This window comes from Microtus oregoni, unplaced genomic scaffold (genome assembly GCF_018167655.1).
Source record: "Microtus oregoni isolate MIOR12 unplaced genomic scaffold, Mior012 000015F_ref0000493, whole genome shotgun sequence".
Classification (NCBI taxonomy): Eukaryota; Metazoa; Chordata; class Mammalia; order Rodentia; family Cricetidae; genus Microtus; species Microtus oregoni.
The window spans coordinates 35,194,236-35,266,324 of NW_024543074.1; the positions used below are offsets into that span (position 1 = coordinate 35,194,236).

At 45.0% G+C, this 72,089-nt stretch overlaps 1 protein-coding gene across 1 annotated transcript; it reads right to left on the reverse strand.

Annotated features, from left to right (window-relative positions):
• Positions 1–14,687: 14,687 nt before the first annotated feature.
• On the reverse strand, positions 14,688–49,772 carry Tekt3 (tektin 3). The gene is made up of 8 exons (XM_041665705.1): positions 49,722–49,772; positions 48,122–48,729; positions 45,135–45,218; positions 35,802–35,872; positions 32,411–32,554; positions 29,375–29,597; positions 25,461–25,615; positions 14,688–14,904 (listed from the first exon to the last, which is right to left on the reverse strand). Exons 2-8 carry the CDS (start codon positions 48,698–48,700, stop codon positions 14,688–14,690), a joined length of 1,473 nt encoding a protein of 490 aa, XP_041521639.1. The 5' UTR covers positions 48,701–48,729; positions 49,722–49,772.
• Between the last annotated feature and the right edge of the window lie 22,317 nt (positions 49,773–72,089).

Below are 72,089 nucleotides of genomic sequence, written 5' to 3' on the forward strand. Positions count from 1 at the left end.
CATGTGCTGTTTCAGGCCAGTAAGTATGGGGCGGGGAGTTACTTGTTACACAGCACAAAGTAGCTGATACATTAATAATCCTTGGTCTGGGGATAGGTGCCAACCATGTTACATTTAGAAGCAAGACTCTATGTCAGTGGGGACAGAGGCGATGTCTCCTACAGTAGCAAACTGATTTCTTCTTGCTCCTGCATCTCTGGGGCTTAGAAAATTGACTTTAAGAGTTGACTCAGCCACATCTCCAAAGAAAGAGAGTGTCAGAAAGACCTAGAAGCCTCTTGGACATTTCTGAGAGTCTAGTTTTTCTCTGGAGAAGCTTGTGAATCTGGAGAGTCCTGTGGGTTTGTGGTGTGTTCTGAGGCTCGGGGGAGAGCAAGACTTTGCAGTGGGGTTGTTCCTACTGTGTGCTTGCTCGTTATTTCTAAATCATCGTAATTATTTACATGAGCCTGCAGGGCATGGGAGACAGACATGCCCACCAAATGTCATGAGACATCAGAATGCTAAAGAACTGGAGGGGAGAGAAAGGGGAGGAGGAGGTGGTGATGGTACCCAACTTCTTTCTTCTGCATCTCTGCTTGCCTCTGAGGGGTCTAAAACAGTCTTAGGAGTTCTCGTAGGTCCTATGTGCAGCTTGCATCCTAAGAAGTGTTGCTGGAAAATGAGCTGAAGATGATGTTCCATGTGCGTCGTCTCAGACCCGGGGTCATGACCCTACATCTATGTCACATACTAGACTGTTAACACTGTTATTTGAACATGGAACCAAGTGACATTCTTCAATCTGCATGGCAAGTCCTATGGGAAACCAAACAAGAAAAGGCTGATGAAGACAGGATCCTTTGGTTAGAAAAGGCACTCAACACTAGGCACAAGAAGTCTCAATGCTAGCTCTTCTCCGGCTAGAAGCTAGAGCAGCAAGCATAGCTCTTCGGCTGCACACAGGCCTCCCTTCTTCCCCGAAAGCCGCTTCAAGGCTGCTGGATGAGGTCTGACAAGGCAATGTGGAGCATCCATGGACCGGACTACAAGAAACATGACCCTCAGATGCCCCGAGACAGCTGAGATTTGGCATGAAGGAGATGGAGCCCCCACATAGCACAGCGACACCAGGCTCTTGACTCCTCTCAGCTCCAGGAAGTTGCACGGTGTGAGTTTCTTCTTGTAGCACCAGGGCCTCGGTGGTATGAACTTGTCACAGACTCATCTAGTTAATTTGTTTCTTACTTTTCGGGCAACCATTCTTGGTGGGCAAATATCCAGTGTTGTTAGCTGTTCTGTGTATTTTGTCTGCTGTGTTTGTGTGGTGTGTCTAGTAAGAGAGTAGATACTGTCTCTATTACTCACTTGGCCAGATTCCCCTCTGGCTTTTGGGGTTGCAGGTCAGCACACGACTCCCCTCTGGACATCTGATCTGAGACTCCACCCCCCTCCCCGTGAATCTCCTCCTGACATCTCCCACCTGGTATGGCACACATAGACTAGATGCTCAGGAGAGATGCTTTCTGAGCATGGTATGACTTTCCTCGCTGGTGCTCATGAACGCTGTCTTTTCTCTCAAATGCTTCTTCTCGTTTTTGGATATAAAGAATTGCTGTCTCAGAGATTCATTTCTTTTAATTAATATATTAATATACATTGCTGCTAGCTTTGTGTTGGGGTAGTTCTTCACAACTGCACCGAGACGGTGTAACATGTAACAGTGCTGAAGGCGGCCACAGAAAACCGAGCCTCTCTGCCATGTAACAGTGTCTCCCCAAATTGAAACACTTCATCTTCTGGGCAGACCCCCCTTAAGACAGAAAGTAAACAACTCAACAGAACTTCAGGAAGTTCTTGAAACTGACGTAACTAGTGCCCGCCCTCCCAAGAGTAAATAATTCATGCTGAAGAGAGTTGCTCTCAGATATGCAAAGCTGCAAAGAAAACTCTTAGGCCATCCACCCAGTCTGGAAGAAGCAGCAGTCAGCCAAGCGGCCTCCAAGAGGCTCAGAACACCGGAAAAGGCAACCCGGAAAGGACATTCTCCACCCTGTCAAGCTGCCTGCAGGCTGTGCAGTGTACTCCAGGTTCCCAGCTTTGTGAGCTGTCACCATGCCTGGGTGGACCTGGTGATGCAGCTGTCTTTGAGTCATATCTGTTCCTGTAAATAACCTCTCACCTATATTCTTCTGAGTAACTCCAATAAAACTCATTGGATCATCAATTGGACTTGAGTGTCATCCGAACTTCAGTCTCTCCTGGGCTCCTTTCCTGGGGTGAGTCAACATGTGTGTTGTGACTCCCCAGGGGCTCTCTGAGGTATGACTGACGAGAAGGCAGTGGGACTCAACTTCCTAGTGACTTGTTCTGCTTCTTACCCTCAAGTCCACATTTGACACTGTGCCCAGTCGAGCAGTTCATTTTGTATCGCAGAAAACTCAGCATCTCCGCATGTCACAGGCCCAGAACGTCTCGCAGATTGCTGACACTGTGAGTGACAAGGGTTGGGTCTAGTCATGTTTTATTGCCTTTGCTTATTATTTCCATCCCTCTAGGTTTTACGTTCATGAATGACTGAGGCCTCTTTGAACTGTTTTGGGGGTGTGCCAAGTTAGAGTGCGTGAAATAAAATAGGTATTTGCTGTGTGAATGAACGCACAGCTTAAAAAATGAACCTGCAAGCCTCCCCAGATTCTGCAGTGCGCATGTGTGTAGAAAGACCTCACGGTAGCGGTACAGCAAGGTAGCCATCCGGCGTCTGTTCTCACACTAAGATTCCTAGACCATATTGTAAAAAAGGAAGGAAGACTGGAGGACGAAAAAGAAGGAAAGAGAAAAGAATACAGTGTCATCGCAGGCCAGTGGGGTGTCTCACTTCATTTCCCACCATCACCTCCACGGTTTCCTGAATGTGTCTGCTGTGCAGGGACTTGGAGAATTTTCTAGTATCCAAGCAAAAGTTCCCCTTTGCCTCTCAATTTTAAAATTTACGGTTCATGCCACTGAAGACTTATCTTTATTATTATTGCCATTTCAGACAAAATGAAGTTCAGTATAACCCCCTAAGCCCAGAAACAGCCCCATGGGGTCTTAGCTTTCATCCCACAAAGCTGAATTCTGTAGTGTTTAGTGTCTAGAACAGCGATCTGACATTTGACCAGCCCTTGCCTGGATCACAGCCAGGATTTCATGTGAACTATTTGAAGGTCTCTGATGAAGCACCACGTGGCTGAATATTTAGCCATGTTCAAAATATCTGAGGGACTGACCTATGTTTATCCGGACCTGGCCATTCCTGCTCTCGAAACGGCTTTCCTGGAGCACCCTGGAGGGTTAGTGTCTGCCAGAGAATGTTCCTCTCAAGTCAGAAGAAGAGCCTGGCTGGACTCTGCGTGCGCAGATGGCAGGAGGGAGGCTGCTCAGCTCGCAGCGTGCAGTCAGGGCCAGGGGCCTGTGGGAGCACACGGCTTTCTCCCAAACACTTACAAACCCATCATTCATCACACGGCCTCTCCTCAAACAGGCATGGGATGCTATGACCACATGAATTCCGTGGATGTCCAGCCTGCCTTCGAGACAAGCCTGGGTTGTGACATCTGGCTTCTGCTGCTACCTTCTTAGCCACAAATTCCAGCCACAGGCCGCTTGTGGTTGTGTGTCCCAGCCCTGGTCTCAGCACTCGGGAGCACAGAGATCTAGGACAAATGGCAGTGGCTGTGGGACAGGCAAGAGGTGGCAGGAGAATTCCAAGTGGTTCAGTGTGATTCCTCGGGCAGACCCTTGGGTGTCTAGCTAGCACCTTACGAAGCCTAACCCACAAGCTCAGAGATGCAGCTCTGACTTGTCTTCACCTTTACTTCCTCACAGCCTTTACAAAGGCCTGCCCCAAGCATCCCACAACCCTGTTGTAAGACATCAGAGGAAGAGTAATCTTCCATGTACCTGTGTTCATATGCTGGGGCCACACAACAATGTCCCATAGAATGGGTGGGGTGGTTCAAATAACATGAATTTTCTCATAATTCTGGACTCTATTCCAAACACACGGTGTCCCTGGGCTATCTTCTCAGGACTTTTCTCTGTGTTTGAGTCAGTCGTTTTAGTAGGACAACCCCCTCCCCTCCTTAGCCTCCTTCCAGATTCGCCATCTAATCTTTAAAGGCCCTGTCTCCAGACTCAGCCACATTCTGTGGGACTGGCAATCAGGCCTTCGTGGCTGCCATGAATTCTGGGGAGACACACCTTAGCCTGTGGGTGTCACGGCTCTGAGATAAAGGGATTCCCCAGTGGAAGTGTTGTAGCTTTGAGGTCAAAGGTATCCTAGCAGCCAGGCAACGAGGAATACTGTAGAGTCGCACGGCACAACAAGCCTCACACAAAAGCTTTATTGGGAAAGATACAAGGGGGTGGCTGCTTCTGCTTGGATGAGAAGCAGCAAAGAACTCAGCAGAAGAAGCAGGTTTATATAGGGTTTCAGGAAGGTGGCATTTTCCAGGGTGGGGACTGGTAAAATTTCTAGTTCTGAGCTTCAGGGATTGGTGGGATTTTAAGCTCAGAGGTTGGTGGGTTTTCAGAACGTGGAAGTGAGCTCAGACTTTTTATAGCCTAGACCCCCTTTCATACTTCATAGCCTAGACCCTCTTTCACAGAAAAGGGTAGTACAGCCTTGAGAATTAATGAGGGCCCCAAATGGGAGGAAAATGGAAGTCAACAGTGTGCCCTACCTCCCATTCTCCCGGTGACTCACTCTTCTTCCAGAGAAGCCCTGGAGCCTGTGGTTCCAAAGGGGGCTTTACTACATGGTTTTTGAGCTTAGAAGTTGGGGAGTCAATGGACGGCCTGCATGCTGGAGACGCATGCATAGCTGCTCAGGTCAGAACTCTGCCTGTCAATGAGGGGACCAGTGCTACAGCCCCACTGTGAAGCTGACTACCTGGAAGCTCCCTAGAACCTCACTGGTGGGAGTCTAGGGAAGAAGCCGGAGTCTGCTGTCCATGTGTGATGGCAGCAGCAGCAGGCACACTTACCCAGGAAGAATGGAGCCCAGATGGCCTGCCTGGTTTCTTCCGCTTCCGATTTTGTCCCACTTCCTGCTTTCCTCTTCACTCATAAGGATTCTATTTCCCCATAGCCTTTGCTGTAGTCGAACTCACTTTCTGCCAAACCACACCCACCTGCTCTAACTCTGCAGCTTGCTCGCTACCCAGCGCTTCCTCCCATAGACCCATCCATAGCACAGCATCTCCCCAGAGCACAGTCAGCTCCTCATGGACCAATTCATAAAGTCAAGATGACCCTACCTTATGGTTCCCACGTTCCTACTATTCATGTCCTCCATCCCTCCCTTGCCCAGACTCTTCATTCCAGGCATCTAGAAAATCCACCAGAAACCCCAAAGCTGCTTCACTAGAGGGTAGCTTTTGAGAAGAGGAATCAGATTCTCCCAAATTTTCTTCCATTAGTGGTCCCTCGTAAATTGCCAAGGCTCTACCCTCCTCTGAGTAGGAATGGGCTCTGGGATGACTTGTGTTGCCCTAAGTTCTTAAGTTGGCATCTCAGCCTTCAGTCCCCTCGTACTATTCCCACAATCCTTTCTCGCCGTACTAATTTTTCTGTAGCCTTTGAATGCCACCTCCTACTTTAAGCTTTGTAGGACCCAAAAGCCCAGCATGCACAGCCCTCAGCGTGACTTGCGCTTGGTTTAACCACTTGTTCTCCTTCCCAACACCATTTGTATCTTTCTCTTTGCTTAATTAATTTATTTTTATTATTTGACAGTTTCATGTTTGTCTATGATGAATTTTAATAATTTTCTCCTCCCTTACCCTCTCTCATCTCCCTCCCTCTTCCACTATAAACTTCCTTTTTCCCAATAAATCCCCTCCTTTCAGGTAGGGGGGCACACACCCCACTGGGTATCAGTAGTTTGCATGGGCATGAGTGAGAGGTCACTTATTGTAGAGATAAACAACTTACCAGTGTCAATACCACTGAAGAAAGTGAGACGCTTCTATCCCCCAAAACTATTTACTGGCCACAACACAGCCAGGGTTAGGACTTGATGGCCTTCCCTGGTCCATGATGAAATGCTGATGAGCCCAGTCTTATGGATAATCATAGCCATAGATATGTTTGGAAAACGAGTGAGTTCATGAGTGCCATGGCCGGATCATGTATGGACGATGTCTTTTGTGACATATCTCATTATCCTCTGGCTCTTACAATCTTTCCTCCCCTTTTCTGTGATGCGCCTGGATCTTAGAGGAGTTGTTATAGATGTCCCACTTAGGGGACACACCACTATCATTTATTCTCAGCACTTTGCCCAGTTGTGAGTCTCCACATTTACCTACAACCCACTGAATAAGAAGCTTTTCTGGAGAAGGCTGAGAGCACCATGAATCTATGGGTAGAAACATGTGTATTTGGAAGGCACTTTGACAATGTGTCCATTTAGCAAAATGATATTAGAAGGTTTTACCCTTAGGGACTATGATCTCCCCAGCCATGGGCTCTTCTTGTCTAGGTTTATAGTACTAAGCATGAACACACTCCTGTAGAAAGGCCTCAAATACAACCAGAAAGACTTGGTTACCCCATAATAGTCATGCCACTGTTACTCCAGTGGGCATAGGCTGTCTAGCAGGTTATAATTGTAGCACACAAGGTCGTCCACTGGGAAAGATGGTTGATGAAGTTGGTTTTAACTGTCAATAGAACATAACGTAGAATCATCTTGGAAGAGTCCCAATAGAGAACTGTTGAGAGATCAGGTTAGCCCATAAACATGTCTGTGGGGGATTATCTTGATTGCCTTCATTGTTGTAGGAAGGCCCAGCCTGGAAGTGGCTGGCACAATTCCCTCTTTGGGGGTTCTGGATTATATAAGAACAGAGAAAACTAGCTGACTACTAAGCATGCATGCATTCATTTCTCTCAGCTCTCAACAGATGTGATGTAACTAGCTACTTCAAGTCCCTGCTTCCTTTGACTTCCCCCGCGATAATAGACTGTAGCCAGAAATTGTGATCTGAAACAAACCCTTTCTTCCCCTAAGTTGCTTTTAGAATATACAATCACAAGAGGTAAAATAAAGCAAGGACCTTCCCCCCCCAACCTGCCCTTCATCTTCCTAATTACTTTAGCATTTATTTTAGCTGTGCTAAAATCTACACAACAGAAAAGTTTCCATCTTAGCCATCTTTATGATGCAATTGCCACTGTCATCCATCCTCAGACAACTTCAACCATAAAAAAAAAAATTGGACTCACCCCTCCCCAGATCCCCTGGAAATTAACATTCTACTTTCTGTCTATTAAATTAATTGTTCTAGGTCCATCTTATAAATCAACTAACACAGCATATGTCCTTTGGTAGGTGATTTACTTCACCAAAACTCATTGAAGCTGTAGCAGGTGTTACAAACTCTTCTTTAAAGACTAATGTTCCCTTAAGTGCGTATACTGTGTTTTGTTTATTCATCCATTGATTGATGCTTGGGTTGCTATCTATATTTGGACTATCATACAAATAGTCCAAATGAAAAAAAAATGCTTTAAGCCTCATGAAGACTTTGCATCACTTCTCAAGAGTGGCCTTTCAGTAAATCCATTGAGGTGTTTTCTTTTCATTGGAAACAGATGTTTTTCACACACTACATTGATTATGGTTTTCCCTCCCCCCATATCTACCAGTTTGTTGATGTGGGATCCCCCTCTGTATGCTGTGAATACCATTGGTTAATAAAGAAACTGTTTTGCTGGGTTTGGGCTCGACTATTAAGCTAGGCTATCCAACCAGAGAACCCAGAGCTGTGTCTGTCTCCACCTCCCCCAGCGCTGAGATGACAAGCGTCCACCAAATCCAGCTGCCTTACATGAGTTCTGGGAATCAAACTCAGGTCTTCGTGCGTATGGAGTGAGCACTTTATGGACTGAGTGATCCCCCATCCCGTCTAGCAGATTCTCAAAACTTCTTAAAGCAAAGGACACTACGGCCAAATGCTGAGAATGTCACTTCCTCTCTCTGTTTGGTTACTTTCTCTAAGTAGTAGAAAAAGGTAGCTGATTTGGCAGGCAGGGAGGGGGTGCGGCTATGCACCACTGTATAACAGCATCTGAATTATGTCACAGAACTTGAAAACATCCCGGAGTGTGTATCAGAGACCATCCACTGCCTCTGAGCTAAACGTCTTGCTACTCTCCCACTGTGTGTCTAAATGTTCGCAGAACATGCCGTAGGCTCCTTAGCAGCTCCTGGCCAGCACAGCCTGTAGGATTTGCTTCTGTCCTGTGTTCTGAGACCAAGTGTCAAGTTTTTTATATACTCAGACTATTATCACATATTTACATTCTCTTTGGATGTTTTCATGTTTTTTTTAAGAACCTGTAATCATCTGGGATTTCTGTTCAAATACAATTAAATGCAGTCAGTTTCCTATGTCTTCCTAATAACCAGTTCTGGACTAACCTGTCTTTCCCTTGCTGTTGAGAAACCAGTTATTGGCTCTGCACATATGTGTGACAAAATTTGGGGGCGTTTCACATTACTCTGATCAACCTACCTATCCCAGTTTTAATTGCCATAGTTTAAACACATTGCCTCTGGGATAATCAAATAAATGTGGCCAGAAGGTCTCTTGGAAAGAGATCTCTTACATTAATAACTTTCACATTATTACCAAGTATTTCATCTCTAACCAGCAAACAACTCCTGGAATCTATTTAATTTCCAACTCAGTGTTACCAGGACAGGACTTCTCCTTGTGGAAGAAACTTCCATAAACCCCTCTCTGTGTTTTCTGTCTCTTTTCATCCACAGCCCATCAATTCATAACCCACGCAACAATCTCCTCCCTCCCTGGAGTTCTGTTATCTGGTTGCACTACCCAAAGAAAACAGTTACGCATTAGCAGGGACCCTCTTCATGTCTTTCATGTCTGCTTCTGATTTTCAACTCCCTGTCCTTGCAGAATGTGTCCCTGTCCCAGCACTGCTTGGAACCACCCTCATCCCTCCTTCCACTATCACCTCCGACCTTCGATGCTTTATCTGTTGGCAGATTCTGTCTTTTGCTCTTCATTCTACATGAGTGTAAGCCTACTGTATACTCTTTACCCCGGAATGGAACTGGGGAACCCCGCACATGGAGCTTGGCTTTTCTCCAAATCTTCAGTGCACGAGGGAGAGGTCACTTATCTCCCAGCCCGTGCCATCAAGAATCTTCAGAACATTTTCACAGCTGTGCCTGTGGCAAATCAATGTCCTCCCAGTCTGAAATCAATCACCCGCCTTCCTGGGGACTTGCCAAACAGTTCCTCTCCTTGGGAGGCAACCATCGTCCCCAGCCTCCCTGGCTCACCGCCTCCTGTGAGACCCTTCTTTCTTCCCACTGTAATTCCACTAGAAGAGCCTTCCTTCCTCCTTCCTGTTTATCAGAAGCCTCGCCAGCTTTCTGCTGCCCACTAGATAAGTCCAAATGTCTTACTCAAGCTCCCGAGTGGAGTCCATACACAGCACATATCCTACGCACTGTGACCTTAACCAATACTCATGTTAAAAGGGACTGGATTTTAATCCAGGAGTTCTTGCCTTCATAGTAGCCGGATGGGATTCAGACTCATTATTCAGAATCCTTCCCACTAAACCCAAAGACCTAGTGGCATCATAAGTGGGATTTCCCATGTGTGTCAAAAACGATGACCCTGCAGTGATCAAGGCTTGTCAAGCACAGAGGCAGAGCAGGACATATTGTACAGCGGCGGGCTTGAATCTGTGTATTGGTTAGTGTTTGTCAACTTGACACAAGCTAGAGTCATCTGGGAACAGGGGACCTCAGCTGAGAAAATACACACCATCAGATGCAAACCTGTGGGGCATTTCCTTGATTGACAATTGATATGGAAAGGCCCAGCCCATTGTGGGTGGTGCCAACCCTGGGCAGATGGTCTTGGGGTATATAAAAATGTAAACTGAGCAAAGGTGGAACAAGCCAGTAAGCTGTGTTCTCCCATGGTTTCTGGTTGGCTTCCTGATTCCGGGTTTCTGCCTTGAGTTCCCGCCCTGACTTCCCTCAGTGATGAACTGTAAGCTGTAAGATCAGATAAACCCTTTCCTCCCCAAGTGGCTTTCTGTCACAACAGCAGAAAGCAGACTAGGCCACCTAGAATGTGAACAGAACTCTTGCTTTGTATGTCTGCCCTCTTGAAGGGCAGGATGGGTGCGCTTTTCTTCTTGGCTCACAGATGTCATCAAATTATTTCTTCTTTTCTAACTATCATTCACTGGTGCCCAATAGAATTATGTAATTTCTTGGGATCCTCCAAATATTTATTATATTTACTTGACATTCTATAAAACATCCACAAATAAAGCATTGTATGAGCCCTATTTATTGGACGGAGAAAAAAATCACTAGGAAACAGTGGGTCTGGGGGTCATGTTGGAGCTGTCCTCTTTGGGCTTCAGGACCTTGAACAACTGCTCAGCTGGGCTGAGCTTTGGTACCTTAAACTTCTACATGGAACCCTGGTACGTTCAATAGCTACTCATGACTGGTGGCTGCCGTTCAAGACAGAGACGATACAGAACATTAGCATCAGTGCAGAAAACTGATGGAGAGCGCCAAGAAACCGAAACACCACAAGAAGGGCTCTGCAGCTGCCAGTGACATCACTGACCAGCGTTTATGGGAAATGCACAGAACAGAAGCCTCGCAGACAATAGACTGAAGTAAGTGGAGGAGACAGCCCAGCTCCTCTGGGATATGCTCCAGTGTGCCTGTGAAATTAGATTAGCGGGATGCAGACAAATAACTACAGCATCTCACCGCAGTCAGCTCGGTCCGCAGACGATAAGAAAGAAGAGGGGAAATTGACCAGGAAAAAGCGGCCCTTCTTGATGCAGGAGCCTCTAATGTTCAAAGATAGGAAGCAATTCCAAAAGATATCGTGAGGCTTAAGATTGAACGGGTGACTTTCAGATCTCTGTGCTGGAAAGGCAAAATAGGGGAGTGGTGTTTGGCTCAGAGGACAGGAGGAAGCCCGCGAGACAGTTTATCCCAATTAAGGTTCTTTATTAGATGATTATCCATCCCTCCCCTGCTTTTCCAGTGTCCTAGATATCTCCATCGTGGTACTTTTGATAAGCCCTTTGACTGGATTGGACATCGGTAGCCCCACTCCAGGTTCCTTGAAGGCAATAAAGATGTCATCTGTTATTCATAGCAAGGCCATGGTGGTAAAGCTATAGAGATGGCTCATCAGTTGACGGCACTGGGTCCTTGTGGTGGTTTGAATAAGCATAGCCACCACAGACTCAAGTTCGCATGCTCAGCCCATGAGTGGGGTGGCCATGTTAGAGGGAGTGTGTCACTGTGTGGCAGGCTATGAGGTCTTATATGCTCAAGTACACCCAGTGTGGCACACTGTCTCCTTCTTCAGATCAAGATGTAGAACTCTCAGCTCCTTCTCTAGCACCATGTCTGCCTGCCAGCCACCGTGTCTCCTGCCATGATGATAATGGACTGAACCTCTGAACTGTAAACCAGCCCCAATGAAATGGTCTTCCTTTATAAGAGTTGCCATGGTCATGGTGTCTCTTCACAGCAGAAACCCAAACTAAGATACTGCTCTACCAGAGAACCCAAGTTTGGTTTCCCGCACCCACATTAGGTAGCTGCGGATAGTCTGTAACTCTTACCTTTCCAGGAAAGTTGATGCCTCTGGCTCATAGCCTTCTCAAGTGCCTGCACTCACAGGTGCATATCCACATGTAAATACACACCTACACACAATTAACAAATAATAGAAAATCCTTAAAAGCCATCACAGTGGTCTTTAAGAAGTTCAAGATCAAACTCCTATTCCGGGACCAGTTACAATTGAAGGACAGTATACAAAAAAAAAATTGGGTCTCTTTGCTCAAAATCCACTAGACATTTAGATTGTGAAAATAGAGAATTAAAGCAAGCATGCTCTTTGTGAGTCCAGGGCCCTGCTCACCTGCACAGGGCTCATGTTCGTCCGACTCCTAGGTATAGTGATATAAATGTTGCATCTTTAAAAATTGCCACCACCTAAATCACCCTCAGGGGTCCTCCCTTTACTGCCGTTGCATTCGGAGTTGGTACCTTTCAGATAATCATTTAAGTGACAACTTCCAAATGGCATCCTAAGATGCTGTCTCTTATGCATCCTCATAACTTGGTTCTTTTGCAACTCTGTCTAATGTCAGTCAGTTCATCATTGAGGGAAGGGACTTCACAAAGACATGGCTATGGCTGTTTTCCCTCAAGAGCTGACTAGCATCTTCAGTCCTCGCTTGCCCACCCCGCCCAGCAGTGTTACATGACACTGACGCTTTAACCTCTCACGGCGTCATGTACGAGATGTTCTTGGGTCTTGAGAGATAAATCTCTCCTCTCCTCTCTCTTAAGTTTGATCTGTCTCTGCATCACATCATGGGATGTGTTGGGGTCAAGGAATGAGGACAGCTGACTAGTGATGACTCCCTGGCTAGTCCTCAAAACCAGACTTTTAATATTAGAAATTATGTAGGTTTCTCTAGAGAGCAGGTTCTCAGGCAAAGCAGAGCCTCCTTTTGTGGACATCAACATGATGCCCTATGTCTGAGTGGCCACAAGGCTAAAATGTCATAGTAGCTTTCAAACTTCGTACAAAGATAAATTGTGGCAAAATTGGTCTTCACATTATAGGGAGGGGAAATGGTTGAAAATGGGTGTCCTTGAGGTTCTCAGTCTGTTCACACATGGGGGTCAGGGAGGGTTTCCTGAGACCAGTGGTGAAGCCCATTGGTCCCCACCAGGCTCCTTTCCATGAAACCATGATGCCAATGGTATTGATTTTGGATTTATGAGAGTCTTGGCACATGCACCCCTGCTAGGAACCATCAAGGGCTAAGGTTAGGAGAAGGGAGGCTGGAAGACTTGGATCACAAGGTAAACAACAGTTCCCCTGCTCTAGATTAGCTTGTATACACAGGGAAGGAGTCCATCCCTGCTCTCAACACACGCACGCACACACACGCACACACACACACACACACACACACACACACACAAATAATCTAATTTAAAATCAGCCCCCACTGTTCACCTATTTATAGCCTGAACTCAGGAGGCAGAAGTGCCAGGTGAGAGGTGTCTATAACAACATTCTCCAGAGACAGAAGTGGAAATTACTAAAATTATAGGCAGCTTGGCTATTTAGGGGCAATTACACATATTTCTAAATCTGAATGATGCCTGGGTAAGTGGATGCCTTGGGCACCCAGTGACCCTCCCACAGTCACAGAGTCACATCATATTAATATGGTTTAAACAGATAAAGGCAGGACATGTGACATATATCCTCCAGCCCTGAGATTCTTAAACACGAGCATCCACTCTGAGTCTAGGCTGCCTGTAGACTTCAACACTGCAGAAGCTATAACCATGAACGAGCTACTACGTTTCAGACTAAAAACCAAATGTTTATTTACAGAATTTAGTCTTGCCCACAGTTTACCAAAATAAGAAAGCAAGGCCTTTTCTGTCTGGGCTACAGTTTTTTCTTCCCGTCACATTCTCGTAATGCCAGAAATATAGACCAAGTCGAAGAATGGTGGAAGGCTGTATTCTTCAAATTAAAAAAAAAATATATAATTCACGGAAAAAGAAAGATTTCCCACAAGCATATAGCAACTAAGAGACATATGAGTTTAAGCTTGTAAATAAGAGGGTTGTAAAACTCATTAAACTATGGCATTTTATCTAACTCAATTATGAGATGATTTAGTGGCATTGAGATATCTGGTTCCATCAGAAGTAAAAGGAACAAAACCAAACCTATAATTTGATTCTAAAATGATATTTTGAGGTCACAAAAATAGCTGATGTACAAGCTTATCATGCGTACATCAACCCTTCTGGCATTTGGAAATGTCCTGTGAAATTAGCTAACCAATATTCTAAGGAGAGAGGGCAAGAAGCAAGACCGAAAGGCGGGGAGGCGGGGAGAATGTGAATTCCAGAGTTAATAGACAATGGTTAAAACAGGGCAAGCACACTGGGAGATAGAGAGAGACACCGAGAGAAAGAGGAGAAAGTGAGGCGTGAGAAAAGGCCTCTCTGCTGTGGTCTCCCATTTCAGAGAGTGGCAAAGCTGAGGAACGGCCAAGAAGGAAAAGATACGGGATGACAGTCATTTTCAAAACCACACAGTCATTTTCAAAACCACACCCAATGCTCTAAGGCTCTCCTGTGCACTCACTCCACAGCTCCCCATGTGTGTCCCACCACATCCCAACTGCAGTGTCCTGAGGACAAAGACACGCAGATCTTTGGGGAACATGCAGCAATTTTGACAAGATTAGGACTCCTGATCTGGTCACTTCAAGGATAAAATACCCTTCATTTTTGGCCCATTCATATTACATATAGAATGATGAGAACCGTTCAATCCCTCCTGTTTACCTTCTCTAGGGGATTTACTACATTTCCTTATTCCTCTCCATAACCCAGAAAGCCAGTACACAGAAAATTAAGGTTTAGACACAAATGAAAGGCCATCCAAGACAAGGGTGTGGTGTGTTTCTATCACAACAACCCTTTAATAGTGACTACATTCACACTCATTTAGATGCTGGGGTAGGGCTTTGCTTCTAGCATTATTTTAGGGGTCTGAAAACCATTCTTCCCGGGGTCCCTAGCAGAAGCCAACCAGCCGCAGGGTATTGGGGTAGCTTTTGCGCATGCTCATGCATTTCTCCTGGTCGATGTACAGGGTGTTGGCTTTCACAGCCAGGTCTTGCTCCAGGATGGTTTTGGTGTGGACCAAGGACTGCAGGGTGTCCTCCGAGTCCCTCAGGCGCTGCTGCAGAGTCTGGATGGTGTCATCCACCTCATAGACCTCGTTAACAAGGCTGCGGGAGGGAAAGCATAGTCAGCTGGGCGGGCACACTCCTGTAACCCGCCCTCGGCTGCATTAAAGGCTTGCGCACTAATTGAGTCCTACAGGAGAGGCACAATGACCCTGTCAGAAGTACTTTTGATAGCCAGGAAATCAGGATCTATGCGTGATTCCAGTATCATGCCAGGGTCACCCCCATTGCCTACAGCCATAGTTCATAGCCCAAATGACAAGATAAACATATTCATGAGGTCTCTCTCTCTCTGTCTCTCTCTCTCTCTCTCTCTCTCTCTCTCTCTCTCTCTCTCACACACACACACACACACACACACACACTCCCCTCTATACTCTGACATACATACTCACATGCACACACATAAATGTATGATAAGTACAATATTCTAAAAGAAGGACAATTATAAACATCGATATTTTGTAAAGGGCAAGTATGGCGTGTGCATTGGGGGAAGAACCTCAAAACTTAGCTGGAACTTTTTTTTCTTTTTTTTTATTTATTTAAATTTATTTATTTATTAAGGATTTCTGCCTCGTCCCCGCAACCGCTTCCCATTTCCCTCCCCCTCCCCCGATCAAGTCCCCCTCCCTCCTCTGCTCGAAGAGCAATCAGGGTTCCCTGACCTGTGGGAAGCCCAAGGACTGCCCACCTCTATCCAGGTCTCGTAAGGTGAGCATCCAAACTGCCTAGGCTCCCACAAAGCCAGTACGTGCAGTAGGATCAAAAACCCACTGCAATTGTTCTTGAATTCTCAGTATTCCTCATTGTCCGCTATGTTCAGCTAGTCCGGATTTATCCCATGCTTTTTCAGACCTAGGCCAGCTGGCCTTGGTGAGTTCCCATTTAGAGTATTACTCAGCAGTAAAAAACAAGGATTTCTTGAATTTTGCATACAAATGGATGGAAATAGAAAACACTATCCTGAGTGAGGTAAGCCAGACCCAAAAAGAGGAACATGGGATGTACTCACTCATATTTGGTTTCTAGCCATAAATAAAGGACATTGAGCCTATAATTCATGTTCCTAGAGAAGCTAAATAAGAAGGTGAATCCAAAGACAAACACATAGGCATCCTCATGAATATTAACCTTCATCAGGCGATGAAAGGAGACAGAGACAGAGACCCACATGGGAGCACTGGACAGAAATCTCAAGGTCCAAATCAGGAGCAGAAGGAGACGGAGCACGAGCAAGGAACTCAGGACCACGAGGGGTGCACCCACACACTTAGCTGGAACTTTTTACCTTTTACTTCAGCCTTGAAAATCCGTTATAGAGATGAGGAGAGAGAACCTGTACTATTTCGAATTCTGCCCAACCTGTTACCGTATCTCAGTAAGGGGTGTTCTCCAAATTACAATAGCACAGCAAGGCCCTAAGTAAAATCCTCACAGATCTAAAGTCAGCATATGGTAATTTTCCAAACTCTAATGCAGCATGAAGATGATGGTCTGTGGCTGTGCAACTGTGTAAACTGTGACCCCGGAACTGTCACAAATGCTCTTTCTGTGTAGTGATGAAGAGTAGTCATGAGGACAGGAAGAAAAACTGCAGCACCATCCCAGAGTGGAGCAGCTCCTTCTCAAGGATGCAGTCGGTACAGTCTCGGTCTTCATGGTCTTATGTTGTACACGGGCCTTTCCTAAATGCCTGTGCACCCTTTTGCATTTGGTGTCCAAGCTGCCTGTCACTTTGCTGCTGAAGCACTACTCCTTATCACCGCCATTGCATAAGCAAGCGTAAAGATTAGGCGTGCTTCTGGAAATGGCAGCTGTGCGGTTTTTGTCATTTGCTTTTGGAAAACATTCTCCCAAGCAACTGTTTGCCTTCTCATTTTGTTTATGGTATGTTTGCTGTGTTATGTTTTGCCATACATAAGATTTCAGTGTTTGGTGAGCCCTTTTGGGATTTCTTCTACCCTTATATTTTTGGTTGTGAGTCTAGCCTTTAACGGCTGAGCCATCCCTCCAGGCCGGGATTTCTACCATGTTTATAGTTAGAAAGTGTTTTCTTCCCAAGAGTAATTACCCACTGGTTTGACCAACAGTATCTCAAGGATGCACCTCTGTGTCACTCAAGGGTGAAGGTGGGCATAGGTTATAAAAGGGGCAGCAATCATTATTGTAACTTGCTAGTGACTGCCCTCCATGTAAGTGCTGTTCTGAGTGCCATTCCGGGCCGACCAGCTTGCTCTTTCTAAGGACACCAGAAGCATCTCCACTCTCAGGTGAGTAGAAGGAGACCTTGGGAGCCACCTATCAGCCACTTCTAATTACTCTCCTCCCATTCCAGTCAGTTGAGAACATAACTCAGAGTACAGTCACACCCCTGTATCCGAGGGTCTGCATAGGCATTCAGTAAGTCACGGATATAAAATATTCAGGGGAAAAATTGCATCTATGCTAAACAAACACCTTTATCTCCTTCTTATTCCCTAAACAGTATACTGTCACGGCCGTTTACATTGCATTGGCATTATAAGTAATCTATCCATGAACAAAAGGTGCACAGGGGTATGCATAGGTTATATGCAAATGCCGCTTCATTTTATAGGAGGGATTCCATGTTTGTGGACTTGGATATCCAAGGGAAATCTTAGAACCACACCCCAGGGATCCTGATGGCTGTCCATCAAATCCTGATTGGTGATGCAAAGATGAAACTGTATTGTCTTCAAAGTTTCGTTTACTAGCAGATTAAAGGGGCATGGATTTAGTTAAAATACATATCAGAAACTGTCCTGAATACAACGGTGCCTATGATCTAATGAGGATCCACGAATCCCTGGAGGGGAGAAAGACTTCACCATGACAGAAACACATCCAAACCACCTTAATGCCAGGACACAGTACAACTGGAAGAGGGACATCAGGGGTCAGCAGGCCCAGGTCCCTTGTTTTACAGATGAGGAAGTTGAGCCCAGAGGATTGATGAGCTGTCCTGTGCCCAGGCACACAGCCCACACGTGTTTATAAGCAATGGCAGGCCATCCCGGAATCTGGGAAGGAAATATAGAGTCTGGCTGGCTCTATTAAGGAACAGGGTCCCATTTCCCATCCCCACCCTCTCTGTTCCTAGTAATAAAAGGGCAGAGGCAGAGACCCAGGAGGGTGGCTTCAGGACACAGGGTTCCTTTGAGATGGCCCATCTCACTATCTTTTATTTGTAATCCTCACAGACAATACACAGGATGCCTGCCCAGCTGGACTTCAATGTCAAGTAAACAAGTCATTTTTAGTGCCAAGTATTTTTTTTAGTCCCGGCACAATACACATACTGTAAAGTTGGCCATCTTAAGCATATCCATGTGTAGCTCAGGATCGTTAAGAACATTTACATGTGTAGCTGTCCCCACCATCCATCCGGATGGAGATCGTTACAGAGATCTACAACTGACCAACATGCAGAGAATCAGGGACCAACACTAGTTGGTTACACCTGTAACGAGACCTCTATGTCTCCGGCTCTGGTAAAGACACAGAAGAGGGAGAAAGATCGCAAGAGCCAGAAGCCCAGGATCCTAGCATGTGGCCAGACAGTGTGCTCTGGGCATTGCAGGGAAAATGTACCCATGAGATCCCAACCATATGGTTTCTTGAACAAGACCAGCATGATGCCAACACCAGCGGACATGCCAATATAGACTAGAAAAATTCCGCGTGATTCCACCCCAAATGAGGAACTACAGGCGATCGGTGGCTTCTGAAACAGGGTGATCAGAAGAGAGATGATGAGTTTCCTTCAGGGACAAGCTCCCACATAGCGTTTCCAATCCCAGCTGTTCCCCCCTGAACACTTGTACATATGAGCAAAGTTAAATGGATTTAGTAGGTTGTATTACATATGTGCATATGTACACACATATATACATGTAAAATATAGTAATTAAAGAAGATACTACAAATCTGGAGGCGCCAGGGAGGAGTGTGAGGGGGAGTTATGCAGATACGGTGCTCATGTTTGAAGTTCTTGACTTTTGAAGCATATGTGCTGGACAAAGAACCCCACCATATGCTGCTCCTTGAGATGGTCACAATCTAGACCTCTCCTGCGCTGTCTGGTGATGGAGACAGACAGCAGAGTGCCCTCCTGTGATTTCTCCCGGATAGGATGGCGGGTAGAAGATATGTGTTTACTGTTTACAGTTTTACTTTCTATACTATTCTGGATCTCTACCATAAATATGGTGAATGCTATTCTTCAGGTCAACAATGAAAACAAAACAACAAGAAAAACCCCCACAACTTTTCCCTCCTTAAACCGGAGAGAATCAGTGGGTTATTTTTTGTTTTGTTTTGTTTTTTGAGATGGGATTTCTCTGAGAGCCCTGGTTGTTCTGGAACTAACTTTGTAGACCAGGCTGGCCTCTGACTCAGAGATCCACCTGCCTCTGCCACACAAGAGCTGGAACTAAAGGCATACGCCACCACTGCCTGGTTATTAGTGGGTCCTTTATCGGTAGACTCAACTAACCTCAGACAGAAAGTGTTGTGTTGTTTTTAAAATTTTGCTTCTTCCTGAACACTCACACCGACTTTCTTGACTTTACTCCCTAAACAGCACCATACAGCAGCTGCTTATGGTAGTACCATTTATATTGGATTATGCTAATCTACAGATTATTTCATGTATGTAGAAGGAAGTGCTCATGGAAAATACTATACCATTTAACATACAGGACTTGAGCACTCATGAATTTTGACTTCTCTGAGGGGGTCCTAGACCTAATATCCCAAAATATCAAGGGGCTGCAATTAGGAGAGATTTTTTTCTACTCTCTTTGCCTTTTAGAGGGGTAACCTGAAGGGGCCTGGATAAGAGATGGCACATTGACACAAACATCGCCATGTTAAATGAAGATGCTCTCACAGTTTCCCCAGGGAAATCCCACCACACCCAGCTTCTGAGCTTCCCCTCCTGCTTGCCTGCACTGGGCTGGCCACAGGCTGAGGTAGGGTGTGACAGAGTTACAGTGGCAGCACCCTGGGTCATTGTGCATCTTGTCTCAGGTAAAGCTAACCTCATCCTTTGGGTGCTAGAAAAAACTGGCTGACTTTACCCCTTCTTCATGACCTCACACCACTCAGTCATAGAAACTAGCCATCTTGTCTTCCATACAACCCCTCCTGCCCCTCAATCCCCATCCCCACACATTCCACTCCCGCATACTTTCCTCACTCCAGTCTCTGACCTCAGGGCATTCCTTAGCTATCTCCTCAGCCAATGTAACTTTTATCTGCCTCTTGAGCTCTCTAATGAATGCCAATGTCTACACTCTAGGTTGGTGGTTCTCAACCTGTGGGTTGCAATCCCTTTGGGGCCAACCAAGTCTTTCATAGTGGTTGTATATCAGATATCCTGCATATTAGACATTTACACTATAATTCATAATAGTAGCAAAATTAGTTATTAAGTTTATGGTTGGGGGGTCACCAAACACAAATGAGGAATTGCATTAAAGGGTCGCAGCATTAGGAAGATTGAGAACTACTGATCCAGGCAGAGGAGGCAGCCTTGGGAGGCAGGGAGATGCCAAAAGTTCTACATCCAAAGGATGCACCAAGAGTAAGACCCAGATGCAAGCCAGTAAGGACTCAAGGCAGGAAAGAAATGGAGGAACCTACTTTCAACAGACCTGCATCCAGTCTGAGACAAGGAAGACACCAGTGAAGGGTGCGCACCAGCAGGCATGTGGGCACAGCCCTGTAATTCCCACCCTATGGAGGCAGAGGCAGAGGCAGAGGCAGAGGCAGAAGGATTCAGAGTTTGAAGCCGGCCTGAGATACACAGTGAACTGAAAAACTAAGCGCCGAGGTGGGAGTCAGTGGTAGAGCCCACTGGTGTTGCGTGCGCACCTCTCTGAGCTCCATCTCTGCCCCTGCGGGGGGGGGGGGGGGGGGAAGGGTCCACAGCATCTGGGGAAGCATGTTAACATCCCACATCCTCTTCACCCAGAGACCATACCGTTCTCCCTGCCAATGGCACTCAAGATCCAGGGGTCAGGGGGTGATAAGCAAAGAGTCTGCAAACTCATCTGGTATGCTATACTTTGCTGTTTAGAGCAGACTGGGTTAAAGAGAGCTTTTGTTTAAAACCTTAGGGTATAAAGTGTCACCAGCTCCATCACAGCTGCTGGAGAGGATTGGAGGTAGGACTAGATCAAGGCTGTTTATCATCACCAGGACTGCCTAGCCTCTGCTCTCCCAGTCCTCCCTGACTTCAAAAGGAATCCTGAACCCAGATGTGTCTTTTCTCCCTACAGCCGAACTCTCGTCCCCTGAAAGTTTACCATAACGAACGGTGAATATAATAACTTAAAGTATCACTGTCAAAACAAAACATGTAAGATCTGGAGAAGGCACTTTCTTGAAACTTTGAGGGCACAGAAGGGGACAACCTTCCCCCAACTGCAGCCATCAGAAATCCACATCACTATCAAGGACACACATCACTTCTACCTTCTGTGGTCTCAGCTGATTTGGGAGAACTATTTTGCTGACAGCATTCCAGTTCGTTGTTGTTGTTGTTTAAATTACAGACTTGAAAATCATTTTGCTTCAAATACAAACATGTCTGCTATAGAGTTTATTTGTCTAAGAATCAAGATTTAAGTTAAGCAGAGCCTTCTCTGGATTTCTACCAAAGATGCCAAGAAGGAACTTAGAACTGCTTTTGAAGGAGCCCACTTAGAATATTTGAAATGTAAATAAAGTCTCAAAAATGAAAACAGCATTTTTTTCCATCCTCAACCCCCTACCCTAAGTTTGATCTTTTTCAATCTAGACAGCCCAAGGGTTGCTTTTACAGTGATTAATTTTGATGGGAAGTTTTTTTTTTCCAAATAATAATGGTCTCAAATATCTTTGGCAAGGCTTTCTTCACAAAAAGCAAATACAGGTTCTGGCCTAATGGAAGCAGAGGAAACAGACACAGCAGAGGACCAACAGGGAAGCAAGAGAACAGCCGCACACATTAGCTTGGAAGTTCAGCCTCTCAGAGGGGCCGTGAGCATCTCTCCTTGCTTGGTGACACCAGAGCCACTTTAAATCCTTTTATGTACTGAGGAGATGGCTCAGTGGTTAAAGTGTTTGCCGTGCAAGCATGAGGAACAAAGATTAGATAGCCAGAACGCAATAAATGCCAGATAGGAGGCATGGATGCTTGCCTATCATTCCAATCCAGGAAGACAGAAGTGGGGGATCTGCAGAAATATGGCCAGCCACATCGGCAAGCTCTGGAGTTGATTGAGAGACCTTGCCTCAATGAATAAGGTAGAAGAATGACTGGGGATGATTCAAGACATCACACTCACATGCATACACATCCACAAACCTGCAGAGTACATAGGTCATACACACACACACACACACACACACACACACACACACACACGGAAAAGGAAACTTTTATGGTTGAGGTGTGGCTCCATGATAGAACACACAACATTTCCAAAGGCCCCAGGTTCCAATTCCAGCATCCAAAACAAACAAAAATAAAACCCTGTGTTTATCTAATAGCAGTCTGAAGAATTTTTCCCATCTCCATGTTTGATGACTCTGCAGAAACTGTTTTGGATCATGAGACTTCAGCTCAGCCTCTTCTAATAATATTTGCATCCAGAGGGCTGGGGAGAAGGCTAGGCTCAGCAGGTACAGTGCTTGGTGCATAAGCATGAAAACGTGAGCATTGGTCCCCAGAACCAATGTACAAAGCTGGGTATGGCTGTGCACTCCTGTAATCCCAGAGCTGGGAGGTGGAGACAGTCACTTTCTAGACAACAAGCCCCAAATGGTCAGCACCAGCTTCAATGAGAAACCTCACCTCAAAAAAGAAAAGAAAGAAAGGAAGAAAGCAATAGGAGATATACTGCCAGCCTCTGGCCCCCACAAATGTGCAAGTGGGCAAAGCCCCTGCTTCTACATGTGAGTAGACACCCTCATGTCCAACACACAGCATATTTGCAAAAAACCACAACTCGTTAACTAATCCTAACTAGCCCGTGCCCGTTCTCTGACTGCAGGTTCTTCTGAAGCGAGAGACACACTTCAGCTGGCCACCCAGGGACCTGTCTTGCCTCTGGAGTGGAAGGCAACTTACTTCAAATAATGGATTGTGTTGGAAGAGCCCCTTCTGAGGAGCATGCAGCCTGGGTGGTCACCTGTGTATTGGAAGCCCACCCCCAAATGCTACACTACTTGACACACAGTTAATTTGAGAAGGTTGTGTGTGTGTGTAGATGCTGCCCGACCTTATGATGGGTCATGTCCTAATGAAGATGGTAAACTGGAACTATAAAACATAGTTAGTATATCTAACCTATTGATCATCACAGCTCAGCCTCGCCTGCCTTAACCAGACACAGGACATTGACAGTAGCTAAAACCATCAAGCTCCCAGGACAAAGCCTGTTTTAAAATAACATGTTAAATATCTCCTGCATTGAAAGCCAAGAGCAATATGGGGATGGACACAGCTTATGCCACCATAAAGTAAAAACAAAGAAAAATCTCAAGTCAGGGTCTGTGTATTCTAGTGTAGGTCTCAATGCAGTCAAGATCCATACTGTACATGGAGAGTGACTACAGCAATGGTCCCCAGGTTTCCGGGCTCCGTCCTCTGTGTGAGAAAGAGACAAGGCTACAACACTGGCTTCAGCAACTCATCTCATACGGACATGAAGAATGTCCCATGAGATCAGGTGTATGGCAGGGGAATGAAAAAGAGCCACACAGTCTGAAAGCTGGAGGAGGCAGAAGTGCATGGTTTGGTTGAATCCAGCTCCTGGTCAGGCCTCTCAATCCTGCCCAGTTCCCGCATAGTAACACACTCATCTGCAGTGACCCAGGCAAGAATTCAAGCTCCGGCTGTCTCTCACTGCCAGATGTGATCTCAGTGCAGCTGTGGGTGCCAGCGAGTTTCCATGTCAACTTGACCCAATCTAGAGTCACCCCAAAGGAGGGAATCTAGATTGAGAAGATGCCTCCACAAGATTCTGTAGCAGGCAGGCAAACCTGTAGGGCATTTTCTTAATTAGTGACTGATGGGAGTGGTCCAGACCACTGTGGGTGGGGACACCTCTGGACTGGTGGCCCTGCGTCCTATAAGAAAGCAGGCTGAGCTTTTTCTTTCTGTGCCGATATCGCACCCGCCAACATGGTGAACGTTGTTCCTAAGACCCGCCATACATTCTGCAAGAAATGTGGCAAAGACCAACCCCATAAAGTGACCCAGTACAAGAAGGGCAAAGATTCTTTGTATGCCCAGGGAAAGTGGCGTTACGACAGGAAACAGAGTGGCTGTGGTGGGCAGACTAAGCCTATTTTCCGCAAAAAGGCAAAAACTACAAAGAAGATTGTGCTGAGACTGGAATGTGTGGAGCCCAATTGCAGATCTAAGAGGATGCTGGCTATTAAGAGATGCAAGCATTTTGAACTGGGTCGTGATAAGAAGAGAAAGGGCCAAGTGATCCAGTTCTAAGCTGACCTTGTTATGAAGACAATAAAATCATGAGCTTTCACTCAAAAAAAAAAAAAAAAAAAAAGAAAGCAGGCTGAGCAAAGCAAGAGGAACAGGCCAGTAAGCAGCGCCTCTCACGGCCCCTTCATCAGCTCCCGTCTCCAGGCTCCTGCCCTGTCTGAGCTCCTGTCCTGGCTTCCTTTGATGACAGGCAGTGATGTGGAAGGGTAAGGCAAATGAAAGCTTCCCTCTTGCAGTTGCTTTTGGCCATGGAGTTTTCATCAAGGAACAGCAGCCATGACTAAGACACTCCACAACCTGTTTCTACCTCCTTTTCCTCATTCACAAAATGAAGGTGATGTAAGAAATACTGTAAAGTCACAGGACAGGGCCACGCATGGAGCACAATCAAGGAAAGGTGACAACTGTTTTCATCACGATTTCATCATCATCATTGCCCATTGTCATCATTGTTATCGTCATGATCGTCATCAATGACAATTGCTCTTACGAGGAGTCTCCCTTGATTTTCTCTCTGAAAAGCCATCACTGAACCACCATTGCTTTCCTTGGTAGTGCCCACGTGTGGTCGGTTCAAGACTCTACCATGGAACACAAGAGAAGGCTCACGGCATCTCCCCACGGTCCAGCCCACTGCTACCGATTTGATTTACTTTCACAAGGGGAGCCTTGTGGCCTGGACTAGCAACCTAAGGAATTGCTCAGAAGCCCAAACACCACCACCCCGAATGTTCTGAATGAACTAAATGCTAAGGCTATGTGATGTATTTCTGTCGTTTTAACTGTTAACAAATATATGGTGTAATATGCACAACACACTTTAGCCGCTGTGAAGTGTTCCGTTCAGTGACAGTAAACACAGGCAACCACCATCAGGCAACCATCACCACCACCCATCTCAAGACTTTTCTTCATCGTCCCGAATTGAACCCCTTACCCATTTGACAGTCACACTTTACACATTTAAAGAAGGCATCTTCACAATGCTTGGCATCAGAGAATATCCTTAATCAGAGCCCAGCTGCATCCAGTTAGCCGCCCCCCCCCCCAGCTCTCCCCCTCTGCCCACCCTTACCGTAACTGAGCCGTGTCCCTACACAGCTCTATGTTCGGTCTCCTTGTCCGTTCATCGAGCCGGGTCTGAGCCACCTTCAGGAAGGCAGACTTTTCTTTGATGGCCTTTTTGATGGATTCTATAGTCATTTCGATCTGGAAGATCTCCTGCAGGGTCTGTGGCAACGAGAAGCAACTGCTGACATCCTGTTGCTGGTCCTTGAACCACCTGAGGCACTCCTACCTTTGGCACCTGGGCTTCCTTGACCTCAGGGAGGAGGAAGTAGATTCACTGAGAACCTTGCTCCTTTCACCTTCTCCTCTTCTTGTTCTCTGGACACCCCACCTTCAGTGACACCCAGTTTTCTGCTGCTCCTCAGTTCCAAACCTCCCAACTTTGGTCCTTTGGTGTGGCCCCTTTCCTCAGTCCTGGTGACAGCTCAATTACTAACCAGCGCACTTTCCAAACCAGCTGTCTTTTCTGCCTTGATCCCATCCCAGGGTCCTCTCCAAACTTGCCTGTGCTCCCTGCCAAGTCTGTTCACCCATGGCCTATGCCCATTCCCTCTGCCTCCCACCTACCCCATATTCCATAGGCTACTGAATTTGCTCTCAGGAAAATGCCTCTCAAGGTCAAGGTCAGAGCCTCTTGAATCCTTCCCACTACTTGAAACCCTGGCCCAACCTGTTCTTTTAGTCAGCTGCTAGCCAAATTCCTGGCTTCCTAACTGTTCCTCATCCCACTGCCAAAGGTTTATCCTGGGGAAATTTGCTATTACATCCTCTATCTTCTCCAGGGACCTTGTAAAAGCACACCTATTTAATGTCCATGTAATCCAAGCCCTCCTGAGTCTGTCACTCAGGCTTTGACCTCTCTCCCAAGCTTTTGCCAACCTGTCAAAATAGCCATGTCTGATTCTCACCAGAAGAGACAACACGTCCTTCTGACAAACCTTTATCTCTCTGGTTCCAAGTGGTTATGTCTGTGCCTTCCCAACAGACTAACCATTTTCTCTCATGTATGTGGGGTGTATGTGTGTGCACCTTCATGTCTGTGTATATATGTATTGTCTCACTAGGACATAAAACAGCAGGATCAGCGTGACATCCATGTGTCTGCATCCCAACATGTCTAAGTGGAACTTAGAATGTATCTATTATGGGTTGAATTGTATGTCCTTCCCCTAAAAGTTCATATCTTGAAGTCTCAACCCTCAGGACCCCAGAATGTGACTATACTGGGAGATTGAGTCTCTGCAGAGGTCAAGTTAAAATGAGTCAACAGAGTGGTCCAAGTCTTATAAATGGAGGGACCTTGGACACTGTGATAGGTATTCCTAGTTGTCAACTTGACTACATCTGAAATTTACTAAAACCCAAATTATTGGGCACACAGGTAGGGATTTTTTTCTTAAGTACATCATTTGAAGTGAGACGATCCACTTTTAATCCAGATGTTTGAGATGGGAAGGTCCACCTTTAATCTGGACCACACTTTGTGTTGGCAACCCAAAACCATGGAAGAAGGAAACTTGCTCTCTTGTTGCCTGCTTGCTCTCACGCTCGCTGCCAAGTTCATTCCTTCAATGGTGCTAGAGCCTGCTTCTTTGGGATTCTGGCACATACTGAAGACCGGCTGAGACATCCAGCCTTGTGGACTGAACAACTACTGGACTCTTGAACATTGTTAGACAGCACTGTAGTGTTAGCTGGACCACATCTGGTAATCCATTCTAATAAATCCCTGTGTGTGCATGAGTGTGTGTGTATGTGTGTGTGTGCAGAGAGAGACTCATTCTCTAAGTTCTATCCCTCTCGAGAGCCCTGATCAATAAATGTGTGTGTGTGTGTGTGTGTGTGTGTGTGCGCGCACACACACAGAGAGAGACTCATTCTCTAAGTTCTATCCCTCTCGAGAGCCCTGACTAACACAGCACAGATGCACACAGAGGAAGGTGACACGGACACATCGAGAGAAGAGACTGCCAGAGAGTGCAAGCAGGGAACCTTGTGACATCTGGAGCTCAGGCTTCTAGCCACTCAGACAGTGAGCACTTTGTGTGGCCACAGCCCTGGAGAACTAATGCAGTGGTTAGGTACAACAACAAACAAACAAACAGAAAACGCCACCTGCAATCCACCAGTGAACAAAGAAACTCTGTCACACAAAGATGATCCAGCAATTGGATCACGTGCCTTCAAACCCAGCACTAGGGAGGTAGAGACAGGAGTGATATGGCTGGGTGGAGAGAGAAATATAAGGCGGGAGGAGACAGGAGCTCAGGTACAGTCTGAGGATTCAGTCTGAGATGCAGTCTGAGGTTTCATAGAGAGAGATGCAGTTTGAGTATGCCATCTGGGGATTCAGTCTAAGCATGCAGTCTTAAGATTCATAGAGACAGGATCACCCCTTCGATCTGAGCACAGGTCGAGGTAAGAACTCTCTAGTGGCTGGCTGCCCTGCTTCTCTGATCTTTCAGCATCAACCCCTATATCTGACTTTGGTTTTTATTATTATAGCCAATTAGAATTTCATGCTACAGAGCCCTACTGCCCTGACCCCCATCCCAACAACTTCTGCAGTATGATTCCAACCTTCTTCCCAAGCTCCTCTCCTAGGGCACAGCATCCATGCCAGCTTCAACAGCCTCTTTAGACCTCAATGTGGCCACTGAGTCACTGCCTCCCGAGCCCTGTTGGAGGGATTGCCCCATTCGGACACTCATTTCTCCTTCTAACCCACAAACATACAGTTGTCATGGGCAATCAGGGTGCGTGACCTCCTACTGTCATTACTATCTGCTCAGGAACAAACTACATTTTATACCTTTCCCCGCCCTTCACAATGTAGCACACCACCTGGATCGACTGTTGTTTACTGCATAAGTCAGGCATCCTGAGAAGGAAGGGTAGATTGCTGATGCCTGGGGGGAACATGGCACCCTCTACTGTGAAATATTACCTTAGTGCAATAGTATAAGATCTTTAAAAGGAAGACAGGCTGGGGAGATGATGGCTCACCAGTTAAGAGCACCAGCTGCTCTTCCAGAGGACCCAGGTTCAATTCCCAGCATCCTCATAGCAGCTCACAATTCTGTAACTCCAGTCCTAGGGGGATTCTGACGCCCTCTTCTGGCCTCCATGAGCACTGCATGCACATGGTGCACAGACGTACATGCAGGCAAAATACTCATACATAAAATACGCATAAAATAAAGGTAAATATTTTTAGGGGAAAAAAGTGCCACATGATGAGGGCCATGTTCCATAGTACTTAGGAGCAAAGGCAGAAGGTCTTGCTTATCTCGAAATGTGACTTCTGCATCAGCCTTTACTCAATCATCACTGTAAAACTCCTACACCCACAGCACAGAGCACTTCACAACTCGGGAATACTCAGGAATACCTTTTTGCGTCCTGCATTTGGTCCCGTCGTCCAGAAAAGGGATCTGAAATGACTGACCCAAATGAACTCCCTCCCCACCGTGTGTTCTACTAAATCCACATCCTAGGTATATACGGCGATTCATTAAGCTTTATCATAATATTTTTGTTTCCATTAAATACTAAGAGTCTCTCCCTGTATAGTGCATTCTTTGTGCTCCAAATACCAGTGAATTCCTGTTTCATTTTGACACCTGGCTACAGCCTGAAATAAATGACATGCTTTGTACTGCTTTTAATTTTCCTCAGTCTGGATGGCCAGGAAGTCATGCGGCTTATGGAGCTTTCCTGGAGGTGATGAGAGATTTGTAGTCTCAGAGTGCCCTGCCTTGCCCATGGCAAATATGGGGAACAAATGATTGATTTAGTTTTTCATTTTCCAATCTTGGGGGGTAAAGCCAAGGGCCTTGAATGGGCCAACCAAACCCTTTCCCCTGAACTCTTCCCCCAGCCTTGGGTATAGTTCCGAGACCAAGCTAGCTCCTTCTTTACCTTCGATAAGTGAACGTGGATCTTATTCTTAGCATCTGCAGTCTCAGCAATGCGATTGGTGAAAGCCAAGTTCACTTTGTTGAACTGGTTCCACATCTCATTGGCTGTCACAACCAGGAGGTTCTCAATGTCATCCCTCAGCTTGGTGGAGGCTGCCCTCTCACTCTGGGAGCGGAGAATATTGTCATCTGTAAACTTGGCCCACGACTCGGGCACAGACACCCTGGGAATGGGAAGAGAGGTGATGGCGACAATGAGGCGTCAACCCAGATAGTCTGCAGGGACAGTGCATGCTGTGAGAGAAAGGCTCCAGTGCCACCCATCCTAGACATGCTGCATGAGATGGAAACAACAGCAAAGTCTATTTGAACCAATAGTGCATTAATAGGCATGAAGTAATTCTTCCGCCAGAGTGGGGATGGATCGCTGAAGAGCAAGAGCATGTAAGGTCTTTACAGATGTGTCCAGACCAGCCCAATAAAGAGAAGCAAAAATATCAACCTTGGGAGTAGCCAAAGGTGTGCCAATGAAAACAGCAGGGCCCTGAGAACCCCTTTTCAGAAGAGTAAAAAGAGAAGTGCTCACTTGCAGCGGTGATGTGTGTAGGAAGGGCTGCTGTCTCCAGCTGACCTGCAGCTGGTGATGTGTGCAGAAAGGCTGCTGTCTCCAGCAGCTGACCTGCAGCTGGTGATGTGTGCAGAAAGGCTGCTGTCTCCAGCAGCTGACCTGCAGCTGGTGATGTGTGTAGGAAGGTTGCTGTCTCCAGCTGACCTGCAGCTGGTGATGTGTGTAGGAAGGTTGCTGTCTCCAGCTGACCTGCAACTGGTGATGTGTGTAGGAAGGGCTACTGTCTGCAGCTGACCTGCAGCTGGTGATGTGTGTAGGAAGGGCTGCTGTCTGCAGCTGACCTGCAGCTGGTGATGTGTGTAGGAAGGGCTGCTGTCTAGCAACTGACTTGTAACTGACCTGCAGCTGGCGATTTGTGTAGGAAGGGCTGCTGTCTAGCAACTGAGAATGTTAAACTGGTTTGATCTTGCTAGGCAATAGGTAAGCAATGCAGACTAAGAGTTTGTAACTCAAAAATTCCACTGTCCCAAGAAAATAGTGTTCCCAAAGTCAGAAATGGAAGGACATTCATTTCAGCAATATTCATATAAAGCTTGGGAAGCTTAGAAACGGCCTAAATGAATGAAAGAACGGGTTAGATTAATATGTGTGGAAAATCTGTGTGGCATGAAAATTCACAAATATTTACTTCATGAACCTATATTAGCCTAGGAACACTAAACTCAAAAACAGCATCATTGATGCAGTATGCAGCAAAAAGTGGGCTAGGCGTGTTGAAATGGCGTGTGGGCAATCCCATTCTTTAAGGTTACAAACGAGCATCTGTCCATCTGGGAACACATAGACGGACTAAGGACCCGTCGTCCACATTGGGTGTCTCTCGTTGGTAGATAAGCGATATCTGCTTGCCTGTTCTGATAATAACATATTGGATAGGACTCAATGTTGTCTAGACCCAAAATAATGTCATAGATGCTCCTTACATTTTGTAAGGGATAGAAAAGAACTTGTGCAAAAAATTGGGAGCCTTAAAAAGCTCTCAGCTCTCCTTGAGCCAAGTAAGGCAGCATGTACGGATTACACAGGGTCTGGTTCTGATTCACAGCTGAACAGCAAACACCCGAGGGGTAACTGATACTGTAGCTCTCAAGAAAGTCACTGTGGGACAAGACACCCAGAGGACAGAATCAATTTTGGAGTCACTTTAGGGGTAGTGCGTAGACACAGGAGCGGGGGAAACTGTGAGGATCTTTACAGGGTGGTGAAAACTCTCCATCTACGTGGGGCTGGGCTGCCACGGACATTCAAATACGACAGAGCCACTGCCACGCCCGTGCTGCTCCACCATTTTATTCTATGTAAACATCACTCCATCAAACTTGGTTACTTTTAAAAGGAAGTGGCAGTCTCAGCTAAGCCCTGCCCAACTAGGTATCCGGGGGTCTGGCGAAGAACTACCAGAAAGGCAAATGAAATAAGCATTGGTGAGAAAGGCATGCATGGCTCCCAGCCTGTGCCCATAGGGCCCAGGGCATCTAGGAACTGGCAATGTCTGGTTTCCTTTTTGTCTATGCTTTTCTACATAACAAGGTGCCATTTTCATGTTAGAAAAGAATTATATGTTTGCAGAATACAGAGTGGTTCAGTCCCCAAGGCCTGGCTCTACTAGAATGGAATCTCACTGAAAACTGAGCAAGGCCAAGGGCGTCTCTCATCTTGGGGCATCTGGCGATGCTTTGCATAACCCAATTTTAACTTGTCTTTACATCAGTGCATTGTTGGGCAGGACAGCCTTTAAGTCAGTAACCTCTCAACCTGTGGGTCACGACCCCCCCCCCTTGGCAAACATCTATCTCCAAAAAAAAAAAAATATTTACATTATGATTCATAGCAGTAGCAAAATTAGTTATGAAGTAGCACTAATTTTATGGTTGGGGTCACCATAACACGAGGAACTGTATTAAAGGGTCACAGCATTAGGAAGGCTGAGAAGTACGGCTTTAAGTAATGAGTGGGTGTCCTCAAGAAGCATCAACGCCTGTGTATACGCGCTTTACCTTGAGGTTCTAGGAATAAATGCAGACAGACATACCCCTCACGGAGTCGCACCCCTGCCTGCATTCATGCCTTTCTGGAGAAAATGAGGTCGTTCTCGTGGGAGTTGGTCAGTGTCCCAGAGTGGGCTATTATTGAAGTAAGTTCGCCTTTTATTTCTGCCAATACTCATTTACCCTTCTGTTTCTTCGGCCCCAAATCTCTCACAAGAAATTGCCACCGTGGACTTTCAAGACTCCAGAAACGGGAAACTAAGAAGTTTCTGTTCCTTATAAATCACCGAGTCTTGGGGGATTCTGTGATAGTTATAAAAAGACAACAAAATATGGAGGAGTATAACCTGTATACCACACCACTATGAACGCAGAGGGCACGAATGACATTACAATCTCAGAACGGCGTGTGCCAGCTTACGTTGCGTCAACTCTCTCCACTCCCCGGAAGTAGCTGATGCCCTCCGAAGTGTTGCGCAGGTCCTTGCATTTCCCGTCGATGCGGAGGGCTGTTTGTTTATCGCTCAAGTCTTTCTCCAGCTCGTGCTGGGCTGCTCTGTCTGAGCTACGACACACGGGGGAGAGAAGAGAGACAAGTTTCCAGCCAGGCAATGACTTCCCAAGCCACCAGGCATCACCCCTCTAAGGTGGAACCTTCTACAACTCCCCTCCATCAAAACAATCAACTCCCACTCCAAAGGAGCATCTGTGGAGATGGTCACGGTCCTGAGGACCCCACCCTGACCTGCCCCACCCTGCCCCACCCCTCTCCGCTTGCCCCACCCTGCCCTGCCACATTTCCTGTCCATGGGGTCTAGGCAAGTGGGCAGAGTCCACTGGTTGGCAGTCATACGTCCATTTCTGTGCCTTCCTCTCTTCCTTCCCGTTCATTTTCTATATTCTCTCCCCTTTCCCTATGCTTTGAATATAATTTCTCGCAGAACCCATGAGACATACACATCAAAACCTCCCTCAATCCATTGGCGACCTAAGTTTGTGGCCATGTTTTGGCACAGATGTTCCCCAGGAAATATAAACTAAGAGTCAGAATCAGGTTCTAAAGAGTGCTTGGAGTGAGGTCGAGGAGCTGGCAGTTCACCTCAACACTCTGCCCCAGCAGCCCAGCTACTGGGAGAGAAGAGACCCCGGTAATCTCAGAGATAGTCTTGCCCAAATTCCAGGGAGAGAGATGATCCACAAGAGACTAACCCTGGAGGAGAGGTGGGCATGGGTGACAGGTGAAACATATCTTCATTCATGGTCACTGTTCACTTAATAAATAATTTTTGTGTGAGCCTGAGAAATAGTGAACACAGCAGAAACTCTTCTCCAAGAAGTTTGTCCTACCATGAGCCCATAGACAGTACATACACTACACGGGAAGCTGAAGTAGCTAGAAGATCATGGCAAAAACCAAAAGAGGAACCAGGAACCCCAGAGCAGGTGCTATGACTTTACACAGGGTGGGCAGGAGAGAGCTCATCAGATGACACTGAAACCTGGTGTAAGGACAACCAGGTCACACACGTTGGATGGTGGACGCTGCCAAGGTCCAAGTTTTCTCCAAAGAGAGACTGGAGACTGCTGACTTGCCTTTTAGCTAGACCATTCTGTTGCTGTACTGAGGACCCACTGCTGAAGACCTGGGAAGGCACGCTAGGAGCCACAGCAGTGACTATGAAGGAGGGAGACAGCAGGGACTAAGGAGACAGCCGAGGAGGTAAGAAGTATTCGGTTTCTGGGTAAGTTTAAAGAACCAAGCTAATCTCCCATGAGGTTGGACTTCAGTGAGAATCAAGAGCTCAGCTGACTCACTGGACTGACAGAATTCCATCACTGGAGTTGGGAGACACATGGGTGAAAAGAGGATCTGGGGGACTTCAGGTGACACCCTAAGCCTGTGTGCTCCTTCCACACCCAAACGTAGACTCCAGTAGGCTGCTGACATTTGGGAAAGTTGAGAGCTCTTAGCATGTGGCCCGTGAGAAGCAGGACAACTGGATGATTGGTCACATCTATGCTTCTAGAACCATAAGCAAAGCTGAGCACAGGAACCTCTTGGCAAAGATTGCTTTCGGTGGAATGAACTGATGCCAGCAGCTTCATTCTCCGTGGCCTGTGCCTTCAGACAAATCACTTCCATAAAGCTTTAGCTTTTTTTTTGTAAGGTAGAAATGAGAGCAGCTCCAGGCAAACCATCTGTATCTTATGAATCTTATGGGAGAATACATATGCAAAAAGATGCCTCCCCTTGACACGGCTGAGCCTCCAGCATTGAGTTATAATGTTGGGACTCTGGACTAGAAGATCTGTATTGTTTGCGATCTAGGAGCAGCACATCCCATGGGCTTCTTCTCTTGGGATGACATCTTTGATGGGAGGGGAGCCTGTTAGTCTACCTGGGAAGGTATGTGAGGTGGTATGTCGTTCACTTGTCATATAAACAAAGATGTCAATAGCCCTGGGTGCTATGTTAGTGCCCAGGGAAGTTTCATTTTCAACTGATGTGCATTCTGAGAGTGTGACAGTCATATTCAAAGCAAGTGGAGACAGTATAATAGAAAAGGCACCCAGGGAGGTGAGGTCAGCACCGTCCACTATAGATGTAAACAAAGGCAAGCTCCTTAAAGGGTCACCAACAAAAAATCCAATCAAATGAATACGCATGGTCAGGACCTTGTACAAGGGCCTGTGATACAACCAAGGGGGGCAATCAGCAATGTGGACTTACAGAGAGATGTGGTCATCTCAGCATGGAACAATGATGCCCATGAAAAGTCAAGGACACAAGACCTAACAGCAGATTCTTGATTGTGAACGAAAACGGGGATCAGGACAGACTCTCTGAAACTTGCTAAATATAGATTCTAGAATTCTTAAAGAAGTCATGAGTTCAGATCAGAACTACCTGTCCATTAGTCAAATCACGCCAGGCAGCCTCTGAAACAGATTGTGCATCTCCCCAATTTCTGAGTAATAGAGCTTTCTAATGCCACCTCCAGAGGACCACAGCATGCGAACCTCACCAACCTTCCCGGGATTGGCTCCATGGCACAGGTTGGCAAACTAAGCAGGTAGTGATTTGATGCTTCTGTGGCACTTGTTAGCTGAGGTGAACCACCTGTCATCTTTGGTAATGACAGCATATACGTGGCCATCATTTCATTGAGGGAGGAGTGTTTTCAACACTGCTTCTTTGTGTGACCACAGCCAACACAGACCTTTGGAGGGCTGTTAGTCAGCAGACTCAGCCAGTAACTTTTCTATTCTGACAGCCGTTACCATAACTAAAGAACTGCCTCTTCTTCTCCTTTCCCATTCTTCCACCCTTGCCATAGAGTGAGTGGCCAAGAACCCAAGCCTTGAGGGAGTTGTATTCTGGCAGAGAACAGGAGTAGTGCCTAACGGTAGCGCTGTGGGCACAGCGAATGCCGTGATGATGTAATCAGAAGATATGGGTCTTCACGGAAATATTAAAACCAAGTGCCAGGATGGAACACAGGCCTCAAAGTAAGAGTCTTGAGTTAAAGGACATTGGCCATCCTTCCCAAAGCATCCCCAAATTAGTTTTGAAATAAAAATCGAAAACAAGATCCCAAGTGCTCATCCTCACCTCCGAATAAAAATGTGTATATGTGTGTGCCCATGTGCCCAGATGTGTGTGTGCCTGTCCGTGCGTGTGTATGTGTGCCTGTCCATGTGTGCGTGTGTGTGCACCCATGTGCTCTTAAGATGTGCTAGGAGCAGTGTGCCCAGGAGGCAGAAGCACAGTTCAATGCTGGGTTTAAACTGGATAGAGAGGAAATGCTTACGCAAGTTGGGCAATCGCCTTATCCAGATGTCGCCTCATTCTTTCTTGACAACACAGAATGCCATCAACTTCCTACTCAATTGAAAAACAAAACCACACATTAACGCCTTCATTGAGAATATATCATCCAAAGCCCTCAGCGCTCAAATCCGTCAATAAACAAACTTTTTATTTGTTGAAAATCTGTGATGATAAGCATTAAAAAGAAATTTATATCTACTCATTTACCTGCGTGCCCCATGATAATACAAATACATATGAATGAAGCTGGAACAGAGTGAAAATCTTAGTGTTCGTTTCTACTCTATCTTTGTCTTTAACTAAAACAAAACAACAAAAACCCTAAAATTCTGGTGATGTGAAAGACTGAACTTGACTGATACCTTTTTCCTCAACAGCTTTCCCTCAAAAGTAAAGAAAACCAGTGAAGACCGGGCCCTGGGAGCATCTCTGTGGTGGTACATGCAATAATAACGGGTAAAGCCCTGTGTTTCAAACATGGAAATTGACTTCCACCCTGGAGGTCGACCACCTGATGCCATGCTGTGCCCTTGGCTCAGTCCCTACACTTGAACACCCGTGTTAGCCGTGCCCCTCATTGAGCAAATGTGTGGCATACTGAGGCTACAATGATATATGTACTACTTCATAGCAAGCAAATATCAATTTCCCTCTGAAATTAACATGGACATTAGAAAATTTGTAAACTCAACATCTTTTAGAAATTTTTGTAAGTGTACACAATCATTTTTATCATTTTCTCAAGTAAAAAGTGGTCATCCTTAACACTTGGTTTGTGGCATTTTAAACTTGGATGCTCTCCCGTGACATTAAACAATGCTGTGCAAACAATCAGTGTAAACATGTAGACACCGCCACAGGTCATGCCTGTTTCCAAGGCTTGGCAAGGAAAGGAAAAATTCCCTTCCGCGAAGTTGCATTTATCTACAGGGATAAATGGGTCTGCCTTCCTTGGGCACACCAGGGAACCAGGTAGCCAGCTAGCTTCCAACTCTCGCCAATGTGACAGAACGTGCCCAAGACAAACAGCCAAGCTGCCTGTGTTTGCAGGCTAATATAAGGATGTATTTGATGTTCTTAGTAAATTTAAAATGCACTTCTTAGCCACATGTGGTGGTGGCTCCTGTAGTCTCAGGCACAAGGAAGGCTGAAAGACTGAGGCGTTTAAGTCTAAGGCTAGCCTGGGTTAGAGTAGGAGACCCCTACCTCAAAACAAAACAAAAAAAAGAATCAATCTTTTCTGTCAGAAATGATATAATTTTATGCATGATGATTTTATATTGACACTGTTTTTTATATTAACATAATTTCCATGATGCTAAAATCTATCAATTTTTTGATTTCTGTCTCTGTTAATTTGATTATGATGTTTTCTTCACTCTGAGATTATGACTCACCTGCTAGTTATCTTCTTTTATTGTTTAACTTAAAGTATTGAATAAGGCACTGCAGGGAGCAGGGAGCTCAGGCAGTAAAGCAATTCTTTTGCAAGCATAAGGACCTGAGTTTGATTCCCACAACCTATACAAAGACGCCAGACAAGATGGCCCGAGGAGGCTGTGACCAGCAGATCCTTGAAGCTTGTTAGACAGCCAGTCTAACCTAATTGATGAACTCTGGGCATAGATAGATAGATAGATAGATAGATAGATAGATAGATAGATAGCAGACAGACAGAGAAATAGCATTCCAGAGAATGGCAGCTAATGTTATCCTCTGGCCTTTACATACAGGCACATACACAAACATGTGCACTTCCATATATATATGAACATGCCACATATATGTTTAGACAGTACTGAATATGCTTAAAATGTTAAACCTGCTGTCTGATTCTTAAGTGCTCAGGATTGGTGGAATCAACAGCTAAGAGTTTTCTCAGTTTCCCTGTTGTAGCAAAGTTCTGCCTGCTCTTACAAATAGCCATGCGATACTAAGAATCTTGGATTTTTGTATTGTTTAATTTTCATCTGTCTTGGTGGCATGTAAAGAAGGGGTAGAGGAGAAAGGAGAGAGAGGGAGAGAGAGAGAGAGAGAGAGAGAGAGAGAGAGAGATCAAAGGATGCATGGAATCCTGCCTAGACAGCATCATGTATGTGCAGTGTGCTTTCACATACAATGCAAGCAGTAGAATTTCCTGGGATTTCCAGTGGGAAAATGCATGTTATACTTTGATATTTTTTATCTTTAAACAGTAGTTTTTATTTGTGAATTCAAGTAAAGTCAGACAAAAAATAGCAGACGGTTTAAGAAAGAGGAATTTTCATGAGCAAGGAAAGTCTAGAAATGGGACCTGTGAAGCTGTCCAGTGTTAGCTGACCTGCTAACATTGCATTCATACTTGCAGCGGCACTGTGCCCAGTGTTAGCTGACCTGTCAGTCTGCACTCATACCTGCAGTGGAACTACACATGCTGCATTCATCCCTTCCCTGCCTTGAGATGAATGCTTACAGAAGGTTGCTGTGGGACAATGATCTTGTACACTGTAAAGATTTGTCACTTATATTGCTTTAATAAAATGCTGATTGGCCAGTAGCCAGGCAGTAAGTATAGACAGAGCAACCAGAACAGAAGAATTCAGGGAAGAGGAAAGAGTCAGTCTGAAGTTGTTACCCAGATGCAGAGGAAGCAAGATGAGAATGCCTCGCTGATAAAAGGTATCAAGCCATGTGGCTCACCTAGACAAGAATTATGAGTTAATGTAGGATGTAAAAGTTAATAAGAAGCCTGAGCTAATAGGCCAACCAGTTTGTGATTAATGTAGACCTCTGTGTGTTTCTTTGGGACTGAATGGCTGTGGGGACCGGGCGGGACAGAAATCTCTGTCAACAGAAGGTAGTGGATATGTGCAGAAGGAAGAGGCCATGGAGGTGGCCTGTTTCGGGGAGCACTACTTGTTTGTTCCCGGCCGCCTGGCTAGCTTAGATCCAAAATAATCACACGGAAACTATATTATTTAAAACACTGCTTGGCCTACTAACTCTAACTACTTATCAGCTAGCTCTTACATTTTAACTTAACCCATCTCCATTAATCTGTTTATTGCCACATGGCATTAGCTTACTAGCAAAGTTTCAGCATGTCTGACTCTGGTGGCTCCATGGCGACTCTTTCTCCACCTTCCTTCTCCCAGCATTTAGTCCAGATTTCCCTGCCCACCTAAGTTCTGCCCTATCAACAGGCCAAGGCAGTTTCTTTTTTCATTAACCAATAAAAGCAACACATAGACAGAAAGACCTCCCACACCAGTGGCTCAGGTCGAATGAGCCCATGACTGCAGCCTCTGGCATAGCATAGCACAGGGAAGTGGGCCTAGGATTCTGACTCTGTCACAGGGGGGAATAAAGTTAATGCATGCCTAGACTTGGAGACAAAGAAGTGACACCACACAGTGATCTGACTTCCCAGAGAGTCTCCAAATATCCATGTAGTATTTGGTGACTATGTGGTCTCACCAACAGGACTGTGGGCAAAAGCCAAACAGGAACTTTGTCTTGGTGATGGAGGAACCTTGGGTTAAGCCTTCTCATTGAACAGGTGAAACCTTCACAGTGCATCTCCTGCTGTCACCACCTCCTATGAACTGTCTTCCTAGGGCGGTGTTGCATGGAGTGGGGGTGTCAGAGTAGAGACTCTGCAGCCTTTTCCTTCCCACCATCCTGAGTGAAAACACGTTGCCTTGCTCTCCCAAGTCTTGGTGCAACTATAGCTACACACCTGCTTCAATATCAGCCAGCATTAGTTCAGATGCCAGCTTAGCCACTGGTTAACTCTGCCCAGAGATGAGTTATAAAGTAAATGTAAGGACTATGACACTTTCCCAGGCCTTCACACCAATAACTAAGTGCTTAGTCCAGAAATTATTAGACTTTTTCTAATCTAATCTCCTTGGCCTGGGAGATTTTTAGGTGCTCTTAAATCTACTTAAAATAGGTATACAGAGCCGGGCGATGGTGGCGCACGCCTTTAATCCCAGCACTCGGGAGGCAGAGACAGGCGGATCTCTGTGAGTTCAAGACCAGCCTGGTCTACAGAGCTAGTTCCAGGACAGGCTCCAAAGCCACAGAGAAACCCTGTCTCGAAAAACCAAAAAAAAAAAAAAAAAAATAGGTATACAGATAAAATACTCAGTGATAACACATCAAACAGAAATTCATTTAAAACAGTTCTTTGAGCCAGATGGTGGTGGCACATGCCTTTAATCCCAGCACTTGGAAGGCAGAGGCAGGTGGATCTCTGTGAGTTCAAGGCTAACCTGGTCTACAGAGTGAGTTCCAGGACAGCCCAAGCTACACAGAGAAACCCTTTCTCAGTAAACCAAAACCAAACAAACAAAAACAAAAAACAAACAAACAGAAAACCAGTTCTTAGGCATGCACATAATTTTGCAACTTATTAAAAATAAAGCACAGACTTGCATACTAATGAGATAATGAGCTTATTCACATTTGCATAGAGTTAGGTCTAAGCTGAGTATTTGACACTGCAGGACAGAGTGTCTTTGGGTGTCTTTCAAAATTGATTTGGTGTCCTCTGTACCATAAATGCTGCTTATATAAATACATAGAACAGAAGGGGGCGTTACATTCAGGGCCATTCCAGAAGTTGTTGGAAATTCATTTAACAACTAAAATATTTTTATGGAAACTAAAGTCAGCAATTTTTAAAACCAGATGTTTGAGCTATATAATGCAAAGGCACACTAGTTTTATACTTGTATCCTGAGGGATGATGGGAGGGAAATATTAAACGTCTCTGTTTCCTGTAATTCAACCATCATGTTTCTATTACCACAGAAAATTATGTAGAGAAAAACACTGCAATTCCTAACATATGATAGTCTCAACTCTGAGATGAGGTGTTTCAGGCAGCATTGCTGCAGTGTTGCATGTATGTATGGCATGCACAGTGCAAAGTGCATTCAGAACCAAGGCTGCAGTGCAGTCACATGTTCCAACATGGATGAACACTTCCAAAGACCTCAGGATCCTTGCAAGTTTGGTTTTGGTTAATTTTTAATTTTGAATATTTAGAACTCTTGCACTACTGCCAAATGTTTATGACCCCCGTACATTCCATTACACAGCCGCAGAGGGGACTGCCACCCACAGTGAAAGAAGCCCGAGCTTAGCAGACAGTGTTCAGGAGGCCGGAGGTCTTCTAGCAGCTCCTTTCTCCAACCTTAAACATTCCTTCCTAAATTGAGGAGGGAAGCACATAAAACCCGAGATGTAAACAAAACTTGCAAGGCCCCAGGCTTCTGGAAGTTCAGAGATTCACTAAGCCTCTGCAGAAGGTGACTCGAGCAGGAAGATTGCTGGGGAAGAACAGATACGGGCTTGGGCCTTGCTGCCTTCAAGTTGTGCACGGAGATCCAAGGATGTAGCTTTTGTGTGTCAGTCACCCCCCACTGGGCTGTTCAGAAATACAACTGAAAATCATCAAAACCAAAGCCAGGGCACTTCCATCACCTGGACCCAAAAGGCAAGCACCTCTTAGCTGTCATCAATTAGCCTCCCCTGGACCTCCTAGGCACCCACTAACCTACACTGAGTTGCTAAAGAATTCTCTACTATGGGAATGTCCATTAGGGCGTTTTCACTTTGGGGCTGTTCTGCATACTGTTCCTATACATATTCCCACGCAAGCTTTTCCCTCTCAGCTCACGTTTTCTTTTCTCCTTGGGTGGATACCTGGGAGTAGAGTTGCTGAGTTATGTTGTAACTCTAATCATTTCCAAAGTAGATGCATCGTTTTACATTCCCACCAGCAATGTGCACCGATTCTGACCCCTCCACAGTCTCAGCATTTATTTTCTGTTTGGTCATCACCATCCTAGTGGGTATAAATGAGTCCAATTATAAAGGTCATTTATATTTTCCTGGAGACGAATCATTCTTAGTGGTTTCACGCCTTCTCCCTGGAGAACTGACTAGACAACTTGACCATTTTTAAAAATTGGGTTACTTATTTTTCCCTAAAACTTTTCATCACTATTTATATAGACTAGATACAAGCCCATATCAGATTTATGATACGTAAAGATTTTTAATGATAATCTTTGACGCATCAGTTTTTCAGTTTTGGTTATGTGGCTTATCTTAGTGTCATGTTCTAACACACTGTCACCTATTCCTGTGTCAGAATTATTTGTGCATGCCTTCCCTGAGCATTTGGTCAGTTTAACGTTTACTCTTAAGTCTTCCACCATTTTATGTAATGTTTTTGTATGCCATAGTTTAGGGATGTGAGTTCTTTATTTTTGCACATGGATATCCAACTGTCCATGGACCATTTTTTGGAAACCATTCTTTTCTTATTGAATGTCCTTGGCATGCTTGTCAAAGACCAACTGATGGTCACTGTGAGTGTCTGTATCTCAGCACTCAAGCTCTGTCCCATTAATCTGTCTCTATGTGTTACACTATCTTATACATTATAATGTAGCAATACATTTTACTGGGATGTTAGAATCCTCCAACTATCTTCTTTTTTGGTATTATTATAGCCCCCGTGAAACCCCTGGGCTTGCATATGAATTTTAGGATTGAGGCTTGTTGACAGTACTTTCTGTCTCACCTGGATGCTGCAGTCATTAAGTCCCAAAGAAACACACAGAGGCCTACATTAATTATAAACTGATTGGCCTATTAGTTCAGTCTTCTTGTTAACTCTTCTAACTTATATTAGTCCATAGTACTTGTCTGTGTTAGCCAAGTGGCTTGGTACCTTTTTCAGCGAGGCAGTCACATCTTGCTTGCTCTGCGTCTGGGTGATGACTGCAAACTGACTCTTTCCTCCTCCCAGAATTCTCCTGTTCTCATTACCCTTCCTCTACTTCCTGCCTGGTTGACCCACCTATACTTCCTTCCTAGCCACTGGCCAATCAGCATTTTATTAAACAAGTACAAGAAACAAATCTTTACAGAGTAAAACCATTGTCCCACAGCACTTTCCCCAACTTTTTTTTTAAAAAAAAACAAGAACTCTGAATCAAATCTCCTTTGTTTAGCTTTCTTCCTGACCATTATTCATACAACTTGTAATCAACACGCTAAACAAAGAAAAACATTCATAATCCATTTTTAGGAATGTGGGCATAGTTTTCTAGGCTAGGGTGCTGATAATCTTACAGGGATCTAAAGAAAGTTTAGAATTACTGTCAAGTCCTGACTGGAATATTCTGTGAGGCTTGATCATCTCAGATTTGGATAGAAACCATGCTGAATCTGTGAACTCACTGAGGAAGTGCTGCCATCTCAATACAGTCAAGCCATCCCTTCTATGAACATGGTATGTCCATTTATTTAGATCACATGTGGTTTCTTTCACATTTTTCTGTGTATGGTACACTAAAAAATACCAGGTTTCAAAAAAACTTCTTGAAAATATCAAAGTATGTTTATTGGCATGATCTAGTTAAGCCATTAAAATAGGCTTAGCATTTACTTCCTGCAGGGCACATCGTAAGAGTGAAAAAAATGGGCCAAGGGACAGATCTTAAGTCCCCACTCACTTATGGTGACAAAACAATGACAGATTGCTTAATGAACTCTGATATCCATCAGAGACAAAGAAAGAAGAAAGTGCAGAGCAGGACCCATCATGGCAAAGTCATCCATGATGCCCCGGTTCCTAATCTCTCCTAGGTAGTGGAAGGGGCCATGACTTAATGTAGTGGTCATTAAAAAAGTTCAAAATGATGTTAAAGAGAGACACTGATGGAGTGTTAGGATAAAATCACTCGAATGACCTGACTATCTCAAAATAACTTCTCACCAAGGACTCCTTTTTCCCTCAGGGATCAACAAAACAAAGAAAAAGCAGTGGGTCCCCGAAAATCTGGTTTGGGGACAGAGAAGATGGGCCCGTCACAGCAGAAATTCTGTGATTCTGAGAGGGAAACAGGCTGAGAAATTAAAGGGAGGCGGAGCGGAAGGTCCCAGTGAACTTACATCCTCTGGGCATTGTCGAGTTGGGAATATCTCTCAGAAGAAGTAAAGAACTGGTGACCGTGCATATGGACCTAAAATACGGAGCAGGACAGTGTCTGGGAATTGCATAGGACTCGGCTTTCTGAGAAAGAGTTAAGGCTGACAGGAAGGTTCAAGGAGGATGGCTGCAGCCAAGAACACTCCACCATCAATAGAAAGAGGTAGGTGACAGTAGGGCAGGCTGAGAATTGAGCTGGGAGGGAGGACAAGCAGATGCTGGATATGACCAACACATACTTGATCCTTATCCTTATCATCATTGTCATTGTCATCATCGTCATCATCATCATCATCCTTATCATCATTGTCATCATCGTCATCATCATCATCATCCTTATCATCATTGTCATCATCACCTTCATCATCATCATCATCGTCGTCATCATCATCATTACATGTCAATCAAAAATTTAAAAGCTGTTTGCAGAATACTTGAGGTAGAGAACTAGTGCTTAATTCAATGTCTCAGTCAAAGAAAGAGACTGGGAGTAGCCTCAAGCACTGGAGGATGGAACCCTTGACAGACTGCAGAGGAGTTACTGTAGGGAGCGCAGAAAGGTGAGAGTATTGAGAAGGAAATTAGACTTAGCAGGTGGAAAGTTTGAGAGCACCTGAAGAACCCGCAGAATGGCAGGGAAACATCAGCTCTAGGGTGGTGGCTTGGCAGAGGACCACACTTCCCCAGATGTTTATGCCCTTTGACACTGTGGTGGCATCAAGCTACAGGGACCAGAGCTCGTGCCTTCCTTGCAGACAGAGCACAAACTACCAAGTGGTGTGTGGGATAAGGAAGTTACCAGACTGTTCAACACAGGAAGGCTGAGCTATGTCAAGCGGAGGCATCTTGACACTGTGAACGCTGGGGATTGAATAACCAAAGTTGTGTCTTACAGGGGTATGCAGTGATAAGGAAAATGGCCTCAGTGCTGTTTGAAATGAATGAAGGAGTCTTCTCATTCACAAATACTGTCTGGGAGCAATCTTGGAGACACGTGGATGTCAGTACTGTGTGATCCAGCGGTGTCTATCTAAGCATGCATGACAGATGACTCAAATGTTCCAAAAGCGACACGGATATGCATCCTGGGGGACCACAAGCACCTAATCTTTCTTTATTCTTTCCTGTTTTTTAAAAATTCTCATTCAACACATATTACTTATAAAACCAAGAGAATGGGCCTTTGCTAGGCACTATATTTACTTACAAATGACTATAGACAATACCATGGCTCTGATTTCTTCACTTAAACACACACTTGCAGCAAGAGTAAGAGGCTTCTCATTATTGAAGCATTCCCTCCCCTACCCCCACGTTTACCGTCAGCAGTTCTTTTTCGGCTTCATCATGAACTAGGTCGATTCCCATTCTCTTCTCGCGGTGAAAGAGACACTCTCGGGCAACCTACAGATCCGCAGAGTACAAAACACGTCACTACAAACTGACCACAGCTGGGGACAAGAAGGGCTAGTGGCTTGTTTAAAATAAGTCAACAGGGACTCCCTAGTTGGACTTCTCAAACCAGTTTGGGAGAGCCTAGCATAAGAAAGACCACGACAGGGGAAGAAACCTATACTGCTACTTGAAAGGCTGGTGTCTGCTTGGGATACTTTGAAAAAAGTTGAAAATAAATCCCAATTTGGGAAACTGACAAAATGAATTCCTACCAGTTAGCAAGTCAGATAAATACTTGGCATCCGTCTACTGAAGAGAAACAGTTTTATTACATAAAACAAAGAGTTTGGGATATCAATTCTAAGTATTTTTTAACTGGCAAAAGTAAACATGAATGATTCATTTTCAAGATATTAAAATATTTGTGGAGCCAAATATCTAAAGCATTATCTTTAAAATCATTTGTCATTTTCCCAATTATAAATAATATGCTTTTACCTATTAAGAATTAAAATAGAGAAAACGTGATTGAGCCGTACCCATCACTCTTCTATTGTTTGGTTTTAGTAAACGGAGGCAACAATGTCCTTACAATTTTATACTATTTTTTAAGGATAAAATTAAACATTAGACTGGGGTTTTAAAATGTACTTTGAAGCAGAGAATGTTAATTATGACAATGGAAAATAGCATAAACTGCTAACCATGAATTATGTCCGAGAGGTCATTATGTAGCTAAATGCTTTTTCCAAACCTTTTCCATGACATAGAACTACTCTGTGATGTTCAGCTTTTATAAGCATAAAATGTGAGGCATATTAGAATATGCTATTGAACCTCAACAGAGCAAATTTCTACTTTTTAATAGTATAATTTACATTTACTGTATGAGAAGCTAGTGGGTTATGGGAACTGTGAGTATTTCAGTGGCTATTGCCACCGCGCTCTTCAGCACTCTCCCTTGGGTCCACGGCCCCACCAGTGACATGTCAAAGTGCACACACTCTGCCCTAGATGGTCATTACTGCAATGGTCATAAGCTAGAAATGGTCACCTTATTGATTTAATCACTGCTGTGTTATTAAAATTTAACAATCTTCCTCCTATTAAGTGGTTGTTTGTATTTTCTCTTTTGAAGTTTATTTCTGTGTAACACTGTTGTAATCAGGACCTTCTGGTTCCATTTTGACAGTCTATGTTGCGACTCACAAGAACGCTCGGCAGAAACTGCAGGAGAAAGCTCACATCGGAACTAAGTCAGGGGTTCAGTCATCAGGAAGGGGGAGTGAGGCAAGCAACCGAGAGCCCTAGAGAAATTAAGTGATAGGGTATGTGGTCGTGGTTTGCAGGATATTTTCAATCCCAGAGCTAGGTCTCAGATAAGGCACTGGAGGCCTTAACAACCCAGGGTGAATTAATCCAAAAATATCCTATCTGAGCACCCCCAACCTCCCAGGGGATGCTGGAGCTTGTGCGTATTTATGTATATATGGTTAGAGGAGAAAGGATGGGACAGAAGAGCGCTGGGCATCGATGCCCAACGGAGTCCTTGGATCACTAGACTCGTAGCCCCCCTGGTCCTTAGTCTGATACTACAAATACCATGTGACCTCCTGCGAGCGCTCCATATGCAGACAAGTGGTGTTGGCTGCATTGGTTGAGATATAGACTAATTTATCTGCTTTCCCCAGCGTTAGGCATGGAATGTCTTCTTTCTGTGGTGGTGGGCATGATAGGGTTGGAGGGCCCATTGTGTGGTACAAGGGTCATAGGTGACGGGAGCCCACTCAAAGCCTAATCAGATGCAGGCAATGAATTGAGTCCTGCCTGTATGACCATGACAACTGGCCTGCATTCGGTCTCATTTATCTAAGAAAAGAATCTTAAACAATCAATTTCTAACAGGGTCTCAGTTGATCATTTGTGCCCTGAAAGGCAATTACGTTAACAAAGGGCTTACTTCATGACACAACTGAAAATGTTTTCTTTTCTTTTTTTATTTATTCATATTCATAGTTATTTATTTTGTTATTCTAAAATTTTATTGCATTGGTATTAGAAAATATTCTTGTTATATGACATTTTAACATTTTTATTTTATTTTTTTAAAAAGAAAACAATCTTTTTCATTTTACATACCAATCCCAGTCCCCACTCCCTCCCTTAATTTTTTTAAGAAACTTTATTTGAATATGTATGTGTGTATGTTTGTATGTATCTACAGATATATATCTATATCTGTATGTGTGTGTGCAGGCACACACAAGTGTATGTTTGTGTATGCAGGTATATGTGTGCATGTGTGTGTGCGTGTGTGTGTGTGTATGTGTGTAAATGTCAAGGGCCAAGGTCAACCTTGAGTGCTGTGCTTCCTCAGACACCATCAACATCATTCTGAAACAGTTTCTCATTGACCTGGAACTCACTGATTAGGTTAGGCTGGCTGGCCAGTGACCCCAGTGATCCCCCTGCCTCCTCCCCCCCAGTGCTTGGATTGCCAGCACATTAACGCCATTCCCTGATGTTTCCTATGGGTTCTGGGGACCAAACTCAGGCCCTCCTACTTACAAGGCAAAGGTGCACCAACTGAGCCATTGCCCAGTTCCCATTAAATTACAATTTTCTAAAACAATTACTTTCTTAAATTTTCATCTTAATTTAGAGCCTGCAGAGATCAGCCCAGCCTTTTAAAGAGTTAATAAGATATCACATTCAGCTGAAAACACTGTCTAGCCTAATGGTGTTTCTTTAGTCTGCTTTGCTTTCTGAATTCGCTCAGAAACTTGTTATGGGTGATATATGTTTATATGACCATGGTTTAGCCATTACCAACCCCATTTACAGACTGATGCATGAGTGTGTTTCTATGACAGCTAAGCTGCAGTGCCTTTTGCCCCAACTCTCGGCCTTACCTGCAGAGGGGCTTCGGTCTCCATCAAAGCCCTCTCCAGCCTTCTCTTCAAATCAGTAAGTGCATTTGTCTCTCCAATCATTTCATCCAACTCATGTGTGATTTCAGATTTCCAAAATGCTATGTCATTGACACGTTCTCCCAAGTTTTGGGTGGTGTCAACCTGGGTCTTCCGGATTTGCTGGTATTTGTCTTGAATGAGGCGAGATGTGTCCACTCGGAATCTCTCTGAATTATGCCGTGAGCTATTGAACTCTTGGTAGTTGACTAAATTGGAGCGATACCAATCGTCGGGAGTATACCTTGTGAAGAGGGTGGTTCTGTTGGACACAAAGGGGAGCATGGTGCTCTCACACACCCTCTGAGCTCTCGTGCAGTAAGGGGATAACGTTGGGTAGTTGGAGACCGTTTTGTAGTATGTGTTCGGTCTCCATGGAAGGCTCAAGCTGTGTGCCAAATTATGATGGGGAAAGCGGTCCCGATAGCTCGATGTCACGGTACCAACGGCTGGTAGGAAACTGGTTGGTGCTGGCTGAGGGTGGGCATAAGTAGCCGTTAAAGTAGAGCCTACAAGCTCCATGGTGCCCAGACACAATTTGTGAATCTCTCCTGCAAAGGAGGAATGGAAGGAAAGAGGGAGGGAGGGAACAAAGGAAGGAAGGAATATCACATAATTTAATCTTATATAACAGTCCATAAAAAGTGACATTAGACATAGTACCAGCTTTGGAGCACCCGGGCTCATTAGATATCTGTTCTCATATGTCATCAGTACTTCTTGATAACACTTTCAAAAAGTTTCCATCCCTGTGTCTCTGAAGTGTATGAAGTTAGTGTGCTTTTACATTGGCCATTTGAATTTTTGAAATTGAAATGTTTTTTAAAAACTAATAATATTGAGTGCAAACTCAAGAGCGTGACTCTGTGTTTAAACAGATAGCTACCTCTACATACAGCAGATTCAAATCTTGCCATATGACAACGACACAAGACAAATTAGTGAACCTTCGGCTGCCCTATTGGCTGTCCAAGGGATCAAGGCCAGCACTCTCTTCTTTGAATTGTTCAAGCAGCCCTGCAGGAAGCAGTTCCTTAGCAGCGTGCCCCGGGTCCTGTCACGCCCAGCATGTGAGCTGGGTGTGAAGATATGTCAAAGACAGTATGAGACACCCCCTCTAAGAGCCTCCGGTATAGAAACTGTCAACCAGTCGTATGGCTAGAATGTCATGGCCATGCTAAGTATTGGGACAACTGGGACAGCATTGGGCCAATGAAGGTTAACTTTTAAATTACCAGTTGAAAGGAGTAAAGGGTGTCAAAGTCAGTTTCCCTTCTCCCCTCAAAGTCCACTAGCTACTCAGAAGGAGTCACTGTGAGGGCTCGTTACTAATTGTAGCTTTTCAAATTATTCCATTCACATGGAGCTAGATATGTTATTTATATACTATAGACATCAACCTATGTGCCACTTACATGTGCAGAGCTTTTCAAAGGCAAAACACTGAGTTGAAGAGTTATCATAATCATAATACATATTTTTTTAGCTCAATACCTATCTAGGACCTCCTAGGAAGACCAGGACACTGTAGACTATGACATACCTTTTGGAACTTAAGTATGATTCTGCTGGGGAGGTAATATCTCCCTATCCATAGACCTGTTACTAAAAAGAAAAGAATCAAGTCACATTCAGTTTGCTGCACTATGCAGATAAAAAAAAATAAGACCCTCACTGATTAAACAGCTAGACACCAATGTCTTCTGAAAAACTGATTTGCAGAACTGTGTTCAAGTTAAAACCCACCCACACCACATTGTAGAATAGCTGCCCGTGCCAGTGTGGCCCAGGTAACACTTGCTCCCTCCCTGTTTGCTGAGTTCTTCTTTCCTTTTGCTCCTAATCACTTTATACTGGCAACTCTTTACTTCAACTTTACTGGCAACTTTAAAGTTTGAAACTTTAAATATTGCTTTTCTTGAAAATAAGTTCAAAGCAACTTGAGGTGTTGGGGACCTTAAGGCTGTCTTACTTCCAACCTTGTCAAATTTGGAAACAACAGTTTTCTTCTAGCAAACAACCTATCTGCTTGGCTTTGGTTAAAGCTTGACAATAAAGGATCCCAAATCCAAAGGTTACTTAGTACTCTGACAGTGGTATTTGAAGTGCACACCACATGGATTTTTCTAATAACTGCAAACGTTGGCATCTTGAGATATCGCAATCCAGAACTGTCCAAAATGAAACCACACAGCCATGGAAATGCAGGTTCATAAGCATCACAAGATACATGAACAGAGAAAAAGCCACACAGAGAGAACTTGGTTTTAGGGAAGGGATGGTCGAGGATCTGGACTGAGGCGCAGGACATCATGTGTGGTGATGAGTTCCATGAGAACCAGCTATGTTATAACTCCAGCTGGAGCTCCAGCCATGCCTTAAAGCCACCCAGGACACTGGAATAAAAATCATCTCTTGGTGGTGTTTTATCAAAGTTCTCCACCATCGTGCTGTTTAGGCTGTTATTGGTAAAGAAATCTGAAGGTATCATGGCCTAAGAAACGTTTAAAACTCAAACAGGATTCCTACTTACAACCATGGTAGGCTAGTCAAAACTGCACAGCTAAAAACCTGGATCCAATATTCGGAGCAGCTCCTCTCACACACTGGTCTACAGGCAACACAGGACAAATAACGAGCCCTCTGATTGTTGTGCCATTGGGCTTGGAGGCAATTTCCAGATCACTGTGGGAAAAATACATGAAATACGCCAGAGCTTGGCAGGCTCTATGTCTTGAGAGAGTGACCAGACTCCAGAGAGGCCTCGACAACTAGAAGCTGGACTCCAGAAAACGTAAACTATGCAAAAAACAGTTTAGAGGCCCGCACAGGGATGCATGTGAGCCTCTGATTGGGCATAATCCACACGTGGATCCAGAGACCTGGGGGTGGAGTTGTCAGCCGAACTGTTGCTAGAGCATAGAAGGGAGGGATGCACTCTGAACTCAGCAAGCAAGATGAGAATACCACATTTCCAGGATGCAGTCAGTGAAGGTGTCAGCACGAGGCAGAAAGCCTCTAACAAGGGAAATGTCCCCGACTCTGGTGTGCTTTCTGTTGCTGTAATAACACCACGGCCAAGAGCAACTTGAGGAGGAAAGGGCTTCTACGCTCTGATTATAGTCTGCCATTGAGGAAAGTTGGGGTAAGAACTCAAGCAGGAGCAGAAGCAGGAAGGAACCTCAGAGGTCACTGGCTTGTTCTCTCCGTGGTTCACTCAGCTTGCCTTTCCACACAACTCTGGACCGTCTGCTCCGGGCTGAAGACGCCCACAATGGGCCAGACCATCTCCCGTCAATCCTCAATCCGTAATTAAGGCAATGCCCCACAGCCTTGTCTACTACAGGCCAATCTGACCAAGGTGTTTTCTCAAGGCTTCTTCTTCCCAGATGGCCTGCACTTGTGGCAAACTGACAAAAACAAAATCTCCTGAATATATCCCTCGAAAAAGTAAGGCAAAATACAAGATTTTTAAACAAAAGCCAAAAGGATTCCCCAGCAAAGAATTTCCTTTACAAAGGCAAAGGGAATTATTCCAGACTGGAGCCTTGGATCCTAAAAAAATATGAAGAATGTCAGAAATGGCAAGAACGTGTGCATTGCTAAAACTTCTTCTAACTCCCAAGTTTCTTTAAAGTGGAGTTGCTTAAGGTAAAAGTAACAAAAATGTTGGATAATTTATCAGATAGAAGTAAACTATATGATAATCAGAGCACATTTCAAGTGTATGTGGCTGAAATGGATGATAGAATTTAAGCACAGCCTGTGGTATATTGAAATACGCACTGCGCACTTCAGCACTGCTCTTCTCAGAAGGTAAATAAGGACAACAGGTGCACCTAAGCTTTCCAGCAGTGAGAAAGGCAACACCATTTTTGTAGTTAACCCCCCGGGGACAGCCACCTTCTTTAACCCGACACTCTCAGACGTTTCCCATGAAGCTTCCAGGGCTGGCGTCACATGTGGCATTAAACAGACTGAATGAAGCACCACACTGGGAATTAAAGAAGTACCCCACAGCTATAAGACAGCTACACTCTGGCTAATACCATTTATTTTGCGTCACACGATAATGTTTCACCGCGAATGGTGAGCACGTCTGCGTATATGAGGGCAGGCTGAGCTCATCGGTGTCTATGCTTCGTAAGAGAGTTCTGGCCCAAACATCAAAACATCTGAAAATTGATGTCCTGAAGTAATCTCTAAAAAAATAATAATTAAAAAAGAAGTTCTAACTAACAAGTCAAAATGAAGAAGGAGGGGGAGAAGGAAAAGCAAAGACATGACTGAAAAAGGGTGAAAAATAGGATGAGGAAAGGCAAAATTATCACGATGAGAGACAGGAAGCTAACTATATTATAAATTATATTTATATTAAATAGTTTCCATATCGGTTGGAGAATGGTTTTAAATAATAATATTAATTGTATGTTATCTAAAAAACATTTTGAATATAAAGTATACAATTTAAAAATAAAAGTATAGGAAAACATACATGTAAATAGCAACAAAAAGTTGAGTTTACTACATTACTATCAAGCCAAGTAAATCTCAAGAGCAAAGACATAAATTCAAAGAGCGATGTCAGGAAGACAAGATTGCTCAGTGGGCAATGAGGCTTTGCTACCCAAGCCTGGAGACCTGAGTGAGGTCCATTTCTGAAATCCACAGAAGGATGAAAGGAGAGAAATGGCTCCCAGGGCTTGTCTTCTGACCTCCACACACGCCCACCAGCACTCACTCATGTATCACACATGTAATAATATTAAATAAAAACAATACTTTAGGAGATATAGCTATCTTAAATGTCTATGCAATCATTGACATAAATACATAACACCAAGACAGACAAGATTAAGGCACAGGCAAGTCCACAATTACAGTCTGATAGCCAACACTCTTATGTCAGTAATTCATAGAAAAGATATACTGGTTAATACTCATTCAAATAACCTAGGCTACCTGGATCTAAGGTGTCTACAAGGCGTTGCATCCCAAATGCAGTCTTGCACACTATTTCCAAATGCACAGAGAATGTCCGCCAGTGCAAACCAATCACCAGCCTGGAATCCCAGTAGTCCGAAACTACAGAAACCATGCAAGCTAAATATATTTTCTGAATACATCAATAACAGACACTTAGAAATTTCTCAAATAATAGGAAATTAACACAGTTATAAAAAAAAAAGTCATGAAACAATGAGGAAATAGCATGGGAAATTGGAAAATAATCTTTAAGAGAATGAAACACAACCTATGAAAAATTAATGAAACATAGCAAAAATTGCTACTAGAGGTATGGAGCTCAAATCAGTGATCTGTGTTTTAATCTAAGAAATAAAAAGCAAAATAAACCCAAAGAAGAGGGAAGAAATAGCAAAGAGAAAAATTTATGAAACAGAAAAAGACTAAACAGAAAAAAATGAAACTCTATCAAAAAAATTAATAAATTGGCTTGACTTACCAAAATAAAAAGAGGACAAATTAGGAATTAGAGAGAAATATTGCCACCAAATCAGATATTTAAAAGCCAATAAGGCATCAGTCCTCCCATCTTTATGCTAACAGTGGACAGCACAGGCCCAAGAAATGGCTCAGGCGATAAAGGTGCTTACAACTGCCCCTGACAAGCTGGATTCAAGTCACATGTGTGTGCATGCTTGTGGAGCCTGGACATTATTGACACTGAATACCCTCTTCATTTACTCTCCATGAATTGAGAAGGGGTCCCCTGTTGAACCCCAGGCTCTCCAATACCAGCTAATCTAGACATCTGCCTAGCCAGGACCCTCTGTCTCCACATGCCCCCAACCCCAGCACTGTAGGAACCACTCCACCTGCTCAGCCTTCATGTGGGTCCTAGGGATCCAAACTCTGATCCTCACGCCTGCACAGCAAGCACTTACGTCACCTTTCCAGCCCAAGTAAAGTTTTCAAAAGCTACAAAGAAGACTGAAGAAAGGACTGATAACCCTAAGAGCACTATGGCAATCAAATGGAACGTATAATTTACAATATTTTCTCAAGGAACATTTCAGCCCACTGGTGAGGACTGTTCAGATTGAAATGTCCCGCATAGGCTTCCATTTGACCCTTGGTTCACAGCTGGAGGCACTGTTTCGAGAGGTGGTGAAACTTCTAAGGGGGTGGAGCCTCTCTTCCGGAAAGAGTCACTGGAGAGTTGAGGGTTGGTTATACGACCCCACTCCACTTCCTGTGGGTGTCTGCTTCCTGAATCCAAGTGCAGTGTGACTGGCTGCCACACGCTCCTGCTGCCATTTCTTCCTGCCACCATGGAAACCATCCCCTAAGCCATTCAGCAGGGTTTTTTTTTTATCTTTTAAATTAAACATTGGGCAGATTTTTTTTACATGTTTTTTACATGCTTTTAATCCCAGCACTTAGGAAGCAGAGGCAGGTGGATCTCTGTGAGTCTGAGACCAACCTGTCTACATAGCAAGTTCCAGGATAGTCAGAGCTCAAATAAATAAATAAATAAATAAATAAATTTCATTCACCCGCAAAGAGGATTTGAAGAAATGAGATGTGCTGCAATATCAAACCATGTTGGAATTTATCTATTTATTGTGTGATCAATAGGAACTAACATAATGAAAATGCTACAGTGGTCATCTATAAATAGTAATTTGCCAAAAACAAAACCAACTCCACAGAGAATACAAGTACTGGAAAGATCCATTTTCAATTTACAAGACAGGCTTGACTTGAATGGGTGTATTTTTATCAACCCATTTTAGTCAAGACTTTAGGATCATAAATATTTCAAACATAAGCCTATAGAACATCCCCCAGAAGACCCACGTGCAGAGACTGGATTGCTTTGCTCCACCCCTGGCCTCAGGTCAGCAGCAGGCATGGATTGAAAGCTTCCTATACAGACCCTCAGGTCCACTAGGAGCTAACACAGACCAGAAATCCACAATAAATACCGCAATTAACAAGGGCTTCTCTTCAGATCCTATAAACCTTTTCACCATTTAAACAGACACCATAATTAGGAGCAATGACTTGTCTTTCAACATGAAACGTTGCGACTTCAAGGTTAAATAAAGCATTAGGAAAAGCTTACTGATCTCTAAGCAAACAAAAAAGAGTGCAAAATAATCCTTGTCAGTAGCAGGATCTGGGCCACTGGAAACGACATTACAGTTACTTCTATTGCCACGACTGTGCACTCAGAGACACCCATAAACAGAAACAATCAGAATGTCCAAGAATCCGTCTCCAGTATTTTTAAGGAAGCAAACTAAAGGCCCGTGAGCATGAAGATGTATAGGAGACGTAAATTCACAGCACACTTGATGCAGAGTATCTGTTACATCTCATTACAGAAACTTAAAGCAACAACACCATGTGTTGGCATCTGGATAGATACATCAGGAGAAAAGGATAAAATATTCAGAGTATAAGGAAACACTAAACTCCAGTAGCCATGTGCCCTGGGGGAAGAAGGAGGGTGTGCTTGTAACAGTTTAAGGGATAGATGGGGTGACTTGGTATACAGATGCTGCTCACTGAATTATTGTGTGAAATGTTTCATTTGTTTAAAAAAATTATCAGATTCCTCAAATACTTTATCTGTCAATAAAACAGCTTCCTGTCCGCAATAACCAAGCAGGGAATGTTCCCCAGTTTCTCAAGTGTTTGCTTATTACACCATAAGCACCAGGAATGGTATTGAGGGGGCTTGGTTTAAACCACCAAAATGCAAGGAAGATTTAACCCTAAAGTGGCTCCGAGGCAAGGAATGCCAGAGGACAACAGCCTTGGTTTGAATTTCAGGTAAGAGTCTTCCCCTTGGTCTCTTTGGTAGCCTGGACTGAGAAAGCATCAGGAGAAGGGCTGAGGATACAAGCTACACTCTTGAGAAGCAGTTGAGAAACAGAATGGATGCCCCTCGCGGTCCAGGACAGCCTGCGGAGGGAGGGTGAGGTAACCAGGACTTCTAGGGAGTTGCCACAGCCTTGCCGCCCAGGGCACCTAGACCACTCACCTGTGCACGCCTTCGACCTTCGGCTATCCTAGAGGCCGGCTCGCCCCGCCCCCCTGTGACATCAAACACTGGACCACTCAACGGCAGCCAGGGTCCCTCGCAGGGAGCGGATTGGGCACCAGCAGGGAACACCCGCCCTAGGCGGTTGCTATGGACGCTCACGCGCACAGTAACCGTGCTGGGATAGCGGTGCAGGGAGGGTCCGGGAGACTCTGGAACTCAGGTTCCATCCCAAGGCGTACCAGCTGAGTTTGAGGCCTTCTCTCTGTTGTTTTCAGTAAACACAATATTTCTGCAGGCACCGGCCACGTGTTTTATTTACTTGTCCATCTCTGCCACCTTCTTCCAAGCTCTAACAGAGTTCCTTTTACGAAGTGGGGGGACTGAGGCCCGCCCTAAAATGCAGATCTGGAGGCTTTAATTCTCCCTGAAGTGGCATCCCAGCTGTGCCAGCCCCAATAAGCCACACTGATAGCTGTTAACAAGAAAGAAAGCAACCACCCTGGTTAATCACGTTTGGCGTTTCTTGTGCACGCTCCCAGGATAAGGTAGCTCACCCAAGGGACCTTAAGACATGACACTAAGCATTCGGGGGGAGCAGATCCTCAACTTTGTCCATTCAGAAACTTGATTGTTATCAGAGGCCGAGGCCAACTGAACGCTTAAGAACCTGAAGAGGAATCGCTAGATTGACTCCAGCAGGGTACACATTAAGCGCCTCCCACTTTCTGACAATGGAAATGAGCCTAGAATGTTTTCCTCAAGTGTGTGGGCTGTGGCTACAAAGAACATCTGAAGTCCAGTGCTTAAGCACATGGAGACCCCCCCCCCCCATCCGCCCATGCAAGTCTGCAAGGCTAGCCTTCTCTTTCTCCAGTCTCCCTCCCTACAGCTAACTCCAGATCCTAATTCAAGATACCTTTCTTGAATCTACCATTTTCCATCTTTTCCTCTCAAGACATAGCAAAGCATTCTTGATGCTCAGGACTCAGAACGGGCTTTGGTGATGCCGCCAAGCTGCCGCCAACATAGTATGTTGATTCTTGGGGTCAGAAGGCCAGAAATTCCTGAACCAAATTTAACTGAGACCTGTTGAAGATGGGACAGTCTTCACGCTTTGTATTGCCCCTTCTTTAATAGATCAGAATATGGTGCTGGCCAAATATTAGTTGCCCTGTGTCTGATTTTTAAAGAAACAGGTGAAATCATAGTAAACCTGATATTTGAAGTGATATAGGAGCATATAAATGTTATAAACTTCCTGGGTTAAATTAGTCAATTCTAGTCACAGGAAAAAAATTGAATTTTAAAAACACAAGCGAGATACCCTTTGTACAACTGTCAAATGTTTGCCAGAATTAAAAGGTTATTATTGTCCTTGCACCGTATCATGCTTGCCACAAAGGAGGTCCTTGTCCAATATTTGTGATTTGGAAGCACACATATGATGCGTAGCCTAGGAGACTTACCAGAGGTTTGGACACAGAGGGGGCAGTTGAGCTGACTGAGGCAACTTCGCTTCTTTGCTTGAGGAGCACACTGCTTGAGACCAACTCTATAACTTCCTTCCTCTGTTGGGCTGTCAGCAGACTTCCTTTCCAGTCTTTAGCCAGAAGCTATCAGACCCACCCCAGGAGCACTTCCTCATCAGAATCCAGGGGCAGCTTTGTCTGCTGAGATCCCGGAAGCTCACTCGCACTGCCTCCTTGCTTTCCCAAATGGAAGTGGCTATCCATAGGCATGGGCTGCTCTCTCACTTAGCTACTCTGGAAATCTCTGCTTAGCCCTGTGTGTCTTGCTAAGTACCCTCCTAAAAATCCTGTTACATGCCAGACCCTCTATGAGAAGAAAATTTAGCTTCTAATTAACAAAATCACCTCCAGATCTTAGCACACCCACTTCCCTGTCCGTGTTCTTTCCACAGACAAAGATTTTTCTCACTAACGTTTACTTGGAAGCACAGTGCATCCCATCAACTGGATGTGTGATGTAACACCCCCCCCCCTTTCCCATCACGCCTCCTCCTGGGGACCTTCCTTCCGCTGTTAACTTCTGCCAACCATTCCCATTAAACCTGCTTCTACAAGGTATTAATTGGCATCCCCTCCCCTCCCCTCTGCTCCCCTCCCCTTCCCTTTCCTTCCCTGTCACGTCTTACTAAATGACATCTGTTGCTGACCTCACCATGAATTCCTGGCTAATGTCATGACAACCCCGCTAACTGAGGTCTGTTGTGAGTTCCTGTGTCCAAGTCCCTGACATAGTGTCTCATCTAGCACAGTTCTCTGTGAAGACCAGTCTCCTGCCACTGTCATCCTACATGATGATTTCCACAGACTGTAAGCTCCTTAGCCAGACAAACCATATCCGCTCACCATCTCCTTCCATGTAGCAAGGACCCAGTTGTCAGAGCAGAGCAGTTAAGCTCTTCCGTCATCTGCTTTCTCATTCCCAGCTAAGGTACAGTCACAGGCTATGCGTGCTCACTGGTATAACAGCCACCATTTATTAAAGGTTCACTCCTATGTTTGGGGACCTGAAGAAGACAGCAAACGATGATGCCTGGGCTCGGCTTTATAGGATCTACCATCCCAGGAAGGTCTTAGGCGAACCCAGCTGTTTCTGCTCCTGGGTTAAGTGTTGTTCAGGGTGCACTGAGGATAGCCCCGAACTCTTTTTCGCAATCAGAGAAAATGAAAATTGAGTGGGAAAGTGTGGTCCAATTGTGGCCGAGGCAGAGCCCCTCAGAGTGGGAATTGCCCTGTCAGAAATTTCACAAGGAAAAACTTTGGGGCTTTCAGTTTGGTTTTTAATTTCTCTTCTAAAACAAAGTTTAATTGAAAACGTGTTTATAGTCTGCAATGTGATGCTTTGAAATATGTATATGTTGTAAAATGGCATTCCAGCTGTGTAATTGGACCACACATCTTGTGTCCAGCTCTCCAGGGACAAACACTACATTGGTTAATGTTTTCATTTTTTTTTTGTCAATTTGACACAAACTAGAGTCACCTAGGAAGGGGGAACCTCAGTTGAGGAACTGCCTTTTTATGGAAATGTCTGTGTAGGACATTTTCTTGATTCGTTATTGATGTGGGAGGGCTCTACCCACCATGGGTGGTACTGGGCTGTATAAGAAAGCAGGCAGAGCAAGCCATGGGGGAGCCAGTGAGGAGCATCCCTCTATGGCCTCAGCATCAGCTCCTGCCTCTGAGTTCCTGCCCCAACTTCCTTCAGAGATGGACTGTCACCTGAAAGGGTAAGGTAGAATAGGCCCTTTATTCCCCAGTGTGTTGTTACAGCCTGCCCTTGCTTCTAGCTGCCCTTCTGGGAAGCAGAGCACACTGCTCAAAGACAGCCCTGTGAGTTCATTAATTCCCTTCCCTCCCTCACACATGCATCCTTCCCTCTCTGACTCCTCCAATGCCACACTCCAAAAAGGTAGACAAATGCGTCCATCCCTGCCAGTCTCCTGTGCCATCATCAGAACTGAAGCCACCACTTCTCCCACCTGAATTGTAGCAAAGATACAGATCTTTTTGAGACAGGGTCTCCCCGCATTGTCTGGTCTTGCACCAGCATGACACCCATCCCTTCCAGTGCCCTTAACAGACTGTTCCATCATGCCCATTCTCCAGATGTTGCAGTGGAGGCTTGGTGGGCAGATGACTTGAACAATATTATCCAGACAGTGAGAGCCGTGCTTTACTGCCTGGTTCTAACATCTGTGCTCGTTACCTCTACTCCATGAGTGAACAAATACACTTGAAACAATGATCAATGGAAAACTCAGAACCAACATGTAGATTTTGCTCGCCTACCATTGCCCTTCACACCAGTGAATCCTCTGACTCCAGTCCTATGCTCTAGGGGAAGGACGGCCTGTGCCCGCAGCTAGAAAGTGCTAACAGTCTGTTGAACTGGCTTATCCGAGACTGATGAGAGCAATTCAGGCTGATTCTGGGGCAAAGGTTTTTTGGCAAAAGGTTTTCAGGACAACTTTAGTCAGAGTAATCCCCTTCAATAGGGCAATCTTGGTAACAATGCCCTCAGTAAGGGAAAGGGTGTGGCCCATAGAGCAGGTACTAGAGCTTGAATCGAAAGTGTCCTCTAAAGGTGCAGGTATCAAGAGAGGTGGGAACCATCCTATTATACTCCAGAGGTGTGATGGGATATCGAACCTGTTAGGCCTTACAAGGGGAAGTCTGAGCACTGAGAGTGACCACTGAAGGCAATGCTGGGACTCCGGCCCCTTCCTCCTGCCACCTTTGTCTCTCATCAGTCCTGAGATGAGCACCTTTGCTCCTCCACTTGCTCTTACCAGGCTACACTGCCACCCTGGATCAAAAGCAAGGGGCAACCTTGGAACTCTGAGCCCAAACTGCACGTTCCCTCTTTGACGGGCTCAGGTAATTGGTCTCAGCAATAGGAAGCTTATACAGAAGGCCCAAAAGCTGGTCCGAAAGTGTAAACAAACCTTTGCAGGGATAGAGGATTGGACTTCTTAGAGTCATGTCCTCTGTTAGCACAAAGTCGGACAGAGGTGAAAGAGCATGGGCTTAGGTGAGCGAGGGTCGACTACTACTGCGACTTTGTGAGATTTAAAGATCTGCGAGATTATAGCAAAGCAGTGGATAACTTCTGCTCCTCCTTGGTAAGAGAGGGGGAACAGAACATGTGTGTTGTTCCAGCTCCACGCACACCATCTTACCTTTACTTCCCACAAAAGCTCATAACATGGATTTACAGGTGAAGTAACTTGACCAAAATCACATTAGATAACTAAGCTTGGGTATAACCTAGGACAGTGTAACTCCAAACTTGTGATATTTCCTCTGTATCAGATGCTGTACACTCCACTCAAACATCCTCAGCATCCCCATGCTTGGCTCATGATGGACATCTAACATATGACTGCTTAATGAATGGGCACAATACTTGGAGGGGAGGGACCAGCATCTCCTTTGGTACTTACTAGCACTATATTATGGTATTATTATAGGATAAACCCCAGATCACCCCCAGGTAAGCTAGAATGCAGGGCTAATTGTATGTTATTACCCCAAAGGGGAAAAAATTGACTAGATCCTTTGATGACAGTCTTGCCTCAAAAACAGCTACAAGTTCAGATGCCCACGTGGAGTGACTCCAGGAGAATGGCGCAGACTTCTGGATGGGATTGCAGTGGGGCTTTCTTCTCTTTTTTCCATGGAGAAATATAACACTGGGGAAGGAAGAAATATAACACTGGGGAAGGAGAAAAGGGCAGTGAGTGGAATATTCGTGAAGCATGAGTGTGGATGAAGACATGAGCAGGGAGCCTGTGGCAGCATTTTCCTATCATGAAGGGAAGCCCTTAGAGGCTGGAATAGAGTCAGAATCCCTTCCCTTACTTCTTCAACAGAAGAAAAGAAGAATTCATGTTGATGAAATGTGTTTCCCCCGGCACCACACAATCAATCGAGATCAACCAAACAAAGACCCAACCAGCTGATCAAGAAGAGTCCTCCACCTTCCCAGATCTGTGTGTTTCTAGCACAGAGAGGGTGAGGCAGGTTTCTTTAATGCCAGTGTTCTTAGGATCTTCAATAGGCCAGTGTGTCTTCTCATAGCTCTCTAAATCGGAAGAACCAAGTATTTAGAATGTTTGCTGATATCTCCAGACACACCAGTGTTCCACCTAAAGCCTCTTAACTCCATATTTTGATGCTCTGTATAGAGGGGGGCTGGAAACATTCCCATGGTGGAAGAGACAAGAAATATTTGTCACCTGTGTTTTAGACTATTATAACTTCTCAAAGTGTACTCATTGTCTCTGTTCTCAGAAATAAATTGCTTAGAAACAAATTTGAAGAATCTTATTCAAACTTACACCATCAGTATCTGGGACTTTAATTCCCGTGAGTTCTGAACTAAAAAGCTATACCCTTCTGTAAATAGCAAATTCAATCTATAAATTGCATAGGAGATCAACACGGCTTTAAAATGCAGGGTGGAATAGTAACCATCACAGAGAAGGGCTCCGTGGAGCATCAGACAGGACATCTGGCTGGGTGTATGATGCATCCATTGGGAATTTTTATCACTTCCAGCAGTGCTAAGGCAGCATCAGCAGTCACTGCTGTGTTTGCTTATGTTACTAGGCTATTTGTAAGGGTGTGTACTGCAGTCAGCTTTTTCAATTGGGTGGACTTTCTCACAGCATGGGATTGTAGGGCACACCCTATTGGAGTAGTTCTAGAGAGTGTAAGTCCGAAACGCAGTCAAGACGATGCATTCTCTAAGCCCTTTGTTTAGGAGGCGGAAGAGCTTGGGATGAAGAGCTCTCACGGCTGTGCTTCCAATCAGGTGGAAGGTAGCGAGCTAACACAGTGCCTGTCATTATCCACCAGTCGTTTGTCTTCACATGATGCCTTTCCCATTAAACTGAGTCCTGTAAAGACAGAGACAGTGTTCTTCTAGCCTTAGTCACGAGAACCCTTTGGAGGGCACGTGTGTGGCTCCACCTGCACACACACCATCTCACCTGTACTTCTCACGCTAACTCATAACATGGATTTACAGGTCAAGTAACTCTAAGCCTGGATATAACCAAGGCCCGTATAATTCCAAATTTGTGATATTTCCTCTGTATCTGATGCTGTACACTCCACTCAAACAGCCTTCTAGTTATCCTCAGCATCTTCATGCTTCTTCCTTTTATGCTCAGCATCCCCATACTTGTTCCCATTACCCTCAGCATCCCCATTCTTGGCTCATGATGGACATCTAACATATGTTTACTCAATGAATGTACACAATACTTGGAGGAGAAGGACCAGCATCTCCTTTGGCACTTACTGGCACTATATTATGAGATAAACCCCCAGGTAAACTAGAACACAGGACTGATGGCATATTATCCACCCCAAAGGGAAGAGAATTGACCAGATTCTCCATTGACAGTCTTGCCTCAAAAACAGCGAGAAGTTCAGATGCCCACGTAGAGTGACTCCAGGAGAATGGCACAGACTTCTGGAGGGGCTAGCAGTGGGACTTGGTTCTCTTTTTTCCGTGGAGAAATATAACTCTGGGCAAAAGAAATCCAAGTTTGAAGTTAGCAAGCAAGATGCATGAGGCAGCAATAAGCAACTGCCTCAGAAGTTGAGATGGCAACATGATTATCTTTGTCCCTGAAGACTTTCTTGTATGATCAAGGACTGCCCTGAGATCTCATCTTACAAAGTCCTGGCAGTTGCTGATAGTCCCATATCATAAATTGCTCACCAGTGACAGCAGACAACAATGACTCATCGGAAGCTTTATAGCTGAAATCCTAACGATCTGAAAGAGATAAAGGGACATGCCTAGGGAGGGGAGGAAAATGATTTATTTTAATGTTGTAAAAAGTCATAAAGGAGTAAATGATTATGGATAGTATTGCACTGTATTTTGTAATAGTATTAAAAATAAATAAATAACCAAATGAGGCTGTGTCAGCTGTGTGACATCGTGGTTCTAAGATCATTGTGTGATCTGCTTCCTAGGCTTCTGCAAAAACTGTAAATGAGCATGTGTCTCCAAATAGAGAGACATCAATGGTTCTAAGACACCAGAGATACACTGTGTCTCATCCACATGTGTCGGCGAGATCTTCAGTAGTTAAATTGATGTCTGTGTTTTGCTACTAGTGGGAGGATGTTGGAAATTTGGAAAGATGGAAATAGAGCATCAGGTCACATCACTGAATAGGTTTTGTTTTGTTTATTTTGTTTTGTTTTAGCCCTCAGCAGTATGTGAGGCAATAAAGCCAGGCACAGAATGCTGGAACTGGCCCAGAATGGCTTGGAATAGGATCTTGTTAAATCTATATGATTCTTCTAAGTTGATTGTGAAGCACAATTGGTATCAAAAACCAAATTAAATGAATTTATTATTTAATCAGTTATATTGAATCCATGGTGGTGAATACTTGAAATGCCTCTCCTCCTAATTATTTCTTCTGATCCTTGAACTTATTTTGATCTGTTGTGTCCTCATGATGGACATACTATCCAGTGGTATTCTCCTTAATACTCCCAAATCTGAATTCAGTGGCTTTTCATTGGTAGCTTCAAATTAACCAAGGCAGCAGTATTTGTACAAGGAAACGACATCACACTTTTCTCCACCAGGAAAGCAAAGGAACTCACACCTGTAATTTCAATGCTTTGACTCTGAGACAAGAGGATCGTGAGTTTGAGGCCACCTTGGGCTATAGACAGACTCTGTGCTGCTGACGAGAGAGAGAGAGAGAGAGAGAGAGAGAGAGAGAGAGAGAGAGAATGGGAGAACATGCATTAACCTAAGTGCTTCGTGTCTACAGCCATTGAATTAGTTCCTGTATTTGAAAGGAGTCATCTGATTCTGTAAAGAAGACACTCATACCATCCCATAATACATCTAATCACATGTCTACTTCATTTAAACTCAAACCCATTCATTCCAAAATATGCCTTCATTTTGTTTTGTTGCCGTGAATGAGTATAACAGCCCATTCATGTTGGAGTTTCTTTGGTTAATTAACTGCAACTACACCTAGGAAGTGACGTAAGTAAGAACTAATGAGTATAGTCTGAGAAAATCAGTTCACGACAGGGAATATTAATGTGTTTTATTACTTATAAATTATGTACTATAGGATCATTAAAAGAAGTTTAGTGTATAATAAATGTGTGTGTGTGTGTGTGTGTGTTCCCGCCCTCTCTAGAATAGGTGTTAAATATTTGCATCATTGGGAGTGGATCCCTTCTCTGTTCTTAGAGATTACCCACTGGTAAGTAGTAGGTAAACCAGATAGTATAGGCTCTGTGTGGACACAGATGTCTGAATGAACCCCAGCCTCTCAGGAGTTCTCAAGTGGGAAAGCACCCCTGGCCACGAGCCCTAAATTGTTCATTTCCAGGCTGTGCAGCAAAACCTTGTAGCTCTTTAAGCTGATAGAGTTCTTGGAAAGAAAGTGGAGTCAGGTAGTGATAACTATGCCTTTTTTAAAATAAAATATTGGGCATGATAGTTCTCAGCAATTTAGTGAGGAAGTTGCTGGCTCCTGCTGTCATTGCTAAGATCATTTTATCTGTTGTGCAAAAACTGGGAACAGCCAGGGACTGGTTCGTGCTAGCTCGAGTCTAATTTGATGGCTTCTCTTTGCCTTTGCCAGCCCTCTCTGAGCAGCGGGCCCTGAGATGAAGGTGGTACCGACAGACCTCACTCCCCACAGCCTGTGCTGAAGCATCACCCCAGCTTGGTGTCGTAGTCAGCTTACACAGGGAACACGACTTAACTTTAGGTGTCAGCAGTGTCCGTGACCCTTAGTGGAGGAAGCCCATCTGGCTGTCTCCAGGTGGCTGTGGTCAGTACAGTCACTGCCCCAATTCCTGTCCCCTGGAAATTTAGGGCCTCTTTCCAGAGTTTGGGCTCCCAAAGATGTGTCACTCTTGACATTTGGGCCCTGCATCAGTAGAAAGAAAGATGGTCTCGGAATGTCAACACCAATTCTGCTGACACAAGGAAAGCTGAAAGCAACTGGGAATTTGTGCCTCAGGTCAACACCTTGACCAAAGATGAATGAGTCCAGGGCATAAACACCCTAGTTCTGCTGTCTCTGACAGGCACTACTCAGGAATGTGACAGACAGTGTCTCCAGAGCTCTTTCTGGAAATGATCCAAAGTCACTTCCTGCTTCTTCTTACTTCCCCTCTGCAGCCACATCCCCGTTTCTCTTTCTTTCCTCACCACACCTGCTGACGAATTACTTTCACGGGGACTGCATTGGTTATGCCTCTGGGGAGCTCAACCTGAGACAGTGGCCATGCTCAGATGCCCTCTTGAGTCACTGATTGACGAACACCTGGCTCCAAAGGTAGCTCATAGGCAGACTGAGGTTGCCCAGTACAAAAACAAATATAGACAGTTCCTTCCTTGGGAGGGTTGATCTTGAGTCAGAGAGACTGGCTGAGTCACTACAATTTGATGTTGCAAAAGCTCCCATTGAGATTCATAGGCCTGTTCCATCAGAGTCACAGGATAACCTTGTCACTGGGAACCTAGTTTACGACACCCTAAAGCCTTGCCTCTGTCCAGGCACCCTCCCATTTCCAGGGTGCTTAGGTCCCACTCTCCTTTTCTGTGACTTTTATTCCTCAAGATCATGGGGCTTTCCTGAGTTTTCATGAATACTAAACTTGCTGGAACCATCTGCCTGATGGGCACAATTGTCTGGCCATTCATTGCTTCGTTCTTTAGAAAACAGGACTTCAAAATTTCAAAGTTGATCATAGTAGTGTGAACAGAAGCAACACAGAGCCGCATTAGAGCCAGTTATGCTGGCTGGATGAATCTAGAAGGAGCTCCGCATTTAGCAGTGAAGACACTGAGAGGGAGCGGACTGGTGCACTCCCGATGTCCTAGAAATGGCAGCGATGTCCCCTTTTGTTGACCACAGGCTAGAACCCAAGAGCACAGCACTATAGGACCAGGTGGAAGAACCTTCAGGACTTAGACTGGGGAAGCTGTGGAACAGGAGGGTATCAGCATCACCCCCTCTCCGAACTAAAACTGAAGCCAATACTTTATAGATTCAAGCCAATGTCCGCCACTATGATGTGTGTTTGCCTGGAATCAGCATCATCTCTCTGTCCCCCTCCTCACAGGTCTCTTCAAGGTTTGTTGAGATCCCACCGCTTCTCCAAAGCCAGTAATTATCTCATGGGAGTCACAATCTGCACACATTCTGCTCTGCTGATTTCCCAAGGGCCCTGAATGACTCATCGGATCTCCCAGAGAACCCTCGCCTGCACATGCACTGTCTTCCCCAGACTCAGGACGCTGGCTGCCAATCCGTATGGATGGAGGAAGTGTTTTCTTGGATTTGAGCAGTGATAATCAGGTCTGAAAATCTAGTTTGAATGGAGTTTGTCTACACATGGATGGAGGAAGTGTTTTCTTGGATTTGAGCAGTGATAATCAGGTCTGAAAATCTAGTTTGAATGGAGTTTGTCTATACCAACCTTGATTTTATAAAGACAACAAAGCAAACCTGTGCATCTCCTTTGAGATGTGTGTGTGTGTGTGTGTGTGTGTGTGTGTATACGCTTAACCTCCACTGAAAAGAGTTACCAAGAGTTTGCTTGCAAATGAAGTTTTCTAATTTTTTTATTAATTCTTATTTATGGGTTTAATTTAATTTTCTATCTCTTCAATTGTCCAGGAGAATGCATCGAGATTCCCATGACACAGTTGCCCTTGGTAGCAAGTTTCAGATAATTGAGGTGGATGGAATCCCATGAAGTGAAGGCTATGAGGAGCTCTTCCCCCAGTCCCCACCTGATCAGCCCCTTGCTATGGATGCTCCATCCACAATGGGCTAGAGGCTACGCTTAGAAAGCTACTTCAAGACAAAAACAAACAAACAAACAAACAAAATGCAAACACCCAGAAAGTTCACTTCATCGTCCCCCTAATATCCTGTCGGTTACCTCAGTCTTCGGAACTTGCTTACACATATATGTTGCTTATAGACGCACTGTGGCTGTGGTGTGGAAGTGTCGCGCAAAGATCTCTGTGTGGAGGGGGTGATCCTCAGGTCACTGAGAGGTAACAAAACCTTTAGGGGGTGGGGCTAGTGTAAAGAAGTGAGGACATTGTGGCTGTAACCTGAAGAGGAAGTATTGGAATCCCAAACACTTCCTGCTCCTGTCTTTGCTTTCTGGCTACCAGGCAGTAGACAAGGCTTCTCCATCAAACAAGCGACATAATGCATTGTGCTGCCATAGGCCCAGCAACGGAGATGAGCAACCGTGGGTTAAAGCCTCTGAAACCAACAGCCCAAACACACCTTCCTTCCTTTTAGCACAGTTCTCTTGGGTACTCCGCTACAGTGATGGAATGCTAAATAGCACAATAACCTATGTATTCTCTTCTTTATATTTATGCAGATGTATAGACTCATATATGTACACATATTTTTACTTATATATACACATGCATGCCTATACGCTCTCTTCTTTCCTACAAGTTACTTCTCTGAGTACAAAGCAAAAGTTACTATGTACTATATTATTTCTTCTTATCTCTTTCAGCCCAACCTTTGGGACATTAAAAATATAGCAAGCACAATGAGCAAGCTGTGATAGGTGGGCACTCTTGTGCCATCTCTCTGCTCTCAGGGACAAGAGGCTTTGCTCACAGCTGTCCACAAACATACTTTTGCTTTCACCTGCCCATTGACGTCAAGGGTGCACGGAAAACAAGCGCCGTGTCCTTGCTGGGAATACAAAGAGCTGGCCTGTTGTCCCTCCCCTGAAGAGCACCAGGCCTGCCTGGGCCCACACTACACTGTGGTTGTTCTTGTAAGACGGCATTAGACGGGCACTTGCCCAGGGCTGTGCGTGTTCACAGGTAATTGGCGGAGCCCTCAGCCCCTCAGCGGCCAGGTCACCATTGTGCCCTTTGCTTCCAGACTCCTGTCAAATACATGATTCCTTTTCCTCCATCTTCACCTGCCGCATGCCCTGGAGACTGTGGTTACCTACACAACAGCTTCCCCAGCCCCTATCTGGAGCCCCCACCATCACTACGGAGCTGCATGCTCCAACCAGGAGAATGACAGATGGGCTTTTCTATCTACAGTGGCTTCCTGCTTCGGTGGCATGCTGGGAAGATTACAGGCTTAGTCATTGTGATGCTTAGTCATCTTGATTGAATCTCAGCTCACCTAGGAGACATATCTATAGAAGAGTTGGGGAAGGCATTTCCAAAGAGGCCTAGCTAAACATGGACGCCTATCTGAAATCAACCCCACTCCCCCTTCCCCCACCTCAAATGTTTCTAAACTTCAAATGTCTCTAAACATCTTGACAATATCATAATGTTTCTTCAAAGCCTTCCCATAGGCTGGGGTCCCAAGCTGAATAAAAAGGAAAAAGGAGGAGAAGACAAATAGGGTACCAGCATTCTCCCCTCTGTGCTTCCTGGCTGTGGACAGATGTGCCCAGATGTTTCTCACTCCTGTCACCAGGGCTATGATGGGCTGCACTCTCACACCCTCCCTTAGGTTGCTTCTGGGCCAGTGTGCGGTCCCAGCAACTGTGAAGAAACTAACACAGCAGATGCTGGCAGCTTGCCTAGGCTTGGCCCCTCACCTGCACAATGCACTGAGCGCATCACAGGCCTCTCCGAGGCTCACATTTCCTATGAAGTCAGAATACAGACTTCAGCTTCACAAGTTGTGCACAAAACAGAAGGACACAGGTGAATCACAGCCCTCTTCCTCCCACTCAGTGTAGCATCGCTCCCGTGGAACTAGAGAAGGTTGTGTAAGGGAACGTCTATGAACTTGCAAAGCCACACACAGTGGGACAGACACTCCACGTGGTCATGCAGCAGAACCACAAGTCAGAGCCTAGCTACACCAGGTCTGTGTCCATGCTGGATGACATCATCCGCTCTTACAGAAAAGGCCAAGGGCTCCTGAAAGGTGACAACTATTTTTAAATGACTTTTAAAAAGTGGTTTCCTCTCCCACCTCACGACTTAAGGCAGGCTGGCCCAGCATCTAATTTAGGTCATGGTGTATTGTGAGTCATGTAGCTGACCTTCTGTGGTTCACACACTTCCAGCCGTGCAGTTTAAGAATAACAATAGGAGCAAAATTCTTGATTCCTGGCAGATATCCCCCCAGGAATTTCAAGTACTTTTCCACGCTGGTAAGAGCATGGAGTTACAGGCCTTCTCATACACGGTTGATAGGAGTGTAGATTAGCGTCCCATTAAGGAAATAGTATGGAGGGTCCTTGGAACATGAAGAATAGAACTATCACATGGTTGAGTAATCCCATCACTGGGCACACAGACCAAAGATGTGGAGTGGGTATGTCAGACACCTGGAATCACGGGCAATGTCAGCAAATAAATGGATAAAGAAAGCAAGGACTACATACATAATGGAATATTATTCAACCATTAATAAGTACAAAATGCTTTGTAATATGCAATGACACGGACAAAACTGGAAGATTTCATAGGAAGAAGTGCACCAGGCCAGGTATTATGTGGCAGAGACAGGCAAATCTCTGAATTTGAGGCCTGCCTAGTCTACTAGCAAGTTCTAGGTCAGCCAAAGCCATATAGTGAGACCCTGTCTCAAAAAATATATTAGATAGATAGATAGATAGATAGATAGATAGATAGATAGATAGATAGATAGATAGAGATGGATAGATGATAGATAGATAGATAGATAGATAGATAGATAGATAGATAGATAGATAGACAGACAGACAGACATGGATGGATAGATGATAGATAGATAGATAGATAGATAGATAGATAGATAGATAGATGATAGACAGATGATACAAAATACAAATACTACATATTGTGATTTATATGAGGAAGCTAATATTGGTCTTTAAAGAACTCAAGAGAATAGTGGTTGTCAGGGCCTGGGAGGGGCATAGGAAAGGGAGGTGGATAGGGTGGTGTCTGCCCATAGAGATGCCGCTGGGCAGAGGAGTACCCCCTAATGCTGAGAAGCACAGTGGGGAACTGTGATTGATGATTCCTAGAACTTTTTAAGATAGCTATTAGGAGATTCCAATTACCACATGCCTTTATTAAAGCAACCCAGAGCAGCCAGTGAATGCTTAGTTACTGTCTCTGTGTCTGTTTAAAGCCTCACCATGAAGCAACGATCATCATTTTTCCATGACTGTTCTCTTTTCGGAATATCCAAGCAAGAATTGCCAAGGAACTGCATCAGTCATGGCCAGTCCATTGCCCTGGTTGTTTTTTTAAAACCTGAACACAAGATAGGGAGCTGTCTGCTGACTGGACTGACTAGAAAGAAGCTGAACAATGCCTGGGGAGTAAGCCAGTGAGCAGCTTTCCACCATGGTCTGTGCGACAGCTCCTGCCTCCAGGCTCCTGCTTGAGTTCGTGCCCTGACTTTTCCCAATGATGGACTCTGATGTGGAAGTCTAAGATGAAGTAAGCCCTTTCCTTCCCTGGTTGACTTTGATCACGGTATTTCTCACAGCAACAGAGAAGTCAGAAGAGAAGACTCTGCACGTGTGACTCCGCCTGAGAACCACCTTTAGACAAGGACCACAACGCTGTCCCGATCGATGCGAGGTAAAACAGAGCGTTCCCTGACGTGTGTTACATCTGAGGCAGAAGAGACACTTGCTCTGAGGCGGGGAGAACAGCAGTGCCACCTACTAAAATTGGCCTGGAAGAAAGGGGGAAAGAGCAAAGAAAGGAGGAGGAGGTCCCAAGACACACATGTTCCTCCCCCAACCCTTCTCAAGGTTCCTGGCAGCTATAAAAGAACCTGCCCTCTCTCTGAAGTCACAGGGACCAAGATCTCCTTTAGACCCTCGGGGTCGACTGCACTGTAGTCTTCACGGATCCCACCGGTATGATTGGTGACAGAAACACGGGTCCAGGCTGGAACTGCTTACATGAAACAGGCCTGGAGGGGCCATGAAGATGGACAGCTTCTAGAAAGCACACATTGACGCTAACGCAAGGCTGTGGCAGAAGAAAGTCATAGACAGGAGGCCCTGAGCCTCATGAGGTCAGGGAGGGGCCTTCAGTCACCCAAATAGGCCATCAAAAGCGGAAGCCAGCCCTGCTGGAGGAAACCGCTGCATTGCTGAGGGCTGGCGTGCCGGACTCCAACTGGGGCCAAGCAGATAGAAAGTGCACACGATGAGTGATGCTGAGATCATGGGCAGCATCGCTCACACATGACCGAGCACATGTTCTTCTTGCACAGTGCACAGGCACACGTGTGTTCTTGCCATGACTTCCGAAGAACTTCTGTTTAAACGTGGCCGCCTTCATGATTAAAGAACTTTGTTCACTGGTAAGTCAGTA

Excerpts from the sequence above, each read along its gene's own strand:
- Tekt3 (XM_041665705.1), bottom strand. The coding sequence starts at position 48,700 with ATGGAGCTTGTAGGCTCTACTTTAACGGCTACTTATGCCCACCCTCAG. Across the intron at positions 45,219-48,121 it reads AGACCGAAGCCCCTCTGCAG|GTTGCCCGAGAGTGTCTCTT; the intron begins GTAAGGCCGAGA and ends GCGGATCTGTAG. Across the intron at positions 32,555-35,801 it reads AAGGCGATTGCCCAACTTGC|CTCAGACAGAGCAGCCCAGC; the intron begins GTAAGCATTTCC and ends CGTGTGTCGTAG.